This window comes from Populus trichocarpa, chromosome 12, assembly GCF_000002775.5.
Source record: "Populus trichocarpa isolate Nisqually-1 chromosome 12, P.trichocarpa_v4.1, whole genome shotgun sequence".
Lineage (NCBI taxonomy): Eukaryota > Viridiplantae > Streptophyta > Magnoliopsida > Malpighiales > Salicaceae > Populus > Populus trichocarpa.
Window position 1 is genome coordinate 4,371,873 of NC_037296.2, and position 72,089 is coordinate 4,443,961.

At 31.0% G+C, this 72,089-nt stretch overlaps 4 protein-coding genes across 8 annotated transcripts; 3 read left to right on the forward strand and 1 right to left on the reverse strand.

Annotated features, from left to right (window-relative positions):
- Nucleotides 1-18,012: 18,012 nt before the first annotated feature.
- LOC7486728 (phosphomethylethanolamine N-methyltransferase) lies at nucleotides 18,013-34,360 on the forward strand. 5 transcript variants are annotated; one of them, XM_006376658.3, is made up of 11 exons: nucleotides 18,013-18,209; nucleotides 18,388-18,641; nucleotides 18,778-18,915; nucleotides 31,322-31,465; nucleotides 32,124-32,234; nucleotides 32,318-32,459; nucleotides 32,813-33,093; nucleotides 33,453-33,614; nucleotides 33,710-33,763; nucleotides 33,861-33,935; nucleotides 34,036-34,360. In XM_006376658.3, exons 2-11 carry the CDS (start codon nucleotides 18,420-18,422, stop codon nucleotides 34,132-34,134), a joined length of 1,428 nt encoding a protein of 475 aa, XP_006376720.2. In that variant the 5' UTR covers nucleotides 18,013-18,209; nucleotides 18,388-18,419; the 3' UTR covers nucleotides 34,135-34,360. The 5 variants fall into 5 exon arrangements, with proteins under 5 accessions (XP_006376720.2, XP_052301812.1, XP_052301815.1 ...); XM_052445852.1 differs by lacking the exon at nucleotides 18,778-18,915 and adding an exon at nucleotides 29,282-29,419 and having other exon boundaries at nucleotides 18,016-18,209; XM_052445855.1 differs by having other exon boundaries at nucleotides 18,160-18,209; nucleotides 18,323-18,641.
- Nucleotides 34,361-38,516: 4,156 nt separating this feature from the next.
- On the reverse strand, nucleotides 38,517-40,568 carry LOC7486729 (tubulin beta-5 chain). The gene is made up of 3 exons (XM_002318483.3): nucleotides 40,069-40,568; nucleotides 39,595-39,864; nucleotides 38,517-39,424 (listed from the first exon to the last, which is right to left on the reverse strand). The coding sequence occupies exons 1-3, from the start codon at nucleotides 40,460-40,462 to the stop codon at nucleotides 38,754-38,756; spliced, it is 1,335 nt and encodes a 444-aa protein (XP_002318519.1). The 5' UTR covers nucleotides 40,463-40,568; the 3' UTR covers nucleotides 38,517-38,753.
- A 6,160-nt stretch (nucleotides 40,569-46,728) lies between these two features.
- LOC7493492 (WUSCHEL-related homeobox 1) lies at nucleotides 46,729-49,676 on the forward strand. The gene is made up of 4 exons (XM_024582282.2): nucleotides 46,729-47,544; nucleotides 47,657-47,980; nucleotides 48,203-48,279; nucleotides 48,940-49,676. Exons 1-4 carry the CDS (start codon nucleotides 47,349-47,351, stop codon nucleotides 49,504-49,506), a joined length of 1,164 nt encoding a protein of 387 aa, XP_024438050.1. The 5' UTR covers nucleotides 46,729-47,348; the 3' UTR covers nucleotides 49,507-49,676.
- Nucleotides 49,677-65,401: 15,725 nt separating this feature from the next.
- Nucleotides 65,402-66,692, forward strand: LOC7486730 (thaumatin-like protein). The gene is made up of 2 exons (XM_024582086.2): nucleotides 65,402-65,573; nucleotides 65,816-66,692. Exons 1-2 carry the CDS (start codon nucleotides 65,507-65,509, stop codon nucleotides 66,490-66,492), a joined length of 744 nt encoding a protein of 247 aa, XP_024437854.1. The 5' UTR covers nucleotides 65,402-65,506; the 3' UTR covers nucleotides 66,493-66,692.
- The last annotated feature ends 5,397 nt before the right edge of the window (nucleotides 66,693-72,089 follow it).

Below are 72,089 nucleotides of genomic sequence, written 5' to 3' on the forward strand. Positions count from 1 at the left end.
TGAAGGTCCCCATACGTCTGTGTGAATATAATCTAGAATCCCTTTTGTGTTGTGTACCGCAGTGCCAAACTTGACCCTTGTCTGTTTTCCAAGAACACAATGCTCACAGAACCCATGCTTCCCAGTCTTGGCGCCTTTTAATAGACCTTGCTTGACTAATCCTTGCAAAGCCTTTTCACCAGCATGCCCTAAGCGCATGTGCCAAAGTCTGGAATTATTTGCTTCATCATCTTCTATGCTCTTGGAGACAGCTGCTGTACCAGTAACTGTAGATCCATCCAGGAAATATAAGTTTCCTGTCCTCGTGCCTCTTAAGACAACTAACACACCCTGAATGTGTCCAAGACTGCACCCTGAATCATTTTGTTTTTCATTTAACAATTATTGTTCGATTTTGCAAAATTAATCATCGTTAAATTATGAAATGATATTCAAAATTGTGAACACATAAGACAATGCAAAATGAAAAAAAAAATATCAAAACAATAATGGAAATGCAACATAGGAAGAACAAAAAACTCAATCATAGGGAAAAACAATTAATGTTAAGTGTGAAATGAAAAAAAAATGACTTCTAAACTGAGTTTGAGAAATCTATACAACTTCACATTATATTTCTTCACCAAATTACCCTTTTATGATTATCCAAATTCCAAAACATATCAAATACATTTACTTTAGTAAACATGAATGATCCTCGGCAAACCAGCTTAAATAATCATGTACTAATTACTAATCCGCGTTCCACTGTTAGTGAAACCAAAATATTTTGAATATATATATATATAAAAGTTCAAACCAAAGAAATTTAGTATTGTTATTAAATATCTCTCTGACTTCTTAATGATTTAAATTTAAAATTAAATTGTATAAAAGTTATCATGAGGTGATTCAGTTGAATTAATGAGTTCAAAGACAATTTAGATAACTGGTAAAAATTGTTGTTTGACTTTAAAAAAATTTCATGACGATGTTTTTTTTTTAATATTGATATGGTGATTTAATGGACCAACATGAGTTTCACGGCTTAACCTCCAAACACATGACCCGAGTAATGGACTTCATTGATTTTTAAAACTTTTCTTAAAATTTTTTCTTCACTTTTATATGATAACAAAAATAGACACTTGTAAAATTAAACATTAACTAAATATCAAGATATTTGTTTAAGACTATAATAATTTCATAAAATACATACCCAAAAAAAATGTAAATATCAGTTTCAAAGATAAGGTTGAAATTTAAAAAAAAAAAAAAAAAACAAAGGAGAGGAAAAGGAGAGTGAGAGAGATTTTATCACTTATTGAACTTTGTATATATATATATATATATTGAACTTTGAACAGTACCAGTCTCAAAAAATTTTGGTAACCTAAAACTAGAAGAATATATAAACTACGCGCGCACTTGTATGGGAGAAGCACATTGCTTCGGACATAACGAGTGGGGTGTATGAAAGGACGTCTATAGAGAGAGGGACATTAAGCAAAACAATGCACTAAATTTAGCAAAAGAAAAGGCCAGCAACGTCAGTTTTGTCTTCATTTTCAACAAAGAGTGCTGCTGAGAGAGGTGAGGGGCTAACATGTTGACGTCTGTCTCCCACTAACTTGTGTTGGGTCGGCCGTTTCCAAGACAATACTTTGTGGCTTTGTCACGTCCGTATTAGGATTGCTCTGCCCCCTCTCTCTCACTTTACTTACCATCACTTCACTTCAAAGCTTATATTGTTAAGGGGGAAAAAAATGAGTACTTGAGGAAGAAGAAGAAATGGCAGCACAACGAAAGCATGCGTGTCAGTGAGCATGTTTTATTCCCAGCTGCAATATCTACATGAATAAAAAACAGGAATAAAAATTAAGAGGACCACAAATCACAAATGTGACCTTTGCATTTTTTTAAACAAAGTTTTGGTTCTCTGTACGTTGGATTCACCAACCTCTGCAATCTTTTGAAGTTGAAAAGGTAAGAATCTCTACATGCACGTGAAAAGTGAATTGATTTGAATCAAGAATCATTTGTTTTTCCTTACAGTTTAATACGAGATAGGTTGCCCTCCCTGTATCGCAGGCCACCTTTAGACATGTAAATGAATTTTTGTTTAAGTGGTTGATCAGCGTAAATCGTAAAAGAGCTAGCTAGCAGGATAATATAGCTACACAAAGCTATAATTTTTGTTCAAGTAGTTGATCAAACAGGATTTACAGAACATGAAGATGCTTCTAGCAGGAAAAAGCAATGTAAAAGAGCTCATAATTTATACAGAGTGAAAATGCAGAGAGGGCTGGCCGATTTTTTCTACAGATGTGAAGTCTGATCATGCTGTCCACATCTTCAAGCAATGCATTAGAAAAGGGTTCAAGGTGAGTGATCATGCTGTCCCATAACGTAGCAAATAAATGATGCATACGTTACATGCAAATGTTATATAATTCAGCCTTGGGTTATATTCGGCCTAACCCTAATGAGGATGGTTTGGGCCAAAACACATCAGTTCAAGTTAGGCTTGGATGATGGCAGCAAGGTATGTATGAGTGTCGGTTATGGGCCTCAATTTTGGGTTTGGAAAGCATTGGGTCTTAGTTTGGCAAGGCACTACCACAACTTTTGGATTTACCAACGTATTTTTCTCTCAGTATATATGCTCCCAGTCTGTCAGTTAGACTTTTATCAACGGGCTCATGAAAAGAAATGCTTCATTGAAAAAACTATTTAATTTATGGTATGTTGATAATTTCATTGGTAATAATTTTATCGATAGATTTATTGATATTAAAAGTGCAACAAAAAATAATTTACCAGTTTTATTTCGTTGGTATTTCCATTAGTGAATATAACATATCACCGATAGAAAAACCTTATAATTCCATCGATGATTGTTTGTCTGACAGTATTTTCACTAGGTGAATTTAACATATAATTAACAAACAGACCATCTATAATGTCATTGGTGATTAAATAGTGGCATTTGTAATAATTTTTTGTCAACTCTCTAAAATATACTGACGCACTAAGCCCGTCAATAACCCTGTCAGTAATAATTTAAAAATATATATTTTAAAAATCTATTAAATTGAAGTAGAAAGTAATTAAAATCAAATAGATTAATTTAAAAATTAAATATTTATTACAAATTTAAACATTTATAAGTTTAAATACAATTAATCTATAATAGAGGCGTTGGAGGAGGAGGTAGTGGTGGGTTTTCGCTAGGACTGTCGTGATGTGCACGACGTCAAATGACGAAACTGCCTCCTAAAATAAAGGAGAAGGTTTGTGTTTAATCATAAAGTTATGATTAAAAGGTTTAGGAGTCACCACCTAGTATTATGGTCACTAGAAAACCTAATAGTCTGCGAGAGTTTGGGTAAGGGGACTAGTTATACAAGAGGAAGACGTATTACCCCTAGTACACCCTACCTAAAGTAAGTGGCATTGTTGATTGCTTGTTTTTTTTATTCTAGATCATTTTTATATTTGTTGGTCTCATCTAAGATTCAAGACAGATCTTTCTTCGTGAGGAAGTCTCTACCATATTAGGTTAAATCCTAACCGTTCTAAGTCTCAAACTTAGCATCGCATTTATTTTTTATTTCGTATTTTTAATACTTGAGAGTATAGTGTAATTTTATACCTCTATATATTAAAGTCTACAGTTAAATCTTAATACTCCAAATAACAATCTAATTGTTATGGGATTTTTGGTATTTTAATCAAACCCTAATGGATAATCATAAACTCGGTTACAATACCTATTTTGCATTTGTAAAACATGATAAAAATATGATTTTATCCTTTTAAAAAAAGTTGCTTGAAAAACCTTTAGGCTTTTGTCATATGCACGAAAACAAAATATTTTTTTGTTTCTGAAATGAAAGTTTATTTTAGAAATTTATTATTATTTGTTTTGAAATTTTGGAGAAAAATCAGATATTTTTTATATCGAGTCTGTATCTTATAGTGTTCTATATCCTGATATTAGACAAAATTATTGAAAAAACATGTGATTGACTCATAAATAACTTTAAAATGATCCTTGAAATTTTTTAGTTTTTTATTTTTTTATGGGTTGCTCGGGCTCAAAGCCCAAGCCCAGCCCAATCGAGTCGGGTCGGGCCAAATAAAAGCCGGACAATCCCCTTTTCTTTTTTTCTTTTTTTAGAATGAGCTATAACTAGCCTAACCATATGGCTGGGTTAAAAGGGGTCCAGCCTATCTTTTCCTCTGCTGGCAGCAATTGCAAGCGTGAATTAATTCACGTCTTGCATGCGAATAAGGGAAGAAATTGCAAGAGGAAGGGGCGGTTACTTGGCGCAGGGGAGAAGCGTCGTTGATGGTCTATTGGCGTGGTTGAGGTGCTGCTGGAGTTGCTCACGATGTCGTTGTTGGAGGTTATTGTGTAGAGGGAAGAAGAAGCCTGCAGTGGCACTGTTGTTCATCCAAAGAATACAGGTGGCGTGCCACATGCATCCATTTAAGTTTAAGTTTCGTTTTTGTAAATCCATAATTCGTGTAAAGAGAGAATTACTAATCTTCTTGAGATTTTAAATTCTTAACAATATTTAAATTAAATATTATATAAACAAAATTTCAGAATTGAAAGCATGCACGTGACAGTGAACGTGTTTTATTCCTAGCCTGGATCCCCAACAGCAATATCTAAAGTTCGAACACGAATAAAAATTAAGAGGACCACAAATCACAAATGTGACCTCTGCAAGTTTTTAAACAAAGTTTTGGTTTTCTGTGCATTTTATTGAATGTGGCTTTTTATAAAAATTTAATTTTTTTAAAAAAATAATTATTATTCTTTATATTTTTAAATTGTTTTGATATGATATGTCAAAAATAATTTTAAAAAAATAAAAATATTATTTTAATATATTTTCAAATAAAAAAATATTTTGAAAAACAATCACTATTACAATTTTAAAACCCAATCACGTGGGTATCTTTCCAAGATGATACAAGCACGTGAAAAGTTAATAGAATTGAATCAAGAATCATTTTGTTTTTCTTTACAATTTAATATATACTGTCCTTGAAGCTTGCAATCTTCATTATTTTTATAAAAATTCATTTAAATATGTATTAATTTTTTTTATTAACTTCGGTGTTTGGGTTAATTACTTGTGTGTACTTCGACTAATTCTACGAGTTCTAAAGTTAACAACCATGTAAGTCTCCAGTGACCCTGAGATTTGTAGGACTCGAACTGGTGATTTTTAAAAAGCAAATTTAGAATCTGACGAGTTGAGTTATACCCCTCAAAGTTAACATATTAATTAAAATTTAAGTTAACCGGTGCTCTGTGTGCGTCATTTCTCTCAAGATTTCTTGAAGAACTTGTTTATCCTCTTGAATATTTAATAGTTTTACCATATCTTCAACTTCAATTTGCTACCTTAATTTGTATAATGAGTGCAAGTCCAAGCATTAATAATTTGAGGCGAGGCAAGATGTAAAGAATGGTCAAACATTTATTTTATTCAAGTAATTATGAGAGGCTGCCTGCCTGGCTGGTCCCTTTTGCACATGATGGCTTCAATGAGTAGCTCATGGTCGATAAAGGCAATGATTCGAGAGCATTGATAATTAGAGACCATATTTCTTAACATAATATAATTAATCTTAGCTCATTGACTTTAATGATATCAAAATTAGTGGAAGCCTCGATGGATTAGCCCTAAAACAGGGGCATCGATCCTCTCGGTTTAGCCATGGCTTTGCCGAAACACTGCTCGAAAATATAAAAAAATATTTTTCATTTAAAAATGTATCAAAATAATATTTTTTTATTTTTAAAAAATATTTTTAAAATTAGCACATCAAAACGATCCGCAAATATTAAAAAATTAATTTTTAAACAAAACACGGGTTGATCCGCGTTTTCAAAGCTAGTAGTAACTCTTTTAGTTTAATCAAGAGCACTTCCAACATTCAATATGGAAATTTTGTTATCGCAACTTAATTAGTATAAAATCTCATTCATTCGAAACACAACTTTTGAAAATCCACCCGCTAATATTATTATTTTTTTTTTCACTTGATTAGTATGATCATGCCTTTGATTAGAGGCCTCAGCTGAGGAGTTATATTTTTATTATTTTTGGTTAGTCATGGATTTTATAAATAAAAAGAGGGCACTGTCAAAAGGGAATTAAACAACGGATAGAAAATATCAAAGTCCAAAACCCAAACTAAATTTCAAACTCCAAACTAATTCCAAAACCTATAAACCGAAACCAAAGCCCACAAGCCTAAAGGCTCAATTGGAAACAAAACAGAAAACGTAACAAAGGAATTGCTAAGAATTTTTCATCTTTATTTTAGATTTTGATATCTCAGTTTGGGTTTTGACTTTTGATATTTTACAAATAATTTAAATAAATTAGTAGCAGTACATATTATCTAAGGACCACATGAGAGTACGACGGTGTTTGAGAGTGTGTAGTTATTATTTTTTAAAGTGTTTTTCATTTGAAAAAATATTAAAATAATATTTTTTTATTTTTTAAATTTTATTTTTAATATTATCACATAAAAACTATTAAAAAAACTAAAAAAATTAATTTGAAGTAAGAAAAATTCAAATTTTGATAAAAAAACATGTTAAAATTCACTTTCAAGTGGTGCCTAAAGAAAGGTAAAAAAGAACATTGAAAGGGGAAAGCCCAAAACTTTAAACTAATGTAAGACTCTTGAAGCATAAACAAAGCCCAGAATAAATTCTTAGATCGCAAATCAAAGCTCAAAGGCCTAATCAAAACCAAACCCAAAATTCCAAAACTTTAAACTGATGCTTATTGAAGTAAACCCAAAATACTACTAAAACAGTGTTTTGATATGGTTTTCTCTAAGTGAGCAAGTAAAAAAAAAACACAATTCATTACTTTTGTGGTTATACACTATTCCTTTTGTATATGATTTTTAACAGGTTTGAATATGATTTCTCTAAGAGTTTGAATATCCACAAGCAGCTCATGGACAACGCAATTCACCATGTTAGCTTTCTTCAACAAGGACACATGCAGTGTTAGGTGTATCATGGCTCTTAAAGAACTAGAAGATGAAGACTACCTTTACCCTCTTTTGTATATGATCTGAGAGGGGCGATAGTAAGAAAAGGCTAATTTTTGAACCAGTTTCCTAGCCATGGATTGCCGCTGATAAGCTTAAAGCTTTAAATAAACCCAGTCCCCAACATCAAACTATATTTTAGCTCTTTTTTTGTTCTTTAGAATCCATACTGAAATTCCTTTCAAGCGTAGGCAATGGTCTTGATAAGCTAGAAAAAGAAACATGTTCATATTTGTTTTGTTAGCACATATCACGGCATCTGCTCTTATAAGTCAGTAAAGGTAGTGGAAATGGCTAAAACCAGCAAATCAAAACTGCTCTTACTTGACAAAGAATCAGCTACAATGCTCTTTTTTCCCCTTCTTGTAAACAGGATCGAGTCTTTAATGATCCGTATTAATGATGAATGATTTCACACTAGATAATGATGCCACTTTTTGATAGCATGCATCACGACATACAACTCTTTCTCATAAACTGATGATAATTGATGCCTATAAGAAAGACCTTACTGATTTAGGTTATGGGTTGCCTTCTTGCATGAGGACTGCACCAGTACTCATTCCATATGCATCAGTCTCCACTGTAAAAGGTTTTTCATACTCAGGCAAAACTAAAACAGGGGTTATCACTATTGCTTCTTCTTTTTTCAAAAGTAGTGTGAGCTTTGGAATTGCATATAAATTAGACTTAGAACCCTTTATTTTCTATTAAGCCTCTTGTAATATCCTATAAGGCCTGAGAAACCTTGCAACTGCTTCAATGTTTCCAGGAGAGGCCATAGCTGGATTGTTGATACCATTTTTGGGTCAGTTGACACTTTCTTCTTACTAATGTAAGGTGTAATTATCGATCTAGCTTATAAAGAGTAGTCTTCCACATTTGTAACATAACACACAAATGACCCAAATGCTCATCAACATGTTTACTGAGAACTAAAATGTCATCGGAAATTTAAGAACAAAATTTAAAAGGTACTAAGATTGTAATTCATGAGGTTTTAAAATGTAGATATAACATTTGTTAATGCAAAAGCATTCTTTGATACTCGAGATATCAACTTCATACATTTTAATTTAGTGATACCCAACCTAAGGTTCAATTTGGAACACACCACAATTATCTTCAACTCGTCTAATAGCTCGTCAATGATAGATATATGATAGTTTTCTTTAATTCTATGTTTGTTCAACACCCTATAATCCATAAATATTCTCTAAGAGTTATCTTTTCTTTTTCCTAATATTATTGGAGAAGAAAAATGACTAAATCTAGAATGAATTATACCTAGATTAAGCATCTCCTACACCAGTCTTTCAATAACATCTTTCTACGAGTTTAGATACCGATAAAGTTTTAGGTTCAACAGAGATGTGCCTTCCTTCTACGTAATTCTATAATCTTGAAACCTGTGAGGTGCTAGCTTTTTTATAGAGTGCCAAAAACATCTTGATACTCTAGTATAGCTCTACAAATCCCTTCCCCACAAACATGTGATCCTCATTATTTGCACATCTTTTACATAGCATTTAGCCTTTAGATGCTCTATAATTCTCACTTTTACACACACACACACACACACACACAGAAGGGGAAAGAGAATAAATGTGAACATCATCTTATTACCCTTTTCTGCAATTATTTTCCATTCTCACTTGTTCCATCATTTTAACCTCTGCACTACTAGTATTCATAAGCATAAATTTCTTATCTTCTACCATGAGTCTTATTAATGGGTAGTCAATGCACCTCCAATATAATACCATAACACCCCCAAATCAATAATTAACTTGTCTCGTGTAAACTTCTCATCTTGTATTTTTCCCACAATAACCCTTTAACATAAAGATCTTTCCTATCAATTTTTTTGACATTTATAAGATCCAAGGAACATAAGTAAACACTTTAGTCTTTCAGTTATTTTGTCATTCATGAAGTTATATGTATTGCCCAAATTGATGAGGATATACATGCTATTTCAACCCACCTTTCTATAGACCTTCATGGTTTGAAAGTGATATTTCTAAATAATGTATAAGTGGATATAAAAAGATTATTTCTTTAAAATGAGTTACTACACCCTCTACCCAACCATCCATCATATCTTGTTTTTCCCTTTCTACATAAAATTCTTTTTTTTTTTTGTATTTATGATTCGAAGTATAAGTTTCTTGCACTAGCAACATTGAGCTTTTTCCTTTTTTTTCTGTCATTGTTTCAAATTTCATTATTGTGTAAACGGCTTTGAGACAATTTATTTGTGACAAGTAAGTTGAATTAGGCTCTAATTGAGTGTGGTGAGATTTAAGTAATAAGAATGTTAAATATTTTGGTGTTAGGGTGGAGCAGAGATGAGTTTTTTATGGTTTACTTTAAAAACTCATACTTTGCCTGTTATATACATCATTGAGATCATTAGGCTTCCCTTTTTCCATAGCATATTGCAATTCTGACTTAAACCCTGATGAAGTTGTAAAAACTTTAGATTGGATTTGGCTTTATATATGAACTTTATATTCTCTGTAAATAAAGTCTCTTATTGAAATAGAAGACTCTCATATACTTTATTTAATAAACTATAGAAGGAAAATAAGTTCATTGAAGAGAAGGAGAATGAAGAGTGTAGGGCAGTGTATGTTTGTTCTTGTATGAACTCGTGGTTGTTCTTTTTAAGTGAACTTTTATGTCTACCTAGTGACCCAAGATATTGATACACCTTGATCACATGAGCTTATCTCATAGAGAGTAGAATAATGATGGAGAATAATTACCTTTTTTTATGGGTAACTTGAAAAAATTATTGTTGGTTGTTATGCCTTGTTGTTTTATTGATGGATAAGTTAATGTCAATGAGTAATTGGCTATAAAGGTTGGCGCTCTCTTAGAAAACAAGTTAGCAAATATAGCTATTAGTGAGAAAAGTATGAGTTATATTGATAATTTCTGTGTAAGTATAGGAGAGTTCGATGTTGTACTGACTTTCTTGAAAGTCATAACTCTGCATTGTGGTATATGTCAATGTTGGGCTTTGTTGGATCGAGTCGAAAAATATAACAGGTAGCCTAACAAGCCATTCCTATCTTAAAAATAGATAGCTTTTTATTCTTTTAATGGACATGTCAGTCTTTTTTCTAATTTTGTATCATCATTTACCCCTTAGTCTTTCAAATATTAATGTCTGAAAAATTAACCAATAGAAGAGAGGGAGAAAACTCTTGTTGTCTTATGCATGTCATGTTAGCTTTTTACAACTGTTGTTGACATGGCATACAAGAGAGATAAGAATTTGATTGGCTAGTTTGCTTCTTCTAGGATGGAGAACGCTTTATGATCATGGTCAAGCATTATGTGTAGAGACCTTTCATGGATATATGGATATTTCATTAAAGACATAAAGATTTCGTATGAAAATTTCATCGAAGACATGAAGAATTCATTGAAGATAGGGAGTTATAGAGAGTTTATTGGAGATGTAGAGATTTTATTGTGGAGATATTGAGAAAGACTATTGCTATTATTAAAAAATTCAAAATATTTTCTCTAAAAATAGAGGTATAATTTCTAAATATTATCTAATCTTAGTCAATGTATCATAGGATATGTCGATCCTTTTCTCTTTTTGTTCAAGTTGCATTTTCTTTGTTATAAATTGTTAGAGGTAACCTCTGATGTATCATAGCCGGGACACCATTTTTATCTCTTACTTTTAGAAGAGTTTGGTTGAGAAAAGTGTATAATAGTTCATATAAGGAATAATTTTAGACTCCACTAATCAGGGCTTCAATGGTAATAAACTCAAGTAGACTTTTCATGTTAAGCATATCCTTATTAAACTTCTAGTGATATACTATAATGCTCTCATCTTCTTGTTGACTAATGTAAAAGAGTCCAGTTGTGCTCTTTTTAGCTGGTATACTTGTACTAAAATGGGAGATACGTTTGGTTTAGAGATTGTGAAATCTAATGATAGAGCATGGCTCTAGGCTATAATATCATGCTTATATGTGTTCGTTCATGGAATGTTGTTGCAAAATTTTTGCAAATAGCATCGTTCTTCTATGTTACAAATTCTATGATGTTTTGTACATGTTATATGTGTTCTCTTATGCATATAAGTCCATCATAATTATTTAATTTTTCCTTCATGGATATGCAATCTTTAAAGAGACAAGTGTGTAGCACTCGATGACAAATAGAGAATCTTTCATTTAAAGGGGATATTATTCATTCTCAATAGCTCATGCAATTATTTATCTTATCTTGCATCATGATCTTTTTAGTAAGGAGTGCATAGAGATTTTATATGATGTTTTATACCTTCAATATCAAAAATGGATATTTCATTAGAGACATAAAGATTTCATATGAAGATTGCATTGGAGACATGAAGAATTCATTGAAGATTAAGAGGTCTGGAGATTTTATTGGAGATGTGGAGATTTTATCGTGAAGATATGGAGAATTTATTTGAAGACATTGAGAAAGACTATTGCTATTATTAAAAAAAATTAAAAATATTTTCTCTAAAAATAGAGGTATAATTTCTAAATATTATCTAATCTTAGTCGATGTATCATATGATATGTCGATCTCTTTCTCTTTTTGTTCAAGTTGCATTTTCTTTTTTATAAATTATTCAAGGTAACCTCTAATGATCAATATTTTTATTTCTTTACATTACTTTTTTTTTTGTTACTTTTAGAAGAGTTTGGTCGAGAAAAGTGTATAATAATTCGTATAAGAAATAATTTTAGACTCTACTAATTAGGACTTCAGTGGTATTAAACTCGAGTAGACTTTTCATGTTGAGCATATCCTTATTAAATCTCTAATGATATGCTATGATGCTTTCATCTTCTTGTTGTGTGATGGAAAAGAGCCAAGTTGTGCTCTTTTTAGCTAGTATACTTATATTGAAATGGGAGATGCGTTTGGTATAGAGATTGTGAAATATAATGATAGAGCCTGACTCTAGGCTGTATATCATACTTGAGCAAATCCATGGATTTGTTAGTTTATGTTTTTGAATGTTTAAACATGTTTTAGAATGTGGTTCAAACACATTGGAATCAATTTCCATAATGAAAAAACAAAGGATAACCTAAGGTTACCTAAAGAGGTCATTCTGCCATTTATGCTTTAACAAGGGGTTTCGGCCAAATGAGAATGGTGTAGGATTGAATTGTTATGTGATGAATTTGCGTGATTGTTAAAGTGTATATCAATGTATTAATATTGGTAAATTAAGAAAGAAATTGGAAGGAAATCCAAGGTTGGGGAACTTGACAAGATTTGGTCACATAAGGATAAAGATATAGAAATAGGTTTTTGTATGTATGATTCGTTGTTTTGATTTATGTTAAAACTTGAATTCAAAGCCATTAAAACAATTTTAGAATGATGAAATTGGAATGAATGTCTTGAAAACATAAATGTTAATTTTTTACCACTAATACTTGATAAAAAGAAAAGGAATGATAGGAAATGTTAGTCTAAGTGAAAGTGTACTGACGACCAACGTTATATAGCGATATAACTTAGGTAAAAAGGATTAGGTTAATGAACTCATATATCTAAGAAAAAAAACGGTATGTTAAGTATAAAAATTTGGATACATCAATGTTAGCTGATGTGTTTGAATGCTTTGTTATGCATTATTGTGTGAATGAAGGAACGTATCTTAAGTAAATGGTAAATTTGGACCCTATGATATTTGAAAAGTAAAGGTGAACATTAAATCCTATGATTTTCTTTGTTATTGATTTATAAACATGAGTTAAATGAGATTCAAAATTAGATTTCTAGGTCATATTGGAGTGGTTATAATGGATTGTAATCTTGTTGATACAAGGAAGACGGCTAGAGTTGGACAACAAATTAGAGCGTCGGGACATAATGAAGCTCCAGGTAGGTCTCCAACACCTTAACTCTCAGAATTTAAAATATCATTTTAGTTATTTCTAGTAGCATTGTTTTTTAATAATGAAATAATTGTGTTGTGAAAAGAACAAGTTAATGAATATTAGGAAATGCAAAGTATACATTGGTTATGATACGAGATATTGAAAGACAATATTTATATAGGTGTTTAATGTGAAAGGTCGGAACAAGATAATAAAGGTTGTAACCAAAATAGTATAAATAGGGCATGTTAGTGGAAGTGAAAAAAGGCATTGATTTCTAAAATCAAAATGTATACATACATGATGAAGTGAAATCGTGTATTCACAATATGAATATTGGATTCTGGGAGTGAAATGTCACACTTAGTAGTCCAAAATTGAGCATTTTGAATGGGTAGTATTGCATTTGATTATAAAAGTTAGCATTTTGAATGGGCAGTATTGCATTTAGTTGTACAAGAGAGTATACATAAAAAAATGGTTGTGCAGGGTATTCGAAATGGATAATAAAAATACAATATCATGATTTATATTTTGATTTGAGACAGAGGAATTGTATAAGTGTAAATACAATAAGGTATTGGGTAAATTGTGAGGTGAGTATGAAGGGTTTCGGGTAAAGGTAACCTAGTGAGATATGTAAGGTGTTATAATGAATATGATTTTAGTTGAAGTGAAATAATGTATTGGGTATGTTACCAAGAAACACAAGGAGAACTTGATATGAGAGGTTTAAGAGTAATGTTAGATTAGTCTACCACTATGTGGAGACTAATCAGTGGTTATCGATGAGTGACATTGTTTGATTAGTCTGCTAGGGTGTTGAGACTTATGGCATCAGTGGTTATTAATGACTGACATTATTTAGTTAGTCTGTCATGTTGTGGAGACTAATGACATCAATGGCAACTGAAGACCGGCATTGTTTGTTCTATTTAACCAGGTAATTAAAGGCATGAGTTATCAAGATCTCCGTTATATAGATGAATGGTAGTTACTAAAAGTGTAAATAGGCTAATGGATGATCAGTTAACTCAAAGATAATGTGATGGATGTAATTATGAGTAGCATCCATGGAAGGAAAAACTGTATAGTGATGGCAGCACACGATATGGAAGTTAAGAAATTTTAGGGAAAAGAATATGAAAATTTGAGGGTCATTATGATAGCTTATGTTAAGTTAGGAATTTGATATGAAGGCCAAAAAATGAAAAGTATTGGACTATTGAGAGATTCTGGATGCATGAAAGTGAAGGCTTGTATGTTGGGTTGCATGTTTAAGTAAAGTCACATGTTGAATGGAAATAAATGAGCATCATTAGAGTATGTGCAAGGTTTAGACCTTACACAATGTGCATTAATGATGATAATCCTTTTTAATTGGGTTGACAATGTGAAAATGAGTAAAAATCTCAATAGAATCCTGATAATAATTATGATATAATCTGTCTCTCTAAGAGGCTCACAACTCTTTAAATAAAACTAAAAAAATCAACCTAAACAGACTAAAAAACTGGAAAATAAAAGAAAATAAAAAAGTCCTAAACAAACTAGGAAAAAAAAATTTCAATCTCAATATTTGATTTCCTAAACTAAATAGAAAAAAAATAAAAACACCATAAACAAAATAGGAAAAAAAAATTTCAATCTCAATATTTGATTTCCTAAACTAAATAGAAAAAAAAATAAAAACACCATAAACAAAAATATTTTCTTAAATTAAATAGAAAATTACAATAACTAATAAAAATAATTTCTCTAAAAATCTTCTTGCATCGTATTGTGTATTATAAGAAACACAATCTCTCATATTGTAAAATAATTTCTCTAAATATGGACAATTTACTTAAAACTTGTTAAAATATGAATTTATTTTTTCTAATTATTCTAAAAAAAACTCTAAAAGAGATATATAGCAAATACAAAGGACTAAAGTTTCATTGTATTACATGTTGAAGATACTTTTGAGTTAGCAAATTATGTTTTATAAATTAAGAGTCTCAAATCTTTTAAAATCAAGATATTTTTTTTTTATTTTGGTCTCATTAACCTACAATACTAAAAAAACTAGAGTTTTTTTTATAGTGTTTAACTGTTCATATAAATAATAAAACACTTTAATAAAAAATTTTAATCAGTTTATAACAATTTCATGTTGTGGTTCATTTGGTTGGGGCGCGCATGACAATGATGCAAGGCGTAAGTTTGAGTGTCGAATAACACATTTATTTTATGAATTATGATAGACGACCTATTGTCTATCACTTCTCTCTTTTTTTTTCAAAAAATAAAAGGGTGAAAAAAAAATAAAGGTCTATTATAGATGGGTCAGGCTTTGGGGCTAACTCTTTGCTCTCTTTTTCTTTTTCTTTTTTTATACTTCAAAATTTTTTTACCAGATTCACTTATTCTTCAGTTTTAACATGGTTTTTAAATAATATTATAGATTTTTATTTGAATCTTAATAATTTTATTTTTCAATAATTATGTATTTGCTATGAAAATAATAGAACTAATAATAAATTATTTATTAAAATTCGATTGAAATAAGTGTTTTTTCTTTAACATTTTTAAATGGATTGTGAAAATAATTTTATCACACTTATGACTTTCTTATCTTTCAATCACACAAACTATGGACATATTATTTTGACATTTTAGCTAACTTGTTTTAAAAGTTATAAAATATTTTCTTAAATAAGAAAAATAATTTCAATTAAAAATATATTGTTTACTAAGATAAATAAGAAATACATTAATAGAAAATTTTATCAAAATGATTTTATTTCAAGGTTAATGACATTACTATAAAATCTTTTTTTATATATATATTTTTGTAATTCTCATCTTAGATATACAAATTAATTTTCACTCAATGGGATGATGATGTCGCATTACTCCCACCAAACAACATGTTTATGAAAAATATTAAAAATAAATCCTTATGTTTTTTATTTATTCAAAGCAGTGGTCTCTGCATATTTTTCTAAGTTATATTTTACAAAAAAATATTTTAGAAAAATGAATTAAATTCAATAACAATATATCCAAGTATAATTTTAAGAAATAAAAGGAAATAAAATCAAAGTCCCGTGACCCCAAATTTCATGAGAAAAAGATGAGTCATATACATATAGTACAAAAAGGGCGGCACCGCCCAGTACAAAATTCGTCGCCTTATGTTGAATCTTTAACAGCAGTAATATAGCGACAAAAGAAAACAGAATAGAAAAATAACTGGTGCAAGTGGGCCATCGAGTGCACGTGGCAAGTGACCATAGGCTCACGTGACACCATACCCTCCAATGAAGAAAAAATAATCCTATTTTGGTATAGATTCTGAAGAAGTGGTCCCTCAAGTTTTCTGTCGCATCGAAAAAGTTACAAATACTCCTTCCAATATCGAATATTCAATTATCTTAATTAATATTAATTTAATTAATAATCTTAAAACTATATTTTTTTATATCCTAGACTTGGTTTCTTAATTCCACTTTCGTTAGTTTCATGCATATACTGTGAAATTGCAATTTATATGGCTCCTTTATCTTTCTTATAGCTTATGGATTTGGAATTCGAGAGTGTTCGAGATTATAATTGAATTGTATTTTTGAAAAATTTTAATCTATTTATTTTTAAATTAAATTTTTTATATATTTTGATGTGATAATATTAAAAATAAATAAAAATTATTTAAGTAAAAAGTATTTTGAAAAACAATTTTTATCTAAATCACAAAAAATAATTATTAACTATCAAATCATTAACTTTTCAAATTTAAATCTTAAGGTTAATATTCAAAAAAATAGTATAGTAGGGGTATAATACTATAATCGGGGAAAAAAAAGGGGCGGGGGTGGTGGTGGGGGGGGGGGGAGCAGGCAGCCAACTCTTCACTGTTTATCCCACACATACCACAGAGAGAGAGAGAGAGAGATTGCAGAGCAAATAGGGCCCCGTTTGTTTGCTGGAAAGTAGTTTTCTTTTGGAAAGTGAATTCCGGAGAAAGTGAATTCCGGGAAAGTATTTTCCGATGTTTGGTAGTGTAATGGAAAATAAGTTGGAAAACACTTTCCAGTGTTTGGTTATGTCATGGAAAATGAGCTGGAAAATAACTTATTAATATTTTATTTTTCTCAAGTTTATTAAAATAATAAGGAACAAATCTTACAAATTAAAAAGTTGAATGAGAATGAAATTGAAAAAAAATATAATTTCATAAATTATCTCAAATAAAATAAATAATAATCAAAATAATAGAGATCAAATCTAAAAAATTAAAAAAAATAAAAGGTGAATAAATTAAAATAATAATAATTAACATTTCATAAATTATTTCAAATAAAATAAGTAACAATCAAAAGAATAAGGACCAAATTTGATAGATAAAAAATTTCAATAAAAAAATGATAAGGAAAAAGCAAATAGCAATTATAAAAATAAGGACCAAAATTAATATAAAAATTAAATTTTAAGAGATGGAATTGAAAAATAAATATACAAAACAAATTATATATAGCAATCAAAAGTTTGAGGATCAAATTTAATATAATCAGCAAATAATGACATTTCTAAATTTTTCACAACTTCCGGAAAGTGTTTTCCGCCCAAATTTTTCAGGAAAACACTTTCCTGAAAACCAAGCCAAATTTTCCTTTGACTGGAAAGTGTTTTCCGTTGACCAACTTTTCTAATGGCAAACAAACACAGGAAAGTTTGGAAAGTGGTTTCCCGGAAACCACTTTCCGGAAAACAAACACAGCCAAAGGGAAAACACTTTCCTGGAAACTAAACCAAATTTTTCTTTGACTCGAAAGTGTTTTTCGTTGACCGGAAAGTGTTTTCCGTTGACCGGAAAGTGTTCTTCGTTGACTAGAAAGTGTTCTCCGTTGACCGGAAAGTGTTTTCCGTTGACCAACTTTCCTAATAGCAAACAAACACAGGAAAGTTTGGAAAGTGATTTCCCGGAAAGTGAATTCCGGGAAACAAACATGGTCTAGGTGGTGATGGATGCAGCAGAAAGGCAGGGCTTGTAACCGTAGATCCAGGAGCTTTTCAAGATCTCGCATTGCCGTTGAGGGTTGGTAGTTAGCGTTTTCATCACCATCATCTCCTTTCAAAATCATTTCTTTTTGAGAGAGAACACTCAAAGAGAGAACCCCCTTCCTTTTCTTCATTATCTCTCTGCCTTGTTCAACAAAGTTCCTTTCAACAAGGCTGCTCATGGTAAAATGCCCTTCTTCTTTTTCTAATGTTTTTCAAGAATCACTTCCTTTTATTTTATCTGATTTCTTTGTTACTCTTTCTGTCTTTGGCACTCGTTTTTTTGGATATTGTAGGTGTATATGTGCGTGCATTGTGTTGAGATTGGACTTATATTGGTTTTTGTTTGTGGGTTTCATAGTGGAAGAACGCGAGATTCAAAAGAAATATTGGATGGATAACATTTCTGATTTGAGTGTGAATGCGATGATGCTTGACTCCAAAGCATCTGAACTTGACAAGGAAGAAAGACCTGAGATACTTTCTCTGCTTCCACCCTATGAAGGAAAAACAGTTTTGGAACTTGGAGCTGGTATTGGCCGCTTCACTGGGGAATTGGCACAGAAGGCCAGCCAAGTTGTGGCTCTGGACTTCATTGAGAGTGCCATAAAAAAGGTGACTGCGGTCCTCCATATTCACAAAGAGCTTTTTGTTTGTGCTTTGCTGAACTGGGCGTCTAATGTTTTTTGCAATATTTCTGTTTGAGTTTTATCTGATTTTTTTTCCCATCTGTCGAATCTTCTGTTTGCAGAATGAAAATATTAATGGACACTATAAGAATGTCAAGTTTATGTGCGCTGATGTGAAATCCCCAGATCTGAATTTTTCAGAGGGATCGGTGGATTTGATATTCTCAAATTGGCTTCTCATGTATCTTTCCGACAAGGAGGTGAACAGACTTGATCCTTATTCCGGCTTGTCTTGCTTAATTGTTGATTTGCTTACAGATTTGTTAGTAATTCATCTTAAGGCTTCTTGGAATCAGTGGTCAGTGCTTTGATGATCTTATTGGAGTCTGCCACAAACATTTGATGAAAGCTTGGTATGATTATGACTGTTGTTGCATCAATCTTTAAGTGAAATGCTCATAAATATCATGTGATTTTTCCCTGGCCTTTTATTTTCTCGATGCCTTCAACTGTTTGTTTTAAAACAATTATGAGAAATGCTTCCAAATCTTCTTTTACAAGACGTTGCTCTTCTGGGACCATAAAAAAGGTAACACTCCTTCACCCTTGTAAATTATGGAGATAATAGAATGCAAATATCTTCTTATTGACCTTTTGCAACGAAAATGGTACTCCTAATGCGGATAATCATTACATATCGACAATAAGATCTGACCTCATGGATGTTTTCATGTGTTTCGTCCATGAATTTTATAAAGAATAAGATGGCATCTCCACGCGCTACTGCGAGCTTATAAAACAAATATATTTGATAGTATTATAATTATAAACTAGCGCTAAATAAATAATAGAAACTAAAGATATGATGGAGCAAAATATTTCATGACGGAAAAAACAGTTGTGTTGGTGATTAAAACTTAGAGACTGAACAAAATAATTTGTAACAATCCACGGTGTTTTGGGAGGAAATATACAGTGTTTTCGCCACATGATTTAGCTTTTCTGTTAATAAAAAAACAAAAAAAAAATACAAAGCTAAATACAAAGCTAAATTCTCTACCAACTTAATATTAAAAAAAACCAACAAAAATAATTTTGAAAGGAAAAAAACCCATGAGGAAAAACGTTGTAGCAATTGACAATGTTTTGTGAGAAAAACTACAGTGTTTTCCCCAATAAAATAAAATAAAAAACCATTTAGAGAAATACTGTAGCAATCCATAATATTTTGTGAGAAAAGCTACAATGTTTTCCCCATATGATTTAGCTTTATTGTAATTATAATTCTTAACCAACTCGATATTAAAAAAAAATGGACAAAGATAATTTTGGAAAAAATCATAAAAAAATCATATGGAAAAACACTGCAACAATTCATAGTGTTTTAAAGAAAAAAATTACAAAGTTAAATTCTTAATCAGCTCAATATTAAAAAAATCAAATCGACAGAGACAATTTTAGAAAAACAAATAACAAAAAAAACACCAAAAAAAGAGAAAAAAATCATGTTGGAAACACTGTAGCAATTCACAATGTTTTGTGATGAAAACTACAGTGCTTTCCCATATGATTTATCCTTATTTGTAAGGACTTGTAATTGTAATTCTCAACAATGTTTTGTGAGGAAAGCTACAGTGCTTTCCCCACATGATTAAGGTCTATTACAAAGTTAAATTCTAACCAACTCAATATTAAAAAAAAAATCGACGAAGATAATTTTGGAAAAAAATATTACAAAAAAAGAAAACACGAAAGAAACTGGAAAAAAACCATGTGAGGAAAAACTTGTATTTACTCGTAATTACAATTCTTAACCAGCTTAATATTTAAAAAATAAAATTGACAAAGACAACTTTAGGGAAAAACATAACAAAACAGAAAAAAAAACCATATGGGAAAAAACACTGTAGCAATCCACAGTAATTTGCGAGGAAAGTTACAGTGCTTTCCTCACATATTGTAACTGTAATTTTTAACCAACTCAATATTAAAAAATAAAATAAAAAAGATAATTTAGAAGAAAATCATAAAAAAACAAAAACAAAAACAAAACTATGCGGAGAAACACTGTAGCAATCAACAATGTTTTAAAGAAAAAAATTACAAAACTAAATTCTCAATCAGCTCAATATAAAAAAAATCGACAAATATAATTTTGAAAAATAAAAAAATAAAATAGAAAAACTATGTGGGAAAACACCGTAGCGATCCACAGTATTTTAAAGGAAAAAAATTACAAAGCAAAATTTTTAACCAACTCAATATTTAAAAAGTAAAATCAACAAAGATAATTTTGAAAAAAAATAAAAAAATAAATGAAAAAAAGGGGAAAAAAAAAAGGAAAGTTGGAAAAAAAAAAAGGAAAGTAATTTTGGAAAAAAAAAAGAAAAAAGAAACATAAAAAAAATGAAAAAAAAAGAGAAAGTTGGAAAAAAATGAAAAATTGCAAAAACAAATGTGAAAAAAAAAAAGAGGAATGCACGGTGGATTACTGTTGTAATCCACAGTGCATTTGGGTGTAGGGAAACAATGATTTCCCCACACCTTTTAGTTTTATGTATAATAAACATCTTTTATGTATTTTTTTTTCTTTCAAGAGAAGTATTTTTTCTTATATATGTTGTGATATAATTCATTCTAATTCTCTAAAACTTTCCATGTTTATTTACATTTTATTCAAGCATCTAAAATTAATCTATGCAATATTTATACTAATGAAATTTTCAATTACGCTACGACATTTCAATCAATAGTTCAAATTATAATTCAATTCTTTTAAAAATCATTCCCCCACATACAATACATTATTTCAAAATAATTTCACTCAATTTCATGCAATTATACATCATGAACCTAACTTTCCTCTTTGGCTGGTCACTTGGGTTTTTAATAACCTTATGTTTTTCTTCATCAATTCCACTAAATTTAATACCCAACACAATATAATTTAACCAAATTTGATCAATTCATAGTCAATTTGTATTTTCCCCAAAAGGTTTCTATAAACCCTAACCTAAAATTCATGATTTCTACCTCAAATATTATTCTAATTGCATGAAATTGCTAAGGTAGATCTAGAACTCCTTTCTAGATGTTATTCTGAATCCTTTTTTTTTCCTTGTTGTCGTGATTGTGCAACCCTTCGCCTTTGATTATTTTGCTTCTCTTTCCTTCATAATTAGGTGTTTAGAGGTGCGTGTATGTGTTTCCTTTAATTCCTCCCGAAATCCCTTGATTTTCTCTTGGTTTCTTTAAGAATTTTGGTGAAAAATTGAAATTTTCCTCTTTCCTTTTTGTTTATAGTTGTCGGGTTGAAGATAAGAAAATCCCCTCATTTTATACTCTTTTCTAGGGTAATTTATCATTTTCCCCCTCCTTAAACATAATATAAATCCCCCTTTTTTTATGTCATACTGTTTTTTTTTGTCATTTTCAATTTCACTTTTGACATAATAATTTAATTTTCTAAATTCTTAATTTAACCTAATTTTTATTTTGGGTTTAAATTTATTTATTGTTTTAAATTTAGTCGGGAGTTTACATTCTTCCCTCTTTTAAGAAAAATTCATCCTTGAAATTTTAAATTCCCATACTTGTTTTCTCGAATAATTCTTTGTATTTACTTTCATTTCTAACGCTCTTTCCCAAGTGTCCTCGACTTGAGGACTCTTCCATATCACTTTCACCATAGGAATCTTCTTATTCCTTAACTCTTTCTCACTTTGATCTAGAATCCTTATAGGTTTTACATCCATAGTCAAGTCTTTTTTAACTTCCCACGAAACTTGCGGTAATACTCTAGAGGGGTTTATATCAGCCTTTCGTAGCAACGAAACATGAAATAAATCATATATCTTAGCTAAATATGGAGGTAAGGCTAATTTATATGCCACATGTCCAATTCTTTTCATCACTTCAAAAGGTCCAATATATCTTGGTTTTAGTTTTCCTTTTAGACTAAATTGTAACGTATGCTTCCAAGGAGCAACCCTTTAAATACATCATATCTCTAACATTAAACTTGCTTCCAAGAAGCAGCCTTTTAAATACATCATATCTCTAACATTAAACTTGCTTCCAAGGAGCAGCCTTTTAAATACATCATATCTCTAACATTAAACTTAAAAGGTCTTCTTCTAATAACTGCATAATTTTTCTGCTAGTCCTGGACAACCTTTATCTCGTCACTTATATTTTTTTATCTTTTCTAAAGTGATTTATACCAATTCCAATCTCATCAACTTCTTATCCCTAATTTCTTCTCAGCAAACAGGGATCCAACATGTTATACTATATAAAGCTTCGTAAGGAGTCATCTTTATGATAGACTAGTAATTTAGTTGTGTGCATGGTTTTTTTCTTTGGAGAACTAAAATATTTTTTCTACAACTTTAATGAAAAACACTAAACCCATTTCTAGCATATAAACTTCTAAAATCACAATTACAACAACATGTGGAATATGTCCTACTACTCTCGGTTTAGACCTTTCTTTGATTTTTATTCCATATATAGAGGTTTATAACTCCAATTTATGCAAGATCCATTTCATTGAAAAATTAACATCCCTAGCTATAACTTTATTAAGAGATAAATTTTAAATTTCATCATTTTCATGTCTAAAATTTCCCTAGAAATCAAGGGACAAAGTTGTCACATGTTTCATCCATGAATCTTATAATCAATAAAACATCCTATTTGTGTGTGTGTGTGTGTGTGTCTATATATATATATATATATATATATATATATATATATATATATCATTAATTCCAATTCCCTAAAACTCTTCATGCTTATTTATATTTTATTCAAGCATCTAAAATCAATCTATGCAACATTTATATTAACAAAAAAATTTATTACACTACGACATTTCAATCAAAAATTCAAATTATCATTCAAATCTTTTGGAAAATATTTCCCCACATAAAATATATTAGTATACAACAATTTCACTCAATTACATGCAATTATACATCATGAACCTAACTTTTCTTTTTGGTCAGCCACTTGGGTTTTTCTTTATCATGAACCCAACAACTCAATTACATGCAAAATAAATTATGTTTTTCTTCATTAATTCCACTAAATTTAACATCCAACATAACCTAATCTAACCAAACTTGATCAAATCATAGTCAATTTGTATTTTCCCTAAAACTTTTCTATAAACCCTAACCTAAAATTCATGATTTCTATCTCAAATGTTATTTGAATTGAATGAAATTGCTAGAGTAAGTTTGGAACCCCTTCCGAGACATTATTCAAGTCTTTAAATATCAACCTATCAAAATTTTTCTAAATTCTCTTTTTTTCCTTGCTACCGTGACTGTGCAACCCTTCTCCTTTGATTATTTTACTTATCTTTCCTTCTTAATTAGGTGTTTAGAGGTGTGTGTATGTATTTCCCTCAATTCCTCCCTAAATCCCTTGATTTTCTCTTGGTTTCTTTAAGAATTTTGGTGAAAAAAATGAAATTTTCCTCTCTTTCCCTTTTTGTTTACAGCTATCGAGTTGAAGAAAAGAAAACTCACCCTCTTTTTATGCTTTTTCTAGGTTAATTTACCTTTTTACCCCTCCTTAAGCTTAATATGAACCCCCCCCTTTTAATGTCATATTGGTTTTATGTCTATTTCAATTTTACTTTTGACATAATAATTTAATTTTTCTAAATCTTAATTTAATCCATTTTTTATTTACGGCTTAAATTTATTTATTATTTTATTTTTAGCTGGGAGTTTACAAATTTAATCCAATTAATTCATAATTTAAGTAATTTAGTCCAATTAAATTAGACATTAAATTTCAATCCCATATCTTATCTTTAGAGAGACGAGTGTGTAGAACTTAATGATAAAATAGAAAATCTTCCACTTATAGGGGATATTGTTCATTCTCAATAACTCATACAATCATTTATCTTATCTTGCATCAGGATCTTTTTAGTGAGGAATACACGAGTGAGACTCAAAGGGAGATCGATTGTGATATCCACTCATGTGGCTAGAACTTGTTGATGAGTGCTCTTCATTGTAGGAGCAGCTCCTTTGAAGGGTTGTAATATGATTGTTCTCATGCCTATATGTTTGCACGTCATTCTATATTATTCCTTTAAGGAACTAGAGTTATATATACGCATCCAGTGGTGCATGCAATGGTGTTAGGTTTTATATTTCTCTTTGAGGAAGTGGAAGGGTACAAAGTTGTTGTTTGTTGTTGTTGTTGTTGTATAATTAGAACAACAACATTAAGTACTTTCACTTAATAGGTAATTTGTTGGAGATTTAGAGGGGTTGTAGTACATATAGTAGAGAGATTAGTTATGTAATACCATATATTTTTTTATCACTCAATATAACTCCCAACATGTATACGCATGAAAAACAAGGTAAATTATTTTTTTTCTATATATACCATCATTCAATTTCGTCCATAACATATAAAGGATTATCCTATTTATTTTAGTAGAATCTTGGTAGAGTTTCCCTTGTTCGAGGCTCTACCTAAAAAAAATTCATTTAAAAATATAAAATAAATATACTTTAAGGTCTAATTCGTATTATTTATATAAGGATTGAACAAGAAAATTTAGATTTTTAATGAAAAATCACAAACTGATAAATTTTACGCTATCATGTATAACTTTCAATTTGACTGTCAGATCGGGCTGAGATTTTGCATAGAGTCTCCTGATATGTTATACTACCTTATGTTGGGATTTTAGATTTTAGATCAATTGAAGTTTGGAAAGACTTTGCAACTTAGGTTGGAAGCTGGGTAGTTTACGCGAAAAATACAACGAACATTAAATAAAGGGAAAATTGTGAATAAATATAAAATCATCCTTTAAAGGCTATTTCCAGCAGCGATGGATGTTTTTAGAGAGAGAAAGCTTCTCTCCTTCATTTTTCTCAAAATTTCCTTAGGAAATTCATTAAAATGAAGGGATTAATTGAGATAATAGAAGAAAAGAGAAAAATGAAGGGATTTTTAGCTAGGGTTTGTGAGAAAAAGAGAGAGAAAGTTTTTCTTGGACAGAAAAAGAAGGAAATCTTAGAGAAAAATGAGAAATAATAGACTGACTTGGTTCAAAACCTTTGATTTTTGTTTTGCTAAAAGAGGTAAAAAAAAAAAACCTTTTTTAAGGATTAATTAAATTTTTAAATATGTTATGTTGAATTTGCTTTATGTAAGTCAAGCTTTAATGTGTTGGATTGATTAGAAAGAGGCTTTCGGTGTAGTATTATGTTCTTAGACATGAAAAAATAATAGGTAAGGTGTGAATTGTGAAAGAAAGTTTGAAAGGAAACTATGACGTCACTTGGAACCGGGTTCGGCCTAATAATGAAATAATCGTGCTGTGAAAAGAACAAGTTAATGAATATTGAGAAATGCAAAGTATGCATTAGTTATGATACGATATATTAGAAGACAAGATTTATATGGGTGTTTAATGTGAAAGGTTGAAACATGATGATAAAAGGTGTAATTGAAATGGTATAGACTTGGTATGTTAGTGGAAGTGGAAAAAAACACTAATTTATAAAATCAAAATGTATGTATATATGATGAAGTGAAATTGTGTATTTATAATATGAACATTGAATTCCGGGAGTGAAATATCTCACTTAGTAGTCCAAAATTGGGCTTTTTGAATAGGTAATATTGTATTTGGTAGTAAAAATGATCATTTTGAATGGATAGTATTATATTTGGTTGAACAAGTGACTATATATAAAAGAATGGATAATAAAAATACAATATTATGATTTATATTTTGATTTGAGATAGAGGAATTGTATAAATGTAAATATAATAAGATATTGGGTAAATTGTGAGGTAAGTATGAAGGGTTTTAAGTTAGGATAACCCAAAGAGATATGTAAGGTGTTATGATGAATATGATTTTAGTTGAAGTGGAATGATGTGTTGGGTCTGTTACTAAGAAACATGCGGAGAACTTGATATGTGAGGTTTAAGAGTAATGCTTAATTAGTCTATCACTAAGTGGAGACTAACCGATGGTTACCGACTACCGATATTATTTGATTAGTCTGTTAGGGTATGGAGACTAATGCCATTAGTGGTTATTGATGAACGATATTATTTGGTTAGTTTGTCATATTATTGACACTAATGACATCAATGGTAAGTAATGACTCACATTGTTTGATTAGTCTATTATAGGTGGGCTAGGCCTTGAGGCTAACCCTTCGCTCTCTTTTTCTTTATTTTTTTTACACTTCAAAGCTTTTTTACCAGATTCACTTATTGTTCAGTTTTAACATAGTTTTCAAAATAATATTATAGATTTTTATTTAAATCTTAATAATTTAATTTTTAATAATTATGTATCTGAATATTACTAATAATAAATTATTTATTAAAATTCAATTGAAATATGTGTTTTTTTTAAAAAAAAATTAAATGGATTATGAACATAATTTTATCACACTTATAACCTTCTTATCTTTCAAATATGGACATACTATTTTGATATTTTTTGCTAACTTATTTTAAAATTTATAAAATATTTTTTAAAACAAGAAAAATAATTCCAATTAAAAATATATTGTTTTCTAAGATAAATAAGAAATACATTAATAGAAAAATTATCATCATGAAAAAAAATTAAAATGATTTTATTTCAAAGTTAATGAAATATTTCATGAGACACATATTTTTTTAATTATCATCTCTAATTTTTACTTAATGAGATGTTGATGTCATATTAGTTCTACAAAACAACAAATTTATGAAAAATATTGAAATTTGTTTTTTATTTATTCAAAGTAATGGTCTCTGCATATTTTTCTAAGTTATATTTTTTATAAAAAAATACTGTTTTGGAAAATGAATTAAATTCAATAACAATATATCCAAGTATAATTTTAAGAAATAAAAGGAAATAAAATCAAAGTCCCGTGACCCCAAATTTCATGAGAAAAAGATGAGTCATATACATACAGTACAAAAATGGCGGCAACGCACAGTAACAAATCGTCGCCTTATGTTGAATCTTTAACAGCAGTAATATAGCGACAAAAGGAAACAGAATAGAAAAATAATTGATGGAAGGTGGGCCATCGAATTCACGTGGCAAGTGACCATAGGCTCACGTGAAACCATACCACTGCCAGATTTGCTTCGATCTCGAAGAAAAAATAATCCTATTTTGGTATAGATTCTGAAGAAGTGGTCCTCAATTTTTTATGTTTAAATTATTTTTTTATATTTTTAAATTATTTTGATATGATAATTTCAGAAATAAATTTAAAAAATAAAAAAATATTATTTTAATATATTTTTAAATAAAAAATATTTTAAAAAATAATCTCTGTCGAAATCATAAAAAATAATTATTAATTATCAAATTATTAACTTTTCAAATTTAAATTTTGATGTGAATATTCAAAAAAATTTATTCTTTTAAATAAATAAAATTAAGATGTGATTTCACAATTATGTATAAAATGATTACATATTTTATAATCACATAAAAGATTTTTTTTATTTTATATTTGATAATAACACATCATTAGAAAAGCAGATATAAAAAAACCGACAAAAAAAAATGACTGTGGTAGGTGAGATACTAAAATAGTTATAGTAGCGGTATAATACTGTAATAAAGAAATACCAAAATAGTATAGTAGCGGTATAATACGATAATAAATAAATAAAAAATTAAACATGCAGTTAACTCGGAAAAAAAAGGGGGCAAGGAGGAGGCAGCCACCTCTTCACCGTTTATCTCTATAAAAGCCCACACATACCTAGGTATCAGCACATCCCAAACAGAGTATCCTGAGCGAGAGAGAGAGAGTTTGATTGCAGAGCAAATAGGTGGTGATGCAGCAGAAAGGCAGGGCTTGTAACCGTAGATCCAGGAGCTTTTCAAGATCTCGCATTGCCGTTGAGGGTTGGTAGTTAGCGTTTTCATCACCATCATCTCCTTTCAAAATCTTTTCTTTTTGAGAGAGATCCCCTTCCTTTTCTTCATTATCTCTCTGCCTTGTTCAACAAAGTTCCTTTCAACAATGGCTGCTCATGGTAAAATGCCCTTCTTCTTTTTCTAATGTTTTTTCAAGAATCACTTCTTTTTATTTTATCCGATTTCTTTGTTAGTCTTTCTGTCTTTGGAACTCCTTTTTTAGGATATTGTAGGTGTATATGTGCGTGCATTGTGTTGAGATTGGACTTATATTGGGTTTTTGTTTGTGGGTTTGATAGTGGAAGAACGCGAGATTCAAAAGAAGTATTGGATGGATAACATTTCTGATTTGAGTGTGAATGCGATGATGCTTGACTCCAAAGCATCTGAACTTGACAAGGAAGAAAGACCTGAGATACTTTCTCTGCTTCCACCATATGAAGGAAAAACAGTTTTGGAACTTGGAGCTGGTATTGGCCGCTTCACTGGGGAATTGGCACAGAAGGCCAGCCAAGTTGTGGCTCTGGACTTCATTGAGAGTGCCATAAAAAAGGTGACTGCGGTCCTCCATATTCACAAAGAGCTTTTTGTTTGTGCTTTGCTGAACTGGGCGTCTAATGTTTTTTGCAATATTTCTGTTTGAGTTTTATCTGATTTTTTTTCCCATCTGTCGAATCTTCTGTTTGCAGAATGAAAATATTAATGGACACTATAAGAATGTCAAGTTTATGTGCGCTGATGTGACATCCCCAGATCTGAATTTTTCAGAGGGATCAGTGGATTTGATATTCTCAAATTGGCTTCTCATGTATCTTTCCGACAAGGAGGTGAACAGACTTGATCCTTATTCCTGCTTGTCTTGCTTAATTGTTGTTTTGCTTACAGATTTGTTAGTAATTCATCTTAAGGCTTCTTGGAATCAGTGGTCAGTGCTTTGATGATCTTATTGGAGTCTGTCACATACATTTGATGAAAGCTTGGTATGATTATGACTGTTGTTGCATCAATTAAAACTAAGTACACACATGACATTTGATGATATATATATACTAGTGGGGGATTATGGGACAAAAAATAAATCCACTTGGTTTCAGACTTGGTACAACCCAAGATCATTATTCTCTTTGGTTTGCACAACCAAATTTTTTTTTTGAGGGTCTGCAAGAAGATCAAAAAATAAGAAATTGTATCAAAAATTATGTACAAAAAAATATGAAAATTTCTTCTGGTGTTGAAGGAATTGGACATATAGAGATTCAAAAACGAATTGATGTGATTCAAGTTATAATCTATTTAGGATTCCCAAAATTTTTAACAGAAGGTAAACCTAAAAGGATCAAAGAATTATAGTTAAATGTACAAAAAGAACTTAATTGTATGAACCGAAAACTCAACATTTCTATTACAAGAATTGAAAACCCTTACATGCACCCGAATGTTGCAGAATTTATAGCCGGACAATTAAAGAATCGAGTTTCATTTCGCAAAGCAATGAAAAAGGCTATTGAATTAACTGAATCAATAGAGAACCTTTTCTTCTCTATCTGTATGAATCGATATTATTACATTCCAATTCCTTCCCGACACCTCCCAAGGAAAATCCTGAATTGGATCCCAAATTGACGGGTTAGTGTGAGCTTATCCATGCGGTTATGCACTCTTCGAATAGGAATCCATTTCTAAAAGATCCTGGCTTTCGTGCTTTGGTGGGTCTCCGAGATCCTTTCAATGACTTATGTTGTGTTGAAAGGATATCTATATGATCCGATTGATTGCGTAAGGCACGCGGTAGCAACGGAACCGGGGAAAGTATACAGAAAAGACAGTTCTTTTCTATTCTATTAGTATTAGATTAGGATTAGTTAGTATTAGATTAATATTAGTTAGTGATCCCGGCTCAATGAGTCCTTTCTTCCGGGATGAACTGTTGGTGCCAGTCCTACATTTTGTCTTTAAGTGAAATGCCCATAAATATCATGTGATTTTTCCCTGGCCTTTTATTTTCTCGATGCCTTCAACTGTTTGTTTTAAAACAATTATGAGAAATGCTTCCAAATCTTCTTTTACCAGACCTTGCTCTTCTGGGACCATAAATATGTAACACTCCTCCACCCTTGTATATTATGGAGATAATAGAATGCAAATATCTTCTTATTGACCTTTTGCAACTAAAATGGTACTCCTAATGCAGATAATCATTACATATCAACAGTAAGATCTGACCTTTTTAGTTTTAAAAGTGGTGATATAAATGTTTCCTTCCCTTTCCTTTCCATTTTTTTTTAATGTTGGTTGGTCGTAAGGTTCATTGGGTCTTGGACTACAAAATAGGGCAGCCTTCTCATTTTCTTTAAATCCTAACCACCCATTCCATGATTGGATGGAACCCAAAACCTGCAGGTAGAAGAAGTATCTAGTTAGATTTCCAAGATGTTTTCGAAGTTGTACTGGTCCATTGCTTCAATTTCTACTTACTTAGTATCAGAGTGTCCCTGCAGCGCTACTTTTTTTTTTGGCAAATGATCTACTGGGTTGGTTCTGTTGGCACACAATTTTCGTTGTTCTAATGCTGCATTTCTGTGTCATAGCTTTTGTATGCCTAACCTAATCCATGCTTACTAAGTATCTGGTGTATTCTTTGTGCTTGAAAGTTAGTGATCTCTAGTACTTTCTTTTTCTGCACTCTGATGGTGTCTTTATCTCTTGTATATTCTTAACATGGATTGCAGGTGGAGAATCTGGTTGAAAGGATGGTCAAATGGCTAAAGGTTGGGGGGTTCATTTTCTTTAGAGAGTCTTGTTTTCATCAATCTGGAGATTCCAAGCGAAAATACAACCCAACCCACTACCGTGAACCCAGATTCTACACAAAGGTTTGCTTCTTGTTCAAATTATTCCTTGAAAGGGCTCTTTTATTATCTGAATGTGTGATAAACTAGAAAATTATATTTATATCTGTTATAATATGGTTTGGTGGCTGGATATCATTTTATTTTCAGTGTTAAATAATCACTCTAAAATGGAATTTTAGTGCCATGTCAGCATATAGCATAAATCTATCTAGCATGTGAAAATTGGATTTGATTGATGATTGGACCCAAACTTGGGCTGTGTTAAATGATTTGATATAGGTCATTCTGGTTGGACACATGGGTTTGATAACACCAGTCAGATTGGAATGTTTCTTGAATCAATACGATTCTTAGTTTCAGGAGGAAAATGAATGATGGATGATTCATCACGCCTGCTGTTCCAAAATTATATGTGATTCATGAATCATAATGCAGGGTTACTGCCACATGGAAGATCATTTTACAGTTAACATCTAGGTTTTAAGCAATAACTATCAAGATCTTCATCAAGTTTTGAAAGACTAATTATGAATACTTGGATAAAACATTATACATCTATGCATCATTCCATTTTCTTGGGATTGATTAATGCACACAAAAATGAATTGGTAGAACTATATAATATGTGATGGTAATTTATTTTTTAAAGTACCTGATACCTATTTATATTGTATTGCAGGTGTTTAAAGAATGCCATACATTTGATGGGTCTGGAAATTCTTTTGAGCTTTCTCTAATTGGCTGCAAATGCATTTCAGCTTATGTGAAAAACAAAAAGAACCAGAATCAGGCAATAAAACTGGATCCTTTTGGTTTCCTTTGAGGCATAATTAAATGGGTTAATTGACAAGATGTTTTGCTTTGTCGGTGCAGATTTGTTGGATATGGCAGAAAGTCAGTTCAAATGATGATAAGGGGTTCCAGCGATTCTTAGATAATGTCCAATATAAATCTAATGGCATATTACGTTATGAGCGCGTCTTTGGTCAAGGTTTTGTGAGCACAGGAGGAATGGGTATGCTACCTTTGTATTCCCTTATAGCCCTTTTCCACTAATGCATTCATGCCCATAATGTCACAAGGAAACTAAGTTTGAATTTGCAACCTGAAAGCCAAGAACTTGAATAGACAACATGCTTCTATTATTTGCACTTTATTTATCCCTTCATTTATTGAGAAGACCAATGTAAATATCTTAAGTTTCTGGGAACTCTCTTAATTGTCTATTACACTTTATTTTTCAAAGACCAGGAATTCTTCCTTGCACATGTTCTTTATCAATATTAAAAGATTTATCAGATTAGTGCAATGATCTCTTATTCCTATTTCTGCATTACCGTTTCTAAATGAATATTTGTATCTGAGCAGAGACAACTAAAGAATTTGTGGAAAAGCTGGATCTTAAGCCTGGCCAGAAAGTCCTAGATGTTGGCTGTGGGATTGGGGGAGGTGACTTTTACATGGCTGAGAACTTTGAAGTGGAGGTTGTAGGCATTGACCTCTCCGTAAATATGATTTCATTTGCTCTCGAACGTGCCATTGGACTCAAATGCTCTGTTGAGTTTGAAGTTGCTGATTGCACTACGAAGACATATCCTGACAATACTTTTGATGTTATCTACAGCCGGGACACCATTTTGCACATTCAAGTAAGTTCTCAGATGTTTCTGCCAATTAGGTTTTGATATATTGAGTTTGGAGAGTTGTCTTTCCTTGGTAGTGCATAGGTTTCGTTCTGTTTTGTTGGTATTGGTCAGTTTGTGGTGCTGCATTGAGTGCTGTTTCCTGGAAATAATTTTTCCACTCCATTATCTTTGTTCTTGAAAAATAGAAGCTTTTTGACCTGCAAAAAGCTGATTTATGTTGAAGCTTTTTATATTACCTGTGATATGAGAAATCCATTACAATTTTCACATGGTGCTTAACTAGCTGTGTTGTCAGAAGCTGTCTATTTGACTGTACAATCCCATCCTTATTTATTTTTACTTAATGGACTACCATGTTTCAGGACAAACCTGCATTATTTAGATCTTTCTTCAAGTGGCTGAAGCCTGGAGGTAAAGTACTTATCAGTGATTACTGCAAGTGTGCTGGAACTCCATCACCAGAATTTGCAGAGTACATTAAACAGAGAGGATATGATCTTCATGATGTGAAAGCATATGGCCAGGTCTGTTTGCATCTAAAATAGTTTGTCATTGCCTGACATTGTGGTTTTTGGTTCCAAATCCTAAAAATGTCTATCTTGTTATTGATGATCTACAGATGCTTAGGGATGCTGGTTTTGATGAGGTCATTGCAGAAGACCGAACTGATCAGGTGCTGCACAAATCAACCATAATCTTGTATCCTTTTTTATTTTTTCTGTGCTCTTTTGGCCTTTTAAATTTAACCTAATTTATTATTTCTGCCTCAGTTCAACCAAGTTCTGCTAAGGGAATTAAAAGCTATAGAAAAGGAGAAGGATGAATTTATCCATGACTTCTCTGAAGTGAGTTTACTGCATTCTTTAGTCCGGAAGTCTTGGTTGATTTTTCTTTAATTTTATACATCTGATTTTATACACTCCTCTTGATCATTATCGATTCCAGGAAGACTATAATGATATAGTTGGTGGATGGAAGGCAAAGCTGATCAGGAGTTCATCTGGCGAGCAGCGATGGGGCCTGTTCATTGCCAAGAAAAAATGATTCTTGGCTCCTGTAGCACGTTGCACTATCCATATTAAATAAGTGTCCTGGACACTAGTTGATCTTTTCTTTGCAGTTGAATTATCCCAGCCGATGGCTAATGTGTGAACTAGTTTATTTTACCTTTTTTTTTGTTGTCGTAATAATAATAGAACTATCCCATCTTGTCACAGGAGTTTTAACTTGCAAGATGTTCAATAAGATTGGATACCATCTTTCCTGAGTTTATGAAGTTTATTTATACTAATGGTATCTCTTAGTTGCGGGATATGTTCCTATGTATATTATTCATCCATTTCAAGCTTACCAGCAATGTAATTCAATTCGAGACAGTTTGGTCCACTTGGGTCTGGTTGTCTCCAGTTAGTCACTCATAGCGCATGTCAGCTTGGGCGAGGAAAATGAACATGCTTTAACCAGGATCATGGGGACGGTATTGATGCATTACACGTTACTGCGAAGAAATATCTGCAACTAAATTCATGTAATCAACCTTCAATAAAGAGCTCATTGTTTGCATGTATAATATGGAAAAGTTCTTGAATTGTTTCTCTTTTCTGAAGCCTGGGGCAAAATTTTATGATAGGCTGTATGCAATCAAGTTCAAGGCAGCAAAATGCCTTCAGAATGATGTGGATCTTGGTTTTTTCCTGCACTGAGGAAAACATATACATTGCTGCTGACTATTATCGACGCGTATACAATATTTGTCAGCCATTCTCAAGTCTCTGTAAAAGCAAACATTATGTGATGAACTTAAGGAAGATTCTTGTTGATCATTTGAACTTGTCAGTTATGTGATCTGACAACAACTGGAGAAGTTGAGAGACTGCCCTGTGGTTTTTTCTTGTCCAGAAGCAGGAGATCACCTTTTTGTTCTTTCTATCCAGCCTTCACAAATTTCTAAGAAGTTTAGGTATCAAGGATCACAGTCCATGGTAAACTAGGATTTAAGTATCTGGCCTGATGTGGGCTGGTGAACCTAGTAGATCATCTATCAGTTTCTATACTGCCAAGGAAAACTGAAATAGATTGATATAGTTAGATGAAACACTCAACAAGCACAAGAGCAGCCCCGATCCATCCAGCAAAACCAGCACTACATAGTGGCTGAAACATCACGCATGGCAGCAGTCTGTATGAATAAATGCAGTGGACTTAAGGGCCAATCCAAAAACAAGCAAATAGACGCCGAATGCTTCAAACAAGAGCAAATTTTCAAGTAGCCATACGCCTGCAATTATAATGAAGGTGGAATTAGAAACAACCTATATCAGATTCAGCAAACTGTGCAAGAGAATAAAGTACACCTCTACCCATAAGCATAATCCAGTTGAGAATGCACCCGTATGAAGAGCAGGTATCCACGGAAAGGCAACAAACCAATGCCATAGCATTTTGGTCAAGCTCTAGGGGCGTTTGTTTCTCGAAACTTTCCAAACTTTTCTATGTTTATTTGCTATTAGAAAAGTTGGTCAACGGAAAACACTTTCCGGTCAACGAAAAACACTTTCTAGTCAAAGAAAAATTTGGCTTGGTTTCCAGGAAAGTGTTTTCCTTTTATTTTGGGCGAAAAACACTTTCCGGAAGTTGTGAAAAATTTAGAAATGTCATATTATTTGCCGATTATATCAAATTTGGTCCTCAAACTTTTGATTGCTATATATATATATATATATATATATATATATATATATATTGTTTTGAATATTTGTTTTTCAATTTCATCCCTTAGAATTTAATTTTTATATTAACTTTGGTCCTCATTTTTATTTTGCTTTTTCCTTATCATTTTTTAATTGAAATTTTTTATCTATCAAATTTGGTCCTCATTCTTTTGATTGTTACTTATTTTATTTGAAATAATTTATGAAATGTTAATTATTATTATTTTAATTTCTTCATCTTTTAATTTTTTAATTTTTTATTTGATCTCTATTATTTTGATTATTATTTATTTTATTTGAGATAATTTATGAAATTATATTTTTTTTCAATTTCATTCTCATTCAACTTTTTAATTTGTAAGATTTGTTCCTTATTATTTTAATAAATTTTAAAAAAATAGAACATTAATAAGTTATTTTCCAGCTCATTTTCCATGACATAACCAAACACTGGAAAGTGTTTTCCAACTTATTTTCCATTACACTACCAAACATCGGAAAATACTTTCTCCGAAATTCACTTTCCAAAAAGAAATTATTTTTCAGCAAACAAACGGGGCCTAGGTCGCCATCTCTGATTTTGAAATTTGTTTCAGGGTAAAATTGCATTAAATCAAAAGTTTAGGGTCAATGCGAGGTTAATTGAAAGAAATTAAGAGATAGATGACCAAATTGAATTTTGGCCAAAATCCCTAATTTAAGGTCCAAAACGGCACCATTTGTAAACAGTAAAAAAAAAACCAGATGACATGTCGTTTGGTTACTGTTCATTGTCTTCGTCTTTGACCCGAAAAAGCTATCTGGATAACTACTTTTTAGGTACATTTAATGTTTCATCTCTTAACCAAATTGAACCAAAAATACACCACCATGATGGGCTGACATTGTACTACACCCTAGAGTAGGTCACGCCGACCAATTGTCCCTATAGCTAACGCGGTCCCGCCCTAAAGTTGCCAACCCGACTAACCTTTAGCATCCAATTTTGACAGTTCATGATGACAACTTTGAACCAACAGTTGAGATCATTTCAGATCAAATCAAGAGCAAATATTTGACATCAGTAAAGACAAAATGTTCCTCTTCCACCCCCTATAAATAGAGGTGGAATCCATGCCCTAGAAACAAAGAAAATTGAGTCCAAAGTTGGCCAAAAACCATATATCCTACTGTTTTCATCGTTTTCTCTCCTCGTTAGTTTCCCCCCACCTCCTCCGTCGTGTCATCATTGCCTCCTATACCAACAACTCCACCATGAGCTGCCAACATGATCACCAGTCGGCCACCCCCGCGTCTGGGATAGCCACCACGAGCTCCTCTCTCTCTCTCTCTCCTCTGCAAGTTTCTTCTCCCTCCTCTCATAGCTGATGTCAGCTACCATTTCTTTAACCGATGCCTTCTAAACCACCAGCTAAACCTCCTGATCACAATTGAAACTCTTGCGCCAGGTGAGCTTCTCCTCATTCCATCCCTCTCTTCTCCTTGCAACCTGCAACCAATTCGGTTGCATGCAGAATGTGAATTATTGTTCATATTCTGTAATATAATTAGCTGTTGGTGGTGGGCTGGACCTAATTCGGCTCAACCCAAATTGATGGGCTTGGTCCAGCCCACCTGAAAGAAAGGGAGGACTAGATTTGTTGAGCCGATAACAGCCCCACTCTTTTGGGCCGCCAGTCAGCCCAAACCGACTAGGCCGATATAATAATATATAATATTATTAAAAAAATTCAAAGGGTCATTTCAAAAAATTTATGATTTTCTTGCATATTTTTTTTATCGATTACAAATATAGATCTAGTATTAAAATGCCTGATTTTCTCCGAAACATTTCTAAAAAAATTAAAAAATCCAAAAAAATATCAAAAAGTTTTGAATTAATTTCCTCTTTAAAAAAATATTTTATTTTTATGCATATGGTCAAATCCTAAAAGTTTTCCAAGTATTTTTTCATAAAAAAAACAACAAAAAATTTACATCTTTCTCATGTTTTTAAAAATACAAAAATAAATATCGTAACTAATTTATAATTATTCGTTAGGATTTGATCCAAATGTTAAAAACCATTCATCAATCAATTTGTTCATTTTATATTAGAGTTTAGGTGTAAATTTTAATATTTAGGCTGTAAAACTACATAGTAGAGACTTCCTAATAACGTAGAGATTTAGCCTGATAAGGATTAATGTGTATTTTTTTTGCATAACCAGTCTCTTATCCAGACTCTTATAGACTATAAAATTTCTAATAATCATAATACTAGATAACAATTTCTAAATCTTAATCATAATTTTATAATTAAATCCAAAACTTTTTCCACCCCAGCAATACCTATATGAGGCATTTTAAAGCGACGTTGCTGCTATGATTTTCTCGGGGGAAAGTATCTATTTATCCAACATGTATGTGTTTTGTATTTCCACGTTTCAGACATGATACATATGGGATTTTTCGTGGAGGAAGGTCAAATGCTGACGGGGTGTCAAAAACTCCGCAAACCGATAATGTCGAATTTCTAGAAAAATTCTATCTTGGTCAGAACTTGGCAACAAAAAATGCATCTAGCAGGATATGAGACTGGTTAATTGATGAAAGTAAACAAAGGTATTTTGAAATGTAGATGCTTGAGTTGAAGAATCTAGGCAAAATCATCACCTAGTTCTACATTTTTCTAATCAAAGTAAGTTGCAAACAAAAAAAACAAAAGTCTGAGACTGATCATCCAAGAGGCTTTATGCCTTGTTCTGTTAAAGCAAGTTACTAGAGTGGCTTAAGCAGAGCAGCACTGCAGCAATGCCTTCGTTCTTATAGAGAGAGCCATTCCTAGGGCTCATTTAAATCAGAAAAACATTCACCGTCATCGTCATAAGACTTTAAATGAGAAAACATAAACCTATCGATTTACTGCAGCACGTAACATATGAAGCAGCAAAATAACTGAACTGAACACCTTCAGTTTTCAACTCCATCATCCTCCTCATACTCAATTTCTTCTTCAGCAGTGGCATCCTGGTACTGTTGGTACTCGGCCACAAGATCATTCATATTGCTCTCAGCTTCAGTGAACTCCATTTCATCCATTCCTTCCCCTGTGTACCAATGCAAGAAGGCCTTTCTCCTAAACATTGCCGTGAACTGCTCACTCACTCTCCTAAACATCTCCTGTATGGAAGTTGAATTGCCTATGAAAGTTGAAGCCATTGAAAGCCCATTTGGAGGGATATCACAAACACTAGACTTGACATTGTTTGGTATCCATTCCACAAAATAAGAAGAGTTCTTGTTCTGCGCATTGATCATTTGCTCATCGACTTCTTTGGTGCTCATTTTGCCTCTAAACATAGCTGATGCTGTGAGGTAACGCCCATGTCGAGGATCAGCTGCACACATCATGTTCTTGGCATCCCACATTTGTTGGGTCAGCTCAGGGACAGTGATAGAAAGGTACTGCTGTGATCCTCTAGATGTCAGAGGAGCAAACCCCACCATGAAGAAGTGAAGCCTCGGGAACGGGATTAAGTTCACAGCTAGTTTTCTCAGGTCTGAGTTAAGCTGACCCGGAAAGCGCAAGCAACAAGTAACACCACTCATTGTTCCTGAAATCAGATGATTCAAGTCTCCAACTGTAAAAAAAGAAACAAAAACTATTCATCAAAGGAAGTTTCAAAGAGAAATCATTGGTTTAAAATGGTCAAAAACCAAACCCAAAATTACTAGTCTTATTTGGTTGCATGAATTTCAAACCACTCTATTGCTTTATGACCAAGATTCAGTAATATTGTAACCTACTCACAGCTTGGGGTAGTGAGCTTGAGAGTCCTGAAGCAAATATCATAGAGTGCTTCATTATCAAGAACCATACATTCGTCAGCATTCTCCACCAGTTGATGAACAGAGAGGGTAGCATTGTATGGCTCCACAACCGTGTCTGACACTTTGGGAGATGGGAACACAGAGAATGTGAGCATCATTCTATCTGGATACTCTTCTCTGATTTTTGAGATGAGCAAAGTTCCCATTCCAGACCCAGTGCCTCCTCCTAGGGAATGACATACTTGAAATCCTGCGTTGATCAGGAAAACGGTTAATATACTTTTTAGTCCACAGAAATTATACTGAAAGAAATTCCATTGAATTTTTCAGGGGAAATGCTGTCTAATCTATCAGGATTATGAGCAATTTAGTATCCTAGTAATCTCCGACAAACAGCAACATAGGATTATTAAACAACAAATTTGCTTCTAAATTTTATGTCAAGCAAACTTACCTTGTAAGCAGTCACAATTCTCAGCCTCTTTCCTGACAACATCAAGGACTGAATCAATCAGCTCAGCACCCTCAGTGTAATGGCCTTTAGCCCAATTGTTTCCTGCCCCAGATTGCCCAAAAACGAAGTTATCAGGCCGGAAAATCTGCCCGTATGGACCGGTCCTGATACTGTCCATAGTGCCAGGCTCAAGGTCCATAAGCACACCCCGTGGCACATACCGGCCGTTACTAACCTCATTGTAATATACATTCACTCTCTCTAGCTGTAACTCCGAATTTCCGACGTACCGGCCGGTGGGATCAATGCCATGCTCATCACAGACCACCTCCCAGAATTTTGATCCAATTTGGTTCCCGCATTGCCCTCCTTGAATGTGAAGAATTTCACGCATACTGGCCTAAGAGGATGTTTGCAGTCCAAGGGCAAAATGGGCACAAGATGTAGATATTATAACAGAAAACTCTCTCTCTCTCTCCAGGGGGGCTTGAAATGAAGAAGGGGCCATGGTGGGTATTTGTATTTGGACAACAAAACGATCCTCCTCGTGGATCTTTGAAAATTACATGATTGTCCCTGGCTTGTGATGTTGAGATGAAGGGTGGGGATTGAGTTTTTGGTACGTGATCGGATGGTTGAGGATTGTCCGTCTGTCTAAAGATGACTTACGTGGTGTCCACTAATATGGGGATCTATTGTGTGAATCGCTGCCACTTGTCGGTGCAGCCTGCAGCGTTGCCGCCTCAACAGGGCTGAAGTTTGTTATTTTGGTAGGAAATGGAGAAAGCACAGTTGATCTTGTAGATAATGGCTTCGGTAACATCTGTTGGTCGTGCTTCATAATAATACCTTGAGGATCAATGATCTAATAAAAAAAATAACACTTCAATTGTTTTTATAGAATTTAAAACTGACTTGACCAAGAAAAATCCAAATATAAATAGAAAAAGTAGTTAGAATTTGAAATGAATTAGAAAACTAATTAAAACGAAAAAAAATATCATTCCTCTATAATTATGCCTGATCAAGTAGTCGAATGTTACGTTATGATTCTTTTGTTAAAATTGTGCGTTGGATGAACAACATAATAATTATCTTATTATAAATATATTTAGAGTAATATACTATGTTAAACATGACATTATACAATATATTAAAAGAGTTCAGTGTTCTTATTACTATTTACCTTGATATAAAGCTTTGTGGATTGGAGCAATATAATGACAGAGTTGTTCTTGTCACAAAGAGTTGCAAAGACTGCAGAGAGAGAATAGAGTTATCTTTTTATTGGGATGCATTTGACATTGAAAGAATAATTTAAAAAAATAAAAATAATTAGTGTTAATTTTGGTAAGGCACGGTGGGGCTGCAGGTTCTAAGCTGCAGACAGCTGGTACCGGGACAATCATGCCCTGGACACTAGAGCCCGACCCGCGTGTCTCGCTGCATATCTAGACATCTAGGTTTTATTAACTAATTATAACTAAAAGTGCCAAGTGTTTAACCTAGTTTCTTCAAAATTGTTTCTGCCCTGAAGAATCTGAGGCCAGCACTACCAGGACATCGATCCCTGTTTAGTGATTCAGTCAAGCATGGCTTAATTCTTTCCATTTCTCGATAGCTTTGTAGGGCTTGATGAGCACCTGCGTTTTTCATTCATTAAACATCAAACCATAGCATTTAAGAACAATGTTAGCGAAAGCCAAGCATAAAACAGTTGTGCGTACTGCCAAGGAAGGGGACGAATTCACAAGCATAAAACATATTTTCTTCAAAATTTTCACCTGTACCAAACACAATCTTAAAAACTTCCAAAATAATCTCTACCATGGTTATAAAATCTAGACTAGTATGGCGGTTCAGTCTATAATTTAGATTACTCTTGCTTTCATTAAAAAAAATAATCTCTACCGGATAAAAAACTTGTTAACGTAACCATCAATTAGGTGGTCCAATGATAGGAGCTTGGGATTAAGAGGTTTGCTCCTCTTGTAGTTGCTAATATTGATGATCATTGAAGGCTTACTTGGTAGTTAACTTCAAGACCTGTAGAAATTAATTAAGATACGTGCAGCTGGCCTGAACACCCCCACATGAAAAAAAAAAAAAAACTTGTTAACAACGTTTATGTATTTAATTTTTTAAAAAACAATATCATTTTGATTTCCTCTCATTTCATTATTTGGGCTTTATCTATAGGGCTACACTTTATTCAATACGAGAGTCCATATTAGAGCCACGGCTAGAGTCCAAGTTGCTCGTGTTGGGCTTCTAATATTTTAAAAATATTCAACGCAAGCCCACCTCATTCCTCATTCCTCGAGACCATACCATCAATCCACTAGATTTCGTCTCAAAGCCAACTTCCTTTTAATTACAATCCGTTTGGAACCTCGAGATTTGGCTAGAATTGATTTCATTTATTTGTTTTTAGTGTATGTTCTTTATTGTGATGGAAGAGTTTTCCTAAAGTAATTTTTAATATTTTTTTAAATATTTTTACCATCAGTATATTAAAATCATAAAAAATATTATAAAAAACAAGAATTTGATATTGATTTTTAAAAACATTTAAATGCACTTTGAAAACGAATTTAAAAATACTATTAAAATCTCAAACACCATTGCTAAATCTTATGTTTAAAGCTAACTCTTCATTGAAGAATTAATTTCAAAATTTTAAAAATCCAAAATTTCAAAATCACACCCAAACAGGTTTGATGATTTGCTTAGAATTCCAAACTATGAGCTATGTCTCCATAATGTTCCTAACAGTTGTTACATTTATAAAATTAATTGTATCCCCACCATACAAAGTTCCTAAGGTGCTCTAATAGAAAGGGATACAAGTATGAATTTCAATTTTAAATTAATTTAATATTGAGAAATTAAATTGAAAAATAAAAAATTAAGTGAAAAAAATAACATGAGTTAACACGGGTTAATTTGTCAAACTTGAATAAGGAGACATAGATAACTTCATATAAAGTAAATAAAAAAATTATAAATTTTAATTTCAAATAAACTAAATATTAAATGATGAAATTGAAAATAATATTCAATTAAAAAAAATAAAAAACCCAAGTCAACCTGACTAAATAACAAAACTCGCTATTCAGGTTATGAAACCGTGATAACCCTATAGAAAACAAATAAAAAAATAATTATGAAACTCAATTCCCGATCAACTCAATGTTGAAGGATGGGGTTGAGAAAAAATTAGTTAAAAAAATAAAAAAAAATAACTCGAGTTAACAAGTTTAACTTGCAAAACTCGCAACTCGGATTATGAGATCAAGAAGTTTTATAGAAAATAAATCAAAATAAATAATAGAACCCAATACCCTATAAATCTAATGTTAGATAATGATACATACATATATAAAAGAGTTTTGAGGGAAAAAAAAAAAAAAAGGCTTTTAACTATCCATTGCTACGTACAAAAGTCAATTCCTTTTAGTATATTTTAATAAATAGGCGGGTAGAAGAGAAAAATAAAAGAAATGTTAAATAAAAAAGGGAAGATAAGTGACTACACAAAGTTTCGGGCAGAGGAAAGAGTTCTAGCATATCTCTAAATATCTGCCAGCCAGTAAGAAAATTAGTTCAAAGTTTTTTTTTTATTTTTTATTTTTTGTAAATCTTATTATTACCTGTGATTTATACGACGGTAATATGATAATATTACAAAATTTTGCTTATCTTGTTATTTTGTGAATGTTAAGATTAAATTCAACCATTTCATGCAAAGAAATTAAATTAGAAATCAAATGAATTCAGCTTTAATTTTAACATAACATAGAATTGTTTGTTAATGCCGCACATGAATGATTAGGAATGTGTTGAAATCATGTTTTTTTAAAATTTAAATTTTGTTTTTTATTAAAAATTATTATATTTTTATTTTTAGATTATTTTGATATATTAATCTAAAAAATAATTAATTTAAAAATAAAAAAAATATTATTTTAATATATTACTAAGTAAAAATCATTTTGAATCATAACTATCTGATACCACAATTCAAAAAAACCTTGAATTCACGTGATAATTAAAAAAAAAAAAAAAGAAATGGACCACACCATCGTACTATCTACGCGCCACCCCACGTTCACACGCCTTTCTTAGGTTTTATGCTTGAGACAGAGAAAGCATGTACCATAGCATGGCCCATTAGCATGTACCTAGCTAGCCTATTGCATAGAATTTGAAATTCCATTTGCAAGGATTAAAAATTAATAAATTGGGATTTAAGAAAATAAAAATATATTTTTAAAAATAATCTTCATAGAACCAGCGACGAAATTAAAACAGAATATTCTACCAATAATTCCAGTGCTGAGATTCTTGGTTGATTTTTTTTAATTAAAAATTTGGTTGAGAATTTTACGGAAACACAAGTATGTTTTGAGAAAATAATATAAGTAATTTACAATAAAAAATAAATAATAGAGATATTTACTTTCTTTGAATATCATCATGAGTAATTTTTTCTTTCATGAAAAGATTGTAAGTCAGGTTTATAAGTAATTATTAGTAAAACAATGACTAATATCACCATAAAGAACATGAATGCATTGAAAACTATATTTTTAATTTTTTTCAAGAGTTTCATGATCCTACTAAATTATTTATTTAGAGATATTTAGTGTAACGCCAAGTACTTTATAATGTATATTTATTCATTCACACAATCTTATACAAGAAAAAAGACATTTACATGACAAAATGGTTTACTATATAGTACTAATTAAGGCCAAACGGAGAGACCTCGCCATTGATTTTGGGTAATATATTTCTTACAAAAGTTTCCTCGAAGACCCAAATGATATATTTCACTACTATAACTGGGGATCTCTTTGTAGTTTTTGCTAGTTTTGGCACAGTTCGAAATTAAGAGTTCCCCTCAAATCCAGAGCCAAATAACGAGGAAGACACAAAAATGTAAAACAGTGGTTCTTGATTCGAGTGTCTGGTTACTAGTTTAAATTGTCCGAAGCCATGGAAATGTTGCTATGGCCTACGAGCTAGTAACTTGAAGGGAGTGCAAGCAGGAGGAAGCCACAGATGAAATTCTCACTGCTCTATCTGAAGCTCTAAAGGAAGGTTTGACATGAAATTACAGACAGAAGTCAACCTTATCCTGCGTTTAAGTAGGGAAGAATGTGTAGCTTAGAATATACTTCTCTCTCTACTAGGGATGGATCTGCTTATAGCTATAGGTACAGTGTGTTTAGGGTTCCAGACATTAGATCTGTTGAATCATTTTTTATTAGGTAACATTTACGTACTCTCTTGATATATTATTTGATTAATTCACCTTCATTTATTTCCTTCATGAATGCTTGCTAGGGTTTCGTGAACAAAAAATGGCTTTTTGACTCGCTTTTTAGAAACAAAGCTGTGGCAATAATTACGCAATAATGATGATATCCAAATTTCAAAAAGGACAAAAGAGTTTCCAACCATCCGCTTAAATGGAATGATTCCATCATAATGATGATTTCATTTATAATGAAAGAAAGAGAGGATGCATAGACATGGCAGGAGGGAGAGGGATAATTCCAAAATGAGGGACAGTAGCTGTGGGAGCACGTAAAAGTGTAACATCATTCTAGCTAGCTATAAGAGCATCTCCCCAAGTGTCAAATTGATAGTATATATATATATATATATATATATTTATTTTTAATAGTATGAATATAGTTTTTTTGTGTGAAATTTAAATCACTCAATTATATTTTAATATATTTGATATATAATTATTTTAATAATTCGATATCACCCGTTTAATTACTTACTTGAAGAATTTGAAAACAATTCAAACGATTCTTAATTAATTTAATCTAGATGAGCTTGTCAAACTTACTATATAAATCTTAAGATCAAAATAATTTTATAAAAATCAAATAAAAAAAATATAGGTTTAAAAACAATCAAAGGAAAAAAAACTTGTGAAAAAAAAAACACATTGTAAGGAATGGTGTTTTAGTATTTTTGCAAGACATATATAAATAACATTCTTTTAAAAGAAATGATAAAACAGTAATTTATTTACCACTCTCAATATATAAAATACAATAATATTTTTTATTTTTAGCTAGCTCTCCACTGGAGATGCTCTAACATAACGCATACTCATATGCTAACCTAAAGCAACGACAACCATGCTACATAATCAAACAAAGAAACAAACGTTAGTGTTGAAATTTTTGAAAATATACATGTGAACGGACAACTAGGAATGGATGGGACTGCAAAAAATGTACAAAACAAGAGACAATTCATGATCTATATATGTCTCTATTGCAAATTATACAGTGGGCATATAATATATGTACAAAAAGAGGGAAAGAGAGAGATATCATCGAGGGTTGTGGGGTTAGTAGAGAAAACGTAGACAAAGGAAAGGGCGAGGGAGGCAGGAGGAGGAGAGGGGCAGTTCGGATTTAGAACAAATGTGAAAGGCACGAGACATGAGGAGAATAATAAATGAGAGGTAAAGAAAGCGTGACGAGGCTTATGATAACCCTCATGATCGTCACGTCGATTTCAGTCGATAGTCCCAATAATCCTCCCAGAATTCCACGCTTCTTCTCTCAGCTTTTTTGGCTTTTCTCCTCCCCGCTCTTCTACTACTACACCATAGTCGTATATTACTTTCTCGCACTTGAAAACACAAAAAAATAGTGTTTCTATTTCTCACTCTAGCTAAAATATAGCATGGTAAACTTCACGTCTTGCTCTCACTTTTGTTTTTGTTTCATAATAAACCAATACTTATAACACTCATTTCCTTGCCTATCTCTTTGTACGTACATGTAGATGTGTAATGATCAATCCACATCTCTTCAAAGTACTGAAACTCAAATTCTGCTTCAGTGTTTTTTTTAAGAGAAATTAATTACTTCATTACTATTTCTTGATCAGCAGCTGATCACTCCCTACATTTTCAACTAGCTAGGGCAACACCCTTTACTATATATGAACAACGTCTGTTCCCTATATTTTAGAGGTAGGAGCAACATTTCTTGGGTCACCTCTAGCTCTATACTATTCTTGCATGCTCCTTTCCTGTTCCTGCTAAACCAACACCATATTTTTCAGCCCCATCATCTCAACACGCATTTCCTTTTGAGGAAAGGAGTGCGAGGGGATCTTTAAAAGAATCTACTTTACTCCTCTTCTTCTGGTTTCACTATCCAGTTCTATCGCTAAATCTTTCCATTCAGTTCTCTTTAACCCTACTCCTATTTGTCCTTCAAGGTTGTTTTACGAAAATGTGGATGATGGGTTACAATGATAGTGGTGACTTCGACATGCCAGATTCTTTCAATGACAGGAAGCTTAAGACTCTAGTTCCGAGGCCACTACCCTCCACAAACAACACTTCAACTGCCTCTGGCCATCCTTGCCCTGGCAGCCGTCTTCATAGTACCGATTTTCTTGCTCTAAATCAGTACCATCTGGGACTGGGTATGCATCTTTCTTTTCTTTTATCTCTCTCTTTAATTAGGTGTGATCAGTTCCTGGTTGAAAGTGTGTTAAGATATTGGGAAATGTTTGTTCTTCATTTTTGCTTTTGTAGCAAGTATGGTTGATCAAGGCATAAGAGAGTTCAACACACAGCCAGTTGTAATGAGCTCAAGATGGAATCCAACACCAGAACAGTTAAGGACCCTCGAGGAGTTGTATCGAAGAGGGACTAGAACACCCTCAACTGACCAGATTCAAGACATAACTGCACAGCTTCGTAGATATGGAAGAATTGAAGGAAAGAATGTGTTCTACTGGTTTCAAAACCACAAGGCGAGAGAAAGGCAAAAACGTCGACGTCAAATGGAATCTGATTCTCTTGATGATCATCAGCAAAATGGACATGGTGTTGAAATGTTTGAAAGGAAAGAACCAGGTAAAAAGACTCCAATATAAACAACCCTTTCTAGAGTTATCCCCAATCTTGGGCTTGAAAAAGAGACAAATGTTTGATATGTATGGCTTTTTGTGAATTCCTTTTTGTTGTTATTTAGAGAAGTTTGAGATCATCTATGTATTGCTTCATAGCATTCCAATTGTTGGTTTTAGAGAGAGATGTAAAGTTTTGTATTCTTTTTGTTTTTCCTTTTGTCTACAGGAGCAAGTATGACAGGTTATGAAGGTGAACAGACCAGGAACTGGGCTCCCTCTACAAACTGCAGTACACTATCAGAGGTCTATTCTTTATCCTTTCTATGTGACCTTCCTTTCTCTTTCTTCATAGAATAAGATTCTCTTTTTTCTTAATTTAAGTATATCTTTAATCTCAAATAAGGAACACAATACAAACAATCAAGAAGGTTTGATAATGTCGTTATGATTAGAAGTGCATTTTTTTATATTTTCTTTTAGGTTTATAGAGTTTAAAAAAGATTGTGTAGCTAATACGCTAAGGGAATTGAAGAAAACAACAAAAAGCTATGTTTGTTGGGAAATGAAAAGGGTTTAAAAGCTGCATTCTTTCCTTTCTGCCGGGGCTGCTGTTATAAGACTAGCTGGGTTTTTGGGTCTTGTGCTTATCAAGCATTTAAGGCATTGTTTTGGGCACCCATTTTTATTCCATTGAGTATTTGGGCATCCTGATAGTGAATCTATAAAATGCCAACCCTACTGGTAGGAACTTGGCTTCTCACACTCTTCATGAGCTCTGATTTTTTTTTTTTTTTTTAAGTTGAGGTTTGAATTCCAGATATCCCAACATCACTAGTATCATGGATTCATGTGCAAACAACACAAGAGTTAAAAGAAAAATGTTCAAACTTGTTGCACTATTCAAATTCTCTTTTGATAATAAGAGAATTCATGTTTTGAATGGTACTCTTCATTAAATCTCAGGAATCTGTTTCAATATCAAAGGCAACAAAAGCAGCAATGGCAGAGTACTATAGACCAGATGGATGGATCGAATTCGATGAAGGAGAAATAATGCAGCATAGAAGGAACCTCATAGAAAGGAATGCGACGTGGGAGATGATGCCGTTTTCTTGCCCATCTCCCACCCACCTATTAAACACTATATCTAGCGCTACTGCTACAACTATAGCTACTACAAGTGCGTCAACACAAGGAGCGGCAACAGTAAGAACAATGGACCCAACAAAGCTCATGAACGCTCATGACCTCAACATCTTTATAGCACCTTACATAGAAAATGGTTATCATGGAGCCCGTATTAACCACTTCAATAACAGCGTCATCAACGAGGGAGGTGAATATTGCAGAGATGGCAATGACGAATCTCAAACCCTTCAACTATTTCCTATTCGTAGTGGCGGTAACGGAAACAATATTGAAAGAATTAACGAGAGAGAGACTGAGGTATCGGTTTCTGCTACTGAAACCTTGAATGCTAACGACTTCTCTCCTTGCCAGTTTTTCGAGTTCCTTCCACTGAGGATCTAATGACCAGCCAAAGCAAGACTTTTTATTTCTATTTTCACTTTATGAGTAGTTTTCTATGAATGTAACATGATGGTGGTAGGGGTTCTGGGGTTTGGATATTGTAATGTTGTTGGAAAATGGGAAGTACTGTTTCTTGTTCAGAGATTAAGATGCTGCATTTCATGGCATTAGTGCAATGGTCCATGGAGGATGAAAAGGAAGGGGATTGCCTTAAAATGCATTTGGACCATGTATTAACGTTGAATCCATGAAGAAACATCATGTTGACAGGATAGCTAGCTAACTAGCCCTTGTTCGAGTAACTTAAAGCATGTTGTTCGATTGTCTCGTAAGATGAAAATCAAAATAGAGAGAGAGTGGGAGCTTCTTTCTTTCTTTCATGCATGCTACTTTTCCCTTATACCTTGAAATTAGAGATGGGTAGCTGCCTTCGTGTGTTTGGCAGTGTGGTAGCGGTTGCTTTTCAAATAGCTTTTCGTGCCGAAATACATGTCAATAATATTTTTTTCATTTTTTAAAAATTATTTTTGACATCAGCATATCAAAACGATCCAAAAAGTACAAACCGCACTCAATTTTAGCAAAATAAAAAAATTCAAAATTTAATGAAACACAGTTACAAACACAATACCAAACGATCTCTATGAGACCATAAGTAGAGTCAAATGCAGGCGTAACAGATTCTATAACCGATTAAAAATGTGTACATATAGTACTCTATGTTTGTATTTCAATATATATAATCACTTAGACTAATTTTACTATACAATAAACTAGTGGAATGAGGAAAAAAATCAATTGTCTTTGATTCGAGGATATTTCAATCTTTTTACATGATATATTAGTTATTAAAGATTTGTGCATAAATATAATTATCCTTTATATATATATATATATATATAATAAAATGACCTAATTATTCTCCGGATCATATATTTTAAAAATATCTAATAGAATTATTTTGATTTTTTTTTAAATACAGTAAAATAATAAATTTTTCCTTGAAATAAAAAAAGATTAAGCCATGCTAAAAGAGGCATTTTGGTCTTTTCATAAAGGTTTTTTTTTGTGAATATCAAGATCATCGATAACACTTTCATCTTTTAAGTTTGCTAAATTAATTTTTTTAAAAAAAAACTTCTAGCGCATTGGTACACATACTAGCATGAGAGAGGTGCCCACGCTCATTGGACAGCGTATGTGGCGCCTCTCAATGATCGATATTACCCTACCACCATGTTATTGGATGTGTCGTCGCGTCCTCTTCCCTGATGGTATGGTGGGTATCAATAAAGGTGGGGTGGCTCATCATTGATACGCTTTTTTTTTTGTCTCTTCTCCACAAAAAATTACAGGTTTATCCCTTTTTTTTTTACCGTTTTGACTTAAATCCTTATTCTTTTAATTTTTTATTTTTATTCTTGATCCTTTTATAAAAGTTTTATTCATTTCAATTTCATCATTCAACCCTGATTTATCATATATTATTTTTTCTAATTCAATCTATATTCTTTTGGTTTTTTATTTTTAATTTCATCATTCAATCTAAATTTATGATATATTAGTTTTTACATATTGGTTCTGATTCTTTTGATTTTTTATCATTTTGTAAATATTATTTTTCTTTTCAATTTAACCCTTAAATTGAAAATTTATTGGTACCCTCTAATTTACTTTTTATTTTGATTTTAACCCTAATTCTTTTAGTTTTTATTCTTTATTTTGAATCTTTTTGCTTAATTGATTTTTTTTTTCCGATTTCATCCTTCAACGTTTTATTTTTTAAGGATTGAGTTTCATGGTTTTTTCATATATGGTGTTTTTGGTCTGATAACCCAGGATAAAGGTTTGAAAACTTAATAGAGGTTGACATTTTTTTTTATCATATTTTCTTTTTTTGATATCATCATTCAAAATTGTTTTTTTTTTTTTTAATAAATGGCTATGTGGTTTTCTTTGATTTTTTTTTTCTACCGAGTTATCCTAACCTTTGACCTTCTCATGATTTAGGATACGAGTTTGGTTGGTCAACCCAGAATGACTCATCCCTTAATGCCCAGATTACATATTTATCATGCTAGCTAAAGTTGACTCGCACTGGTTCTTTATCATTTGTTTTACTCTATTTTATCATTCCATATTTAACTAGCTAAAAATTAAACAAAAACGTTTTTCCACTCTTTGATAAAGGTTTTTTTTTCCGGATATCATGATTGTTTTTTTTTTTTTTACATTTTCTTTTTCATTTCCTATTGTTGCATTTGTTTTCCATCTAGTTCAAATAAAATAAACACAAAATTAAACAAAAAAAAAATTCAACCCCGATCTACTTTTCCAACAATATGAAAGGTCAAACACACCTCAATAACACTCTCTTATCAAGTGGAACACATTGACATCAAATTTAACTTTTATTTTGTTAACATAATATGGCTAATCAACTATTATTTACCTCTCATCTCTCTAACATATGGACCAAAATATGATCAAAACAAATTTAATCCAAAACATGAAGTATCAAACTAAAACGACCACAAATGAAGGTAAACATTGTTTGGAAGAAATGTTTTTAAAAAGGCATCTCATGAACAATGTAAAAAAACCTTTGTTTTTGCCTTACTATTAATTTTTCCCTGTATTTTTTATTTTTCACAAACAATAAAACCGAATTTTCTTTTTACAAAATCAAGCATCAATCCAATGTTAGAATATTTTTTGACACTGTGATAATCTCATGTAAAGTAAATCGAAACAAATTATCAAGTTCAATATCCAATCAACAAATTATGAAGAATGAAATTAAAAAAAATAAATGATAAGAGTAAAAAACTTCATGTATCAAGTAAAAAAGGGAAAACACTATTAAAATCCACTTGTGTTTTGTGAGTGCCTGAATAATGTTTTTCACACCTCTTGTAATTTAATATTGTCACTAGCTTTTTCACTAGAAAAAAAATTGTTTGATATTTAAAACACAAAATTCATTCACTTTTGTAATTATAAAATTACTCAGTCATTAAACATTAAACTAGGCATTAAAGGAAGATGGTCTTTTCATTATGCAATTGTCTTTTACAAATTGTATAGGGTTAGATTGATAATTTTGTTTTTTTTCACAAAAAATACTAATTTAACCCTATAATAAAATAATATAATGACTACTACTCGGGGGCTTTTATGTCTTACTAATTTTTTTAGAATAGTATAATTACTTTGATGTCCTTAAAAACAAAAACAACAGAACTCTCACACAAAAGCTTTTTTTTATCATTTTACATTGGTTTTATTGTAAATTCTAAGACTACTAAGGGTCATGGATGCAATTTACATTAATTAAATATAATTAAAAAACTTGTTGGCGAGTGTAAAGTGTGGATGGCCTCCACACTATTCAGGCGGTGAGAGCAAGGTCGTCGGACCACCAACCACTGACTTTTTTCTTTTGATTTTTGTGTGGAGTTATCATGTTCTCATTTAATTGATTAAGAAGTGGTCTTCAAACTATTTTTTTCTGCATTTTCTTTTTATGATATTATCTCAATCTTATATTCATGGTCACAAAGTTTGTGAGTTAATTCGGTTTAACGAGTTTTTTTTTTTTTTTTTCAGTTTTGCCCTTTAGCATTGAGTTATTTCATAATCCGGGTTAGCTCAGATAACGTTCTTCTTATCTTTTTTTTGTTATTTTTTTATTATTATTTATTGTTGTTGCATTTTTTCATCATATTATCTAAATTACCAATTGTACTAATGAGTCGGGTCTCAGATGTTTTTTTCCTTAGCATTTGTTTTGCTATGAAAATAATTTTGTTTGGCCCACGGCGGAGCACAGGCCACAAATCTAATTTAATCTGTTCACTTTCATGTTAGATGACCGTACAAAATGGGCAACCACATGTTGTACTACAAGTGTCTTTTTAAAGTGATTTTTTCTTGAAAACACATCAAACTAATATTTTTTTCAAAAAAAATTATTTTTAACATCAAAAATTCATAAATGATTCAAAAACCTTAAAGAAATAATTTGAAGCTAAGAAGGAATCATAAATTTTTAATATTGTGGTTGGACAATAATGACAAACACCACCTAAATCTACTAAGAAATGATACATATGGTAAATTCATCCACACTTCGCCATGGATTGAATTAATTTTTTTTAATGCAAAAAAATAAATGTAAAGGTGTTGTCAACATATTTTTAATACCGAAAAAAAGATTTAATTAAAAATTAAAAATTTGATGCATACATGTAATAAAATAAATTGAGAATCATATGCATCAATAAACATCATAAAGAATTGTTAACACTATGTCACAGATAAGATCTCAAGTTAATTTTTAACATAGTGCAAGAAATGTTTATATATATATATATATATATATATATAAACTAATAAACAAAAAAATATTAAATTTTCAAATAAAAAGCTAATTTTTGCTATAAAATCAAAATACATATAAGTATGCAAATATTTAACTTTGAATTTTTCTTTTTCTTTTAACTTATACAATTTTTTTTATCATAAAGGTTATTTTTCCTTACCAAGAACAAATGGTTTCTATTTTTATAAATATATCATGAAAATGAAATTTACTTATATTAAATATAAAAGAGAAGAAATTAAAGATAAATTACAATAATCTCTCAAAACTAATAAAAAATAAAATGTTGCATTGTTACCTCCTACTCAATTTGGTCCTTCACAGTTAATGTTTTTCAAGCCATAAAATATTTTTTTTTTTTTGTAAAATCGAGTATGAACACAATGTTGAGATGTTATTTTGCGCGTTAATAATCTCATGAAAAGAAAATTCCAATAAATCATTGAACCAACTCCAAACTCAACTAATGTATGAAGACTAAATTGAAAAAAAACATTATGAGTGGACTGAAAAATTTTTGAAGGAAAAAACCAGATTACGGTGTATAAATCCATTAGACACAGTTTGTGAACAGTGTATTAACCACACCCATTGAATTTTCTTTTAATACTAGTGTCTGTAGTAATTAATAATGTGTTAGACATTTTTTAGAAGCAAATTTGAGCAAAGTTTTTTCCAATCTAAGGCCCCGTTTGTTTGCTGGAAAGTAGTTTTTTTTTTTTAAAGTGAATTCCGGGAAAGTGAATTATTTTCCGATGTTTGGTAGTGTAATGAAAAATAAGTTGGAAAACATTTTCTAGTGTTTGGTTATGTCATGGAAAATGAGCTGAAAAATAACTTATTAATGTTTTATTTTTTTCAAGTTTATTAAAATGAAAATACAGACCTGCAGCATAGCATAGCCCAGGTCTAGTTTCTTCATAATCATAATCTCATACTATTATTCTCCCCTTTAATCACATATTATTATTTGTCCTCCTTGGCATGTGTTTATCACACAATCATGCATCTCCTTATATTTTCTTTCTTTTTGGCACAGGAAAACAATCAAGAGCAAAGAGATGACGGAATAACATAACCAAACATAGAAATAATAAGGAACAAATCTTACAAATTCACACTACCAGAAAATTGATAAATACAAACGGAAATACCGAGGGAATATTTTCTTCGGTAAATTTTCGAGGGATTTTACCGACGGAAATATTCCCTCGGTATATACCGACGGAATTACCGTGGGAAAAAAATTTAAAAAAAAGCAAAAAAAAAAGATGACGTGTCATTTTTACCGACGGAATACCGACGGAAAATTCTGTCGGTAAATTCCCTCGGTAATTCTGTCGGTAAACTGTGAACACTGTTCATCATGTCAATTACAAAGGGAATCACCGACGGAATTTTCCGTCGGTATTTTCCAGAAAGTGTTATTTGATGGTTTTCTGAAAAAATTCAATTAATTTAAAATTTTCATTTAAATATTACAGACGTAATCACCGACGGATTGAAAAACCGTCGGTAATTTTTTGGCGGTTTCTGAAAAACATTTACGAAATTGAAAATTTAAATTAAATATTACCGATGGAATTACCGACGGAATAATTAAAAAATATTAATATTCAATTATCCGTCGGTAACGCGCCCCAATAAAAAGCCTGAATCCCCTTATTTCACAAGAGACAGACTCATTTCTTCTTCTTATTATTCTTGTTCTTCTTGTTCTTCTTCTTCTTCTTCACTATATGTAAAAAACATCAATACATATTTCTTTCTCTTCTTTTCTCTCCTCATCTCCTTCTCTTTTCCTCCATGCATGGGTATGTCTTCTTCTTCTTTCTTCTTTTATCCTCTTAGTTTTTTTTTTAATTAATATGCTTAACGAAATTTTTTTTCTCTCCTTAGCTTCACTTGCAACTACATTAAGGTAAGATTTTTCTTTTTTCTTCTTTTTTCATGACTTTTTTCACTATATTTGTTTTTTATTTTATTTTTAATTGTTTTTGTTCTTAATAATTGTATAAATGTTGTTGTGAGATTTGTTTTTCATATGAGATCAATTTTTAGTTCATTTATTTATAGGATTTTTAAATTTTTAGCAATTGCAACTTTATTTTTTTCATATGAATTTTTTTAGTTGAATTTATTTTTTTGTTTTATTTTTTTGTTGCAAATTTGTTTGAGTTGATTTTCTTATTCTTTTTTCCAAGCATTTTGAGTATATATTATACAGTGTTAATTTATGCTAATTTAATTATTTTATAATTTTATAAAATGAATTTTTTAAAAAATGTTTTTAAATAATTACCGACGGAAATTCCATCGGTAAATCCGTTGGTAATAAAAAATATTATTACCGAGGGATATACTGACGAAATGAAGCGGATAAATTTATTTTTTTATTACCAACAGATTTACCGACGGAAAAAAAAAATTACCGATGAAAGATTCACCGACGGAGCATTTCCGTCGATAAATTAATTACCGACGGAATATGTGTCTTACACCGACGGAAAAATTCCGTCGGTAAAACTGTTAAATCTTGTAGTGTAAAAAGTTGAATGAGAATGAAATTGAAAAAAAAATATAATTTCATAAATTATCTCAAATAAAATAAATAATAATCAAAATAATAGAGATCAAATCTAAAAAATAAAAAAATTAAAAGATGAAGAAATTAAAATAATAATAATTAACATTTCATAAATTATTTCAAATAAAATAAGTAACAATCAAAAGAATGAGGACCAAATTTGATAGATAAAAAATTTCAATTAAAAAATAATAAGGGAAAAGCAAATAACAATTATAAAAATGAGGACCAAAATTAATATAAAAATTAAAATTTAAGGGATGAAATTAAAAAACAAATATTCAAAACAATATATATATATATATATATATATATATATATATATATATATATATATATAGCAATCAAAAGTTTGAGGACCAAATTTAATATAATCAGCAAATAATATGACATTTCTAAATTTTTCACAACTTCCGGAAAGTGTTTTCCGCCCAAAATAAAAAGAAAACACTTTCCTGGAAACCAAGCCAAATTTTTCTTTAACTGGAAAGTGTTTTCCGTTGACCGAAAAGTGTTTTCCGTTAACCAACTTTTCTAATGACAAATAAACACAGAAAATTTTAAAAAGTGGTTTTTCGAAAACCACTTTCCAGAAAACAAACACAGCCTAAGTGGAAGATTGTTTCCTTCTCAAAGAAGACGAAGAAAAAAAAGGTTGATTCTGTGCGACAGATTTTCAAAGGCCTACATGATCTTATTGCTGTTTCGAACTAGTGATCTCCCCAACAAAGTGAAAAATACCTGTATATTGCGAGATCCCATTATACAACAAGATGATTTTAACCCAAGTTGTGGTTCATTTTCTCGGGTAACATTTCCAAGGAATAGCTTGATTAAATGGAAGTAAAGAGATTGATAATATTATTTTTAGTTAATTTTCCTTCTCTGTTGCTAGCCATAATTTCTAATTTGTTTGATTTTCTGTATCATTGGCTATAGTACTTCGAGCCCAGAGAAGCAAGCTAGTGAGTTGTAAAACAAAAGATTAACCAGGCAAAAAAACAAAATCAGCAAATAACGAATACACCATAATTCACAAAACAGCAAAATCTTGTTTTGTTCTTTTCTTTGTTTCTTGGACAGAAGATGAGACAGGTGATTGGGTTGCTGTGCGGAATGAGGAATGTGGAAATGGCAGGGAGTGAATTGACTGAGCAAAGAGGGCCTCAAGGATACAGTCTGGCGCCATGGAAATTGACAACACCTAAGAATACTAGACGTATGGAGACAGGCAGCTTGTGGACCAGAAATTTCCTTCATATATTTAAAGCTATCATGTGATCTCTCCCTTCCCTTACGCCTTGTATTTTTGAGCTCTGTGTCATGTGAATGTGATCTCCTGTTCGATTATCATGAGGTCATGATGTCATGTCTCATTCTCTTCTGCCCTAAAGCAAACTTGATCTGGCTTGTCCTTCAATTTCTTCACATGACGTCTGGATTTTCTAAGGACATAGCTTCGGGGGACTTCAAACTTCAAAGTGAAGAATACTAGATGCCTGCATCTGGGATTTTTTTTATTTTTTAAAAAAATACAAATCAGCATCTAGGTAAGCTAATTATTATCCCATCATTTTATATAGTTGGCTCATAAATAAGCTACGGTAAAATAGTTTTTCCACGGGAGAAAGGATAGGCTAAATCAGTAAGTGTTCTAATAAGATCAATAAGGCCATTTGATTAAGGGTAATGTATTCTTGGATGCTGCTGCAGTAAGATTGTTAGAAATATTCAAATTCAAATATATAGTTAGAATTGTTTTTTTAAAAAAAACAAAAAATAAGTAGTTTCAGATAATGGTAGATTAATATTTATCTTATTTAGTGGTTCAAAAGTTCACTTTGAAATTTATATTTATATTCGACACATGTTAGTGTATATGCTATGTAGCCTATTGATTGATTATACGTGACATTAACTTTGTTCAAGTAAATATATTTAATTTTAATAAAGGTTTTATTTAATTTTAATATTCATTAAATATTTAATTAATGAATCTAATATTTGATTAATGAATCTCGAGTAAAAATAAAATATTTAGAACTAAAATACTTTGCAAAGAAAATTATAAAGTTGTTATAATTATGGGGTTTCTTGCTGCATCAAAGTGTTTCTAAATATTCCTAATCAATACTTTATTAAGACTAGACATTAATTATAGCTGTTGAGACTAGTATATATTATGTTCTCTCTTTTATGAAAGAAAGAAGTTGTTCTTATAAGCTGATGTATGAGAGATACCTAGAACTAATATGTAGGTGCTTCTCATATGACATATACACTGAACTGACCTACATGAAAATTTTATATGAAAAAATCACTTGTGACCATGAAAAGGCTTACGTGATGGTTATGTATGTGATACTTAGACTTGAGATTACTAAGTTATTTTATATAGAAAATGTTATTTTTTGATCATGGTATATGTTGTCTTAATCAAGAGTAACAAACGGGCAAATATGAAGTATAACATATACTATATAAAAGTATTTAAGTAATTCATATAGGATTCATCAACCTAAGTGAATGAGAAAAAATGTTTCATCTGTTCTCAAATAATTTTGATTATAAATCCTTGCATAAGGTGGAATAATATTAGAAAATAGTTTTAAATTTTATTCAAATAATTGATGACTATGGTGTTAAGAATAAACATAATTTGACAAAATAGACACATTACATGCTATAATGTCTAAATCCGAATATTATTTATAAAGGGATAATAATTACACTAAGAAACTGGTTACTAAAAGGTTAAATCACTTATAACTTTTCTAATATTTAAGAGATCATGACAAGTTACTTGACATTGTACTTGATCTTCAAATTTAATCAATAATTATTTAATTGATAATAAATTAATTTGTTTAATTTATTTAATCATATTTTATTTAGGATTATAATTCATATTTGTGCCAATTTATTAGTAAACCTAATAGGTCACACATATAAGTATCATTGGTAAGAAATTAAACTGGGATGATTAATTAAGTGTGACTTAATAAATAAATTTTAGAAATTGAGAACTAAAATATAATTTATACATGGAATTACAATTCTAAACCTAGAAAAATCATGTAATTAAATTTTTGATTTTATATATTAAAATTAAAGCCATAAATTAAATTAATTATAGAATTAATTATCCTAATAGGATTAGGATTTAATTAAAATGTTTAATTAAATAATGTTTGGAAACAATTTTCTAAAATATGGAGAGTTTTTAAGGTGGAAATGTTTTATTTAATTGATCTTAAAATATTTTATGATATTAATAAAAAAATTAATATGGTTAATTTTCTTATTAAATTTGAAAAATGATTATTCAATAAATTAAAATCTTGTGTTTATTAAAATCTATTATCTTTGAAAAATTATCAAATTAGATTTGATTTAATATTTCTAATTGTTAGAAATATTATTTTAAAATTTCTCATAAAACCAATAATTAAAATTGAAACATGAAATATTTTTAATTATACATATTAATAAGTTCTTATGCATGATAGATGGACATTTAAAAGATCAATGTGATGGTGAAACAAGTAATTCGTATGGACCTACAACACAAATTGACTAAAATATGAACACATCCTAGTCAACTATCATTCTATTATTTTAATTAAATGATTAATTAATTTTAATTGAAATTACTTGTGATTTACTATTGTTATTATATATAAATAGATAAATCAAATGTGCGGTTATAATAATTTTTTTATCATTTTTTAATGATACTCTCATTATTATATTTATTATGTGAAACAAGAACAATATTTGCCGATTGTGTTAGAGTAAATTACTATCTCCTAGAGAGATAAAGAAAGCACAGAAAATACCATCTCAGCCAGCAGGTGAATATAAGAGAGGAGAAATAGCCGCTGTTCACAGTACAACTTGTGGCAATCAGCAAGGATATGGACATTATTATGTTCCTTTCTTGATGATCTGCTGCAAATACTTCGAATAGTTAGCTACTTCGCTAAAACTAGAGTTGAGAAAAAAACCGGAAAACTGATTAAACCGAGAAAATTAAAAAAAAAATAACCGAAAAAACCGAACCGAAAAAAAAAACCGATTACATTTTTGAAAAAACCGGCCGGTTCGCTTCGGTTTTGGTTTTATAAACAAAAAACCGAAAAAACCGAACCGAACCGAAACCAACAAAAAACCAGAAAAAAAACCGAGCAAAACCAGAAAAAACCGAGCCAAAACCGGAAAAAACCGAGCCAAAACCGAGAAAACCGAGCCAAAACCAGAAAAACCGATCCAAACCGGTTTGAACCGGTTTTTGCCCAAAAAACCGAACCGAAACCGATCGGTTTGACTCGGTTTCGGTTTTTTTTTCAAAAAAAAAATTTCGGTTTGGTTACTTTTTTTGATAAAAACCGAACCGAACCGAAAATGATCACCCCTAGCTAAAACAATACATGAAATCAAACAATATAATTCTTTCATCAAGTAGGGTATAATTTTTTTCAGTCGAAGTTGTTTAAAATTAAGGGTATCAGCCTAGTAATCGAACAAGAGCAATACATGTTCGCATGTGTATTACACGCTCCAACCACTTCTCCATTTCAGTCTCTGGTTTTGCATAAACAAAAAAAGTTGAACATTTGTTTCAAATTCAGTCCATAAAGATTCAACAGTTTCCACTCAACAAAATTGCATTTTATTTTTTCAAACTGAATATTAACTGATCCCTTGGGATTTTTTTTTAGCACCACGATAACTTAACATTAAGTCAAATTAAACAAATCATCAAATCTAATCCCACATTAATAATATGTGAAAGGATCAAATTAAAAAAAAGAGGTTAAGTGACAAAAAAAAAGTTGAAAAGGAGCTGAATATTTAGTCCTTGATTTGAAAAAAAAAAAGATTGAATATTTTATTCAATTTCAAATTCAATCCTAAAGTTTTAATTGTTTTAAACAAATAAAATAAAATTTTATTTTATCAAATCGATCATCAACCAAACTTTAGATTGTTTTCTCAACATTACGAAAACCCAATATCAAGCTAACCAAAATAAATTATCAAGTTTAATCTCATATCAACTAAATATAAAATGATTAAATTAAAAAATTAATAATACAATACTATTACGATCTATAATGAATTGTGTATGCATGCGCAAAATAATAATACAATACTAGTACCTCTAGTTGATAGGCAATTGAAGAAACTAGTTACCCTAGTAAATAGGTCGAGTATCCTAGTTAATGGGCAATTGTAGAAACTAGCTCCTGGATTAATGAGACTAGTATCTGGTTAATGGGTATATACTAATCATATTGGGTATTATATAAATTTTTAAGTATCTCTTTGCGTTGTACCAAGTAGTTGATATCATACTTGTAGTTTTTAAAAAAAAAATATAAATGCATATTTTGTTATATAATATAATTTTGAATCAAAGAAAAAGTATTTGACTTTAAATTAGTTCTTTTGAAAATACATGACTGTAGTTATTTGGATTTATTTTAGATTTATTTGGCTTCAAAAATAAATATGTCTTGAATTATGTTTTAATTAAATTATTTGTCCCATTATTTGTAGTAATTGTTGAAGGATGTAATGATTCATTCTAGTTATTTTTATGTTTGCCTTAACATAAATAAAAAAGTCTTAATGATGAGAAAATATTGAATTTTTTTATTGTGAAAATTAATTGAGTCAATATTCTGATATTGAAAAATTAAAGAAACTTTACAAAAATTTAATAAAAATAAATACTTATAAAAACATTTTCCCTATACATTCAACAATATATATATAGAACATCGTGTAAATAAAATTTAGGGTTATTACGAAGTTAATAATATAAAAAATTAGTCGCACAATGGCGGGGCTTTGTGGGTAGTTAATAATACTTTATATTTTCGAATTAGAAGAGTATTTATCCATAATTATACAAGTATGAACTACTTCAAACAATTCTGATAGACTATTATTCCTCAAATAAAATACTAATATTATACTATACTATCAATATATAATTAAATACATACTAAAAACTATTGGTAAATTTATTAAATTAAAATCATTAATTCCTACAAATTTTAATTATATATTGGTATAATGAATAATTAATTCTAATTTTTTTATTTCTATTTATACATAACGTAAAATCCTAAATAACATAAAATAACATATGTAAATCACTCCTAAACTACATAGTATTGTATTGATATTTTATTTTAACAGAAACACTTTAAAATAAGTGATAAATAACATAAGTTACTAAAATACGAATACTTCAAAATTCATTAAATTATTAAATTTAATTATAAGTTATTTTTAAATATTATTTTTTTCTTTAATATATTACATTGTTTTTTATTTTGTTTTTAACAAATAGTGATAATATTACAAAAGGCGATATTTATTAAAATGTGATTTCTAAAGTTTTATACATTTATATTCATGTCATATATATTTGAAGATAACTTTTCAAAATAAAAAGGGCTCATATTATAATACTAAGTGAAAACGTTTTTGTATATATATATATATATATATATATATATATATATATATATAGATTCCTCCAAACTATAATTATTAATCATTTTCACTATCGAAGACTCTGAAAAGGCCTAGAATAATCCAAAAATAGGCATAAAATATTACAATAAAAAATATTAATTACATCAAAATTCATCAAACTATTAAATTGAATAATTAATTAATATTTTTATTAATTATGTTTTTGATATTATCTTATGTTGTTTTTATTCGTTTGAACATTGATATGACAACAAAGGCAAGATTCATTAAAAATGACTTACATAAGTTTTTTAATGTCTGGATTATTAATTTATATTCAAGTTACAATGAGTTTAATTGTACTTACTAAATTTATATAATTTTTTTAATTAAAACATATTTATTTTATAAACATTAAAATTCATTAATTTATAAATAACTCTAAATAACATATTATAAATTAAGAAATATTATGATTTAGTTAAATAACACACGTGCCAAAAATAATTCTTTTGTAAAATTAGGAGTTCGGCGTAATCGCTTTTACAAAGCGGTAAAAAAAATCAACGTGGCATGTAATCAGAACACTATTTATTTAAAATTTAAATTTTTATTTAAATTTTTTTAATATATTAATATAAAAAATAAATTAAAAAAATATTATTTTAATACTATATAAAATAAAAAATACTTTAAAACCGGCAAAGTGTGACTATCCATCTTTTGTCAATCAAACGAGAATCTTTCTTCTAAAAACCGCATCATTAGTAACAATTATTTTGTTTTCAAATAATTAGCCCATAGGGTAAAGTAATTCCCCAGCGAATCATTTTCCCATGCAAACGAATCATAGCCTGGTAGGTAACAAAAACGAAAGTTCTTTAGTGCGGTACAACTGCTTTTGGGCTTCCCTTTACCTTTTCCTATCTTCCTCCATGTGCGTTGGCATACATCCAACTCTAACTTTTTTTCTTTTTTTTTAATATATATTTTTTTCATGTTTGTTTATAATTATATTAAAATAATATTTTTTTTATTTTTAGAAAAATTATTTTCACATCAATATATCAAAAAAATACAAAATATTAAAAAAATTAAATAAAAAAAATTCCACCATTTCCTCGAGAACCTTCAAACGGTGTGTTTGTTTTGGTGGTTGAGATCGAGTTTTGTACATTAGACAAGCCTGTTTTGGGAGTGTTGTTGTAGTTGCTTTTTAAAGTGTTTTTAATTTAGAAATGTATCAAAATAGTATTTTTTTTATTTTTTTTAAATTATTTTTTGATATCAGCGCATCAAAATGATCTAAAAAATATTAGTTGCAATCAACAAAAAAAAATATTAATTTGAAGCAAAGAAAAAAATAAAAAAAATTAATTTTTTCAAAAATGCTTTTGAAATACAAAAACAAACAGGGTGTAAGAGAGAGATTTGAAGGTGTTTGGTTTAGAGGTGTGATAGCTTTTTTTTCAAAGATATAACCCTTTTAAAGTATAAACCACACATTTAAAAACTAAAAATACATGTTTTTTTGTGTAAACCCCATAAAAAAAACCAAAGCCACCTCCAAATTAAACACCCTTAGTAAAAAACCTAAAAAAACCAAGATAAATTAGCTTTTATTATTAAATTTTATATATAATTAAATTATATTTAATTTTAATTTCAACCACAACTACTAAGTAAATCTGCTAATCACCTCAATTAAAAAATGACATGGTTACAAAGGAGAGCCAATCTTGCTCTCTCATAAACTTTTTTTTAGGTTTTATTTAGAATTGTGTTTCAAAAAATATTTCATAAAAATTTGAATTTAAAGTCAATTTTTTAATGTTTTCAAATTATTTTAATATATTAATATTAAAAATAATTTTTTAATATATTTTTTTTAAAAAAAAACATTTTAAAAACAACTTCACACATATCTTTAATAACACCGCCTCAAGTCGGTATTACTGAACTACGTGACAAATGGTTTTTCTTTGTAAAAAGACACTTGCTTTTCATCGTTGGAAGCCAGAGGGAAAAAGCAAAGAAATGGAAAATGTAGTTGCAGGGTGACTAGTCATAGGGCTCCATTTGGGCAACAGAGTACTGGAAGGAATCCACTACGGCATGTGAGCAGGTTTTCTTTTTTTCTTCTTCTTTTTTGTTCTGCGATGCAGACATCTCTCCGACATGACCTTGAAAGCTGTGCAGTTTCTCCACCGTCACTTTCCCTTTTGCACAGAGCAATGGTTGAAATTAGAGGTTTTGACAGTGAAGAGAGAAAGGACTTTCGCTAATGTAATTCTGACCTCAATCAATGGCCCCCTCTTTTCAACCTAATTAATCGCTTTTCAAAAAAAAAAACAGCCAGTAAGACAGTAAAATTTTCTACTCCTCTACTTTACCGTCGTGTTTTTTTTGCTCTATAAAAACCATGCTAATTGTAAGCAACTTAAAAGAAGAGAGAGAGAGAGAGAGAGAGAGCTCTCTTTTCTTTGCTATCCTCAACTCCTTTCTGGGTGTTCACCAGCTTCCCTCAGTCTTCCACCATGGCAGCAATGCTGAGATCTCTGCTAGCTCTTTTGCTCTTCACTTCAATATTCTCCCACATTTCAGGTACTAGCTTGTGCCCTCTTCACTTCCAAGTCCTTTTTTGCCTGCTTTCTTAGGCCGAAGCAAAGATCTAGCTTTTAGAAATTTTCCTTTAATTATATGTGTTGTTATTTATAGTTTGGCCTAGACCACACCATATTGCCTCTTAACTGCAGAATATTATGAGCCTATATGCTATCTTAGTTATTTCTTCTTAAATTGTTGATTATTAACCTTCTAAATATTTTTCTTGTTGCATAACGTAGAGGTCTCATCAACAACAATAACACTACACAACAAGTGCACGCATCCAGTGTGGCCAGGTATCCAACCAAGTGCAGGAAAACCCATATTGGCCCGTGGAGGCTTCAAGCTCCCACCCAACAAGGCATACACTCTCCACATCCCACCACTCTGGTCCGGCCGTTTGTGGGGTCGCCATGGCTGCTCCTTTGATGCCTCCGGGCGTGGCCGTTGTGCCACTGGAGACTGTGGTGGCTCCCTCTACTGCAATGGCATTGGAGGCACCCCACCTGCCACGCTAGCAGAAATCACCTTAGGCAACGAACAAGATTTCTATGACGTTAGCCTTGTAGATGGCTACAATCTTGCAATCTCAATAACCCCATTTAAAGGATCCGGGAAATGTAGCTATGCAGGGTGTGTCAGTGACTTAAACTTGATGTGTCCATTAGGGTTACAAGTCAGGTCAAAAGATAACAGGAGTGTTGTGGCTTGCAAGAGTGCTTGTTTTGCTTTCAATTCTCCAAGGTATTGCTGTACTGGTAGATTTGGTACCCCCCAAGCTTGCAAGCCGACTGCTTATTCCAGGATATTCAAGGCAGCTTGCCCTAAGGCCTACTCTTATGCTTATGATGATCCTACAAGCATTGCAACTTGCACTCGTGGGAATTATTTGGTCACTTTCTGTCATCACCGCTGATGTGTGAAGGATTTGTGTCTTCTGATCACTTCAATTGGGAGTCCGTCTTCCTTTGGCTTATCAATGTAGCTAGTATTATATGTTGTTGCTGCTGAGGTCAAGGGCTTGCTTCAGTGTATTGTTCCAGTACATAATGAATTATGTTATATATCTAATTAATATATATTGTAGTGGTCTTGATTGAGTTGGCCAATGTTGTACATTGAGATTATGATGCCTAATTTCTTCTCTCCTTTTCCCTTAATTTTTACCTGCGATTGAAAATTTTTGAAATTTTTTAGTTTTAAATTAATTTTTTATTGATTTAATATGTGATTTTAAAAATAAAAAAATATTATCTTAATAAAAAAAAATTAAAAATAGTATCCACGGCTGCATTCCACAAGCTTTTGCTTTTACAGGATTAGGGATTTAGAAATTCTTTGATTTTTAAAGTGTATTTTTTAAAAATATATATTAAAATAATATATTTTTTATTTTTAAAAAATTATTTTTGATTAAAATGATCTGAAAAAAAATTAAAATAAAAAAACAAAAAAAAATTAAATTACTTTTAAAATGTAAAAATAGATGAGGTTTTAATATTATTTGTAATTGTTGTCATAGTTTTTTTTAAAATGAGGTTTTTATTTTAAATTAATATTTTAAGTGGTTTTGAATTATTTTTTATGCTAATATAATAATAATTTTTTTAAAAAATAATAAAATATTATTTTAATATATTTAAAAAATATATTTAAAAAAACAATTATTATCATAATATCAATCTTACCGAAAGTTCTATTTCTGCCTCTTAAAAGTGCAAATGCATAAAAAAATGCAATTTGTTTTCACTTTTTTCTTCTGAATTCAATTTAGCATGATGACATGAACAGTTGAAGAACTATTTTGTATCATTATTCGAACGTCTTCGAATTATTGCTTGGATGCATGTGAATTAGAATGGGGAAGGCAGGTGGCTTAATTTTTTGTATAGATTATTTCAAGTGAAAGGACGTAAATCGTTTGTTATTTTATTTCTTTTGGAGACATTTAATCGAACTCTCTGTTTTTTTTTTTTTTTGGTTAAACGACATTGTTAGAGAATCATAGATGGTCCCTGTACGCCTAGTGTTAGAGACCAGCCAGCCAGTTTCAACGATGGCTCCGGTAGCAACAAGCTCATAAACGGCAAGAGATGCCACTCATGATTGTGTCGACAGGAGCCTCCCTGTATGCCTAGTGTTAGAGACCGACCAGCCAGTTTCAACGATGGCTCCGGTAGCAACAAGCTCATAAACAGCAAGAGATGCCACTCATGGTTTGTGTCGACAGGAGCCTCCGCTGTAATGGAGCTGGCCATCTTTATTGTCAGCTGTTTCCCCTCAGGAAATAATGGGGCTATGGTGAAAGCGGGACAGAGAAGCACGAGTAACCATGTCTTCACCTTCGAATACAGTGTGCTTTTTCCCTGTGTATGCAGATTCTTTTCCTATCATGTCTCGTTTCTCAATGTTTCAGCCCTTTTGGGGGGGGGGACACAATACGGCTCCTTTGTTTTTTTCCTTCTCTTTTTCTTTCATCTTTGGCCCATACAAATTTTATTGGTTAATTAAAAAAAATAGTAATTACCAAAAATCTCCAATAATTTGATTATATTTTATTTTATATTTGTTCGAAGGTTTTTGAGTCCAGAATGTTTTTAAAAAAAGACCTCAAAATCTCACTGACAACACATTCGATCCTCACCTTGTTTAGAAAATCCCTAGCAATCTCGAAATCCATTTCTCTCACTCTTTGCGCCTAACACAATTTCTTATTCTCCCCATCATCAAGGCTGATTTGATGGCAAGTCCGCATCATAGAGTTGAACTCATAAATCACCTTCGAGGATTGCTTTAGCTCGAGCCGGGAAATCTTGAGGTCGCCCTTCTGTCAGCATCCCTGCCATGGCTTCTTCCACAATCCTGATAAAGCTGTGCAGTGGGGATTTTTACATCAAGTTGATTTCCCTTAATAGACGTCCATATAGAAAGGCTAACTTCGTCTTCTTCCAATGGGCAGAATCGATGCCCATAGAGTAGGCTACTCGCTCCCCTTTCTTGATTTCTTTCTTCAGATTATCCCTAATCATTCCATAATTTTTTTTTCTACATATGTTGTAAGTTGCTGCTTGAAAAGCAAAGCGGGATACTTGGCTTCAACTTGCCGTAGCGTGTCCACCCCACCATTATTGATTGAAGATGAATTTGTTGCAAGAAACTTAGTGTCGTAGGAGTTTACAGTCGGCAATGAGCAAAACTAAAAATTAAAAATAATGTTTGAGAGGAAAGAATATTTTATTAAGTATTTTCTCTTTAATATATACATTATCTCTATATTTCTAATTACAAGTTTATTTATAAACATAAAATTCTAAATAATCAAAAAATTAAATTAATTAAAAAAAACTCTATTATAAACAGGAAAAGTAATTGTACCAACTTACCTGATCGATCGTTTCTAAACAGATCGATAGAAATCTAGTTTACTTTCAATATCTCTCTTTAAACATGATTTCTTTATAACTACCAGTATATCTCTCATCTTAGCAAAAACATCATATTTGAATGGTTTTGTGAAAATATCTATAACTTGGTCTTGAGTCTTTACATACTTGACTTCAACCTTCTTGTTTGTAATGCAATCTCGTGGGCAGTGAAATATTATGTTAATATTCTTACTTTTGTCATGAAATATTGGATTCCTTACTAAGACAATGATGGATGAGTTGTCTATATAAATTTTTGTAGGCTTATCTTGTGGCATTCATAACTCCTTCAATAATCTTCTTAGCCCATGAAATGACAAACACATGTTGTAGTAGCTACATATTCATCTTCACAAGTTGATAATGTGATTATAAATTGCTTTTTTGAACTTCATGTGAATATTGTGTCTCCAATGTAGAAGAAGAAACATGTGGTGCTTTTTTCTATCATACATATCTTTAGCTCAATCATAATCACTATAATCCACAAGTTCAAAACTATTATAAATATCCTTAGAACAAGCCAAAATCAATAGTACCTTTGATATACTAAAGAATTCGCTTCAATGCTTTGAAATGTGTTATAGTTGATGTTTTCATAAATCTGCTCCCAAGCCATACTCCAAAGAGAATATTTGGACGAGACCATGTCAAATATATCAAACTCCTAACTAGGCTCTTAAATGATGTAGAGTTTATCTTTTTTATTATTCTTTGATATCTTTACTCTATACTCAACTAGAGTATTCACTTTTGCACAATCTTTCATCTTGAATTTCTTGAGAATCTTTTTTGTAAACTTCTTTTGATTCAGAAAGATTTCATCTTCTTCTTGTTTTATCTTAATCCCTAGGTAATAGGTTATAAGACCAATATCTGTCATCTCAAACTTCTTGATTATTGCTTGCTTAAAGTCTCTAAACATCTTTGGATTATTTCATGTAAAGACTAATTCATCTACATACAAATATACAATAAGAGTATCATCGTTCTCTTTTATCTTTACATAGATAACGTATTCATGGGGGAATTTTACAAATCTATTTTTTAATAAATAACCATCAATACGACTATACCAAGTCCTTAGAGTTTGCTTGAATCCATACAAGGCTTTATTTAACTTTAAAACCTTGTTTTCATGTCCATTCACTTCATAACCCATAAGTTGCTCAATGTAGATCTCTTCTTCAAGAAAGTCGTTTATAAAGGCTGACTTGATATCCATTTAGAAGATCTTCCATCTATGTTAGGCAGTTATGGCAATTATCAATTGAATGATCTCCAATCTAGCAACTAGGGCAAAAATTTCATCATAATCAATCTCTTGCTTTTGACTATAGTCTTTTGCTACCAATCTCGTCTTATACCTCTTTATTTCTCCTTTAACATTCTTCTTTTCTTTGTAGATCCATTTGACATCTATTGGATTATTTTTATTTGGTCTAAGAACCAATTTTCATGTGTCATTCTTCTTAAATGATGCAATTTCCTCATCCATAACAATTCTTCACTTTTCATCTTTTATTGTTTTTTTTCAAACACTATAGATTAACAGATGTCAAGATGACAATATATTGTTAAATCATCATCAATTATATTAATTACCTCATACAAGTCATCAAGGCTCCTTATCTTTTTTAGTAGAATAGGTGGGCTGCCACTACTTAAACTTCCACTAAAAGAAGAAGAAAGTAAATGTGAAGTTGAGTTCATTGGTGATTGTAGAGGTGTAACAAGTTTTTTATAATCTTCATATCTTTCCTTATCAAGAATTGGTAGACATTCATACTTCTCACCATCATCTACATTCATATCTCATGCTTTTTCTTGATCAAATTTGACATCTCTACTAATTACCATCTTTTCTTCACTAGGGTTGTAAAGCTTGTAACCCTTAGACTTTTTATCATAACCCATAAAAATCATCGTTTTGCTCTTATAATCTAGCTTGGTCTTTACTTGATCATCTACATACACATAGCCAATGCTTCCAAACACTTTTAAGTGAGTAGCACTTGGCTTTCTTCCATACCATGCTTCTTGTGGAGTTATGTCATTCAAGCTTTTTGTATGACATTTATTTGATAAGTAAACAACATAATCTATAGTTTCATCTAAAAACTCATTTAGCATCTTCTTAGTTTTGAGCATGTTTCTCACTATGTTGAGGATGCTTCTATTCTTTCTCTTCACCACGTCATTTTGTTGTGGTGATCTAGGCATTGTTAGGAATCTTTTTATACCATGATCTTCACAAAACTCATTAGAAAAAAATTCACCCCCTATCTGTCCTAAGTGATTTTATAGAGTAATTACTTTCTTTTTCAACTTATACCTTAAATTTTTTTTAAAAATTAAATATATTAGACTTTTCTTTTAAGAAGTATACCCATGTTTTTCTACTATAATTATCAATAAAAGGTAGAAAATACAAATTTTACCAAATTACTATGGTTGAATAGGTCCATATACATCTACATGTATCTCTTGTAGGGGTTGGTTTGCTCTAGATGTAGACTCCTTTTTAAAGCTCTTGCAAAATTATTTATCCACTAAACATCCTTCACATAACTGTTTTGGATGTATAATGGATAGTAGACCTTTCAACATCTTATTTTGTGTCATCATCTTCAAGCTATCAAAGTTTACATGCCCAAGTCTCATATGCCAAAGACAAGTCTTATCTTTCACACATGTCTTTAAGCATTTAGATACATTCATCTATATGTTTAGCAAAAATATTCTATTCTTTGTTATGGTTACTTTGCAATTATAGCTCTATAGGTATCAAATAACATCAAAATATAATTTTTCATCTTAATCTCATAACAATTCTCTAATAATTGTACCAAATTCAATATATTGCTTTTTACAGCTGGGATATAATAGACATCACTAATAAATTGATGACTACCATTTTCAATTTAATAAGAATCATCCATTTTCTTTTTATGGAAACATTTGAATAATCTGTGAAGGTGACAATACCTTTAATTGATTCATCAAGCTCCATAACTTGTATTTATCTCCACACATATGATTGTTGGCACCATTATCTAGATACCATATATTTTTTTTTGGCTTGCAT

What these genes read in the sequence shown, in the direction of transcription:
- LOC7486728 (XM_024582451.2), top strand. An exon ending in TTGAGAGTGCCATAAAAAAG is followed by an intron (nt 29,146 to 29,281) that starts GTGACTGCGGTC and finishes TTCTGTTTGCAG; the next exon opens with AATGAAAATATTAATGGACA. An exon ending in ACAAAAAGAACCAGAATCAG is followed by an intron (nt 32,235 to 32,317) that starts GCAATAAAACTG and finishes TTGTCGGTGCAG; the next exon opens with ATTTGTTGGATATGGCAGAA.
- LOC7486729 (XM_002318483.3), bottom strand. Translation starts at nt 40,462, where the DNA reads ATGCGTGAAATTCTTCACATTCAAGGAGGGCAATGCGGGAACCAAATT. An exon ending in GAATTGTGACTGCTTACAAG is followed by an intron (nt 39,865 to 40,068) that starts GTAAGTTTGCTT and finishes TGATCAACGCAG; the next exon opens with GATTTCAAGTATGTCATTCC. An exon ending in CAAGCTCACTACCCCAAGCT is followed by an intron (nt 39,425 to 39,594) that starts GTGAGTAGGTTA and finishes CTTTTTTTACAG; the next exon opens with TTGGAGACTTGAATCATCTG.
- LOC7493492 (XM_024582282.2), top strand. Translation starts at nt 47,349, where the DNA reads ATGTGGATGATGGGTTACAATGATAGTGGTGACTTCGACATGCCAGAT. An exon ending in TCAGTACCATCTGGGACTGG is followed by an intron (nt 47,545 to 47,656) that starts GTATGCATCTTT and finishes TTGCTTTTGTAG; the next exon opens with CAAGTATGGTTGATCAAGGC. An exon ending in ACTGCAGTACACTATCAGAG is followed by an intron (nt 48,280 to 48,939) that starts GTCTATTCTTTA and finishes ATTAAATCTCAG; the next exon opens with GAATCTGTTTCAATATCAAA.
- LOC7486730 (XM_024582086.2), top strand. Translation starts at nt 65,507, where the DNA reads ATGGCAGCAATGCTGAGATCTCTGCTAGCTCTTTTGCTCTTCACTTCA. An exon ending in AATATTCTCCCACATTTCAG is followed by an intron (nt 65,574 to 65,815) that starts GTACTAGCTTGT and finishes TGCATAACGTAG; the next exon opens with AGGTCTCATCAACAACAATA.